This window comes from Punica granatum, chromosome 1 (genome assembly GCF_007655135.1).
Source record: "Punica granatum isolate Tunisia-2019 chromosome 1, ASM765513v2, whole genome shotgun sequence".
Lineage (NCBI taxonomy): Eukaryota > Viridiplantae > Streptophyta > Magnoliopsida > Myrtales > Lythraceae > Punica > Punica granatum.
In genome coordinates, this window is record NC_045127.1 from 45413138 (window position 1) to 45485226 (window position 72089).

Sequence of the window (72089 nt, forward strand, 5' to 3'; positions counted from 1 at the left end):
ACATTTTATCTTAACTAAAATGTTTGGTAATAAAATATGATTTTATTTATCTTAACTTTACTTTACTTTATTTTTCCCTCAATTCAACAATATAATCATTACTCTTTTATCTTTTTCTATAAATTCTCTCTTACTTTTTCTTATCTATTCTTTAAATTAATTTTTAATACTAAATTTTCTCGAATATTCAACATTTTTTCCTCAATTCAACAACACAATTATTACTTTATTATATTCTTTTTCAAATTTTTTCACATACTTTTCTCAACAACTTTTGTGTTTATCTCCTTACATCAAACTAAAACAAATTAAATCAAGCTTAACCTCGGTACCAAACACTACATAAAAATTTCTGATAAAATTGACACAAAAGTAAATGGTTATGCTATGACATATATTTTCCTCATATATTATATGTAATTCTTACTTAATAATTCATGCAATTATTGATGTCTTTCTAATGTTTTAGAAGCAAGGCATAACTCGTTAGTCTATACTAGCTTTTTTTACACAATAAAAAAAATGCATGCAATAGTTAAGAATGCCTTGAATCGTCTGTTCAAGAGTAGTTTTCCTTCGTACTTGTAAGCTAGTACCATTTTCTTTTTGATGACTTCATATAAGGGAAAGGGCATTAGAGAAAATAAATATCACTATATATTATGTGGTAGTTGTCAGCATCCCATTTTGGTCTATCGGTTTTCAGAAAACATATTATGTGGTAGTTAACACCAATTTATCATTTTTTAGAAAAATACTATACGGAACGGGACGTCTTTGGATTTCACGTGCAACGTCAATTTTCAAAACCCGAGACGAAAACTTGATGCAGGAAAATATTTCATCGCACAACATTGATTCATAAATTTTTCTGAACACAATGCCGGTCCTGGATTATATTTCCGACATCCAATTGAAAAGACAAGAATTTTATAATTTACGCACGTCAATTTCAAAAAAAATCATAATCAAAATCAAAATCAAATAAACGGATCAGCAAATCCAAATTTTTCAAAAAAAAAAAGTCAAAAGGATCAAGTGTCGTTCTTTCCCTCCATCCCCCGTCCTTCTCCTTTCCTTTTTCTTTTTCTTTTTTTCTTCTTTTCTTATTTCTTCTTCTTCCCTGGTCTGCTGCGTGCAGACTTGTGGCCCTCTTCTTTTTTTTCCTTTCTCCTGCAAGTGGCCAGCCGAGCTCTCTGCCACCCCTTGTCACACCATCTGACCCGTTCCTTACCTTCCCTACCTGCAACTTCTAAGCATCGAGCAACCCTATCCCGACTTTCTCCTCTTCTCCTTCCTCTATTGCGTTTGTGGCCTTTTGCTCCCCTATCTTTTCCCTCTTTTCTTTTTCTTCCTTCAGCTAGCCCTGCAACTCGCCCCCTCTCTTCCCGATAGGCAATTCGAATTGAGCCTTGACATGCTGACAGGGGCCAGCTTTTCCTCGCCTGCAACCTCCCCTGCAGTTGACCGGAAATCAGGACCACTCTCTTTCAGGAGCTCCTCTTTTCTCCTTCCCCGCACACTAAACCCCTGCAACCTGAGCCTACAAGCCTCCCAATAATGGCCTACAGCTCCCATGCATTCTGACCCCCTCTCTCTCTCTCTCTCTACACCCATGCACCCTCACACAACCCCTTACCCACCTGCCTCCCCTACATCTCCCATGCATTCTCCCAAGCTCACTCTACCCTCCCTCTCAGCTCAACTTTGTTGTGATCCACTGTAGCCCTCAGCTCATCCCCTATAACCCTAAAAACTCGCCAGCTGAATCACCGACTTGACTCCTCTACACACTCTCACACACCTTCAGCTCATCCTCACCACATAGAGCCCTCGAACTCCTATTCTCCCTTCTTGAAACACCCCTCAGCTCGCCCAAACATTCTCTCCCTCAGCTCTGAACCTTTCGGACCACACAATTCCCATCCCCCTTAGCTCGCAACTCTCTCTTGAACACCCCTAGTTCCTCCTGGACTCCCGCTCGAACCCTCTTGACACCTCAGTCAACTCACGAACCACCTCCAGCAGACTGCCGGGAGTCTTCAGGAGCGGGGAGTCACCGTGCGCAACCACCGGAGTCACTCAGACTGCCTCTCTTCCTCTCTGTTTCATTTTTCTTTCTAACCGGGTCTGTTCGTGTTCTTCCGGGTCAACACAGGTAGCCGCCCATTGGGAGCCATCCTCGAGCATCTCCAGGAGCCTTTGGAGAGTCTAGAGCCCCCCACCCTACTTGGAGAAACAACTCGAGCCGTCCGAGCTAGCCAGCTCTCCTCCCAGACGCGTTCTTCTCCATTCGGGTCTACCAAACCCGACCGGGTGCCCGACTTGCTCCACAGACCCGACTTCCGGATTTTCTCCTCGGAGCTAGGTAAATCCCGACTTAGTAGCATGCTTAGAGCCTAATTTTCGTATGTTGATGTTTGCTTGGATGATAATAATGTGGAATGAACGTTTGCGAATCGTGCCGATGAACAGGATTACTCCGAACCCGGTTTTACAAACTTTTCATTCTGTTCCAGTTCAGTCCCTGCGACTCTTCCCAATTTTCCGGATCAGTCCCGAACTTTCAAATCTGTTTCAATCGAGTCCTGGGCCATTTTCAACACTTTCAGTTCAGCCACTGAACTTTTCAGGCGATTCAAGTCAGCCTAGAGAACTTTCCTAACTGTTTCAGTTCAGTCCCTGCCGCTATTTTTATTTTTTTTCAATCAGTCCCGAACTTTCAAATCTGTTTCAATCAAGTCCCGGGCCATTTTCAAGACTTCCAGTTCAGCCACTGAACTTTCCAGACTATTCAGATCAGTCCAGGGAACTTTTTAATCTGTTTCAGTCCAGTCCCAGCAACATTTTGCACTTTTTCAGATCAGTCCTAAACTTTCAGGTCTGTTTTGATTAAGTCCCGGGTCATTTTCAGTATTTTCTGTTCAGCCATTGACTTAATTGATAAATACAGATTGGTCCTTAGTCAAATTTGATATTTTCAAAGCAATCCCTGACTTTTTGAGCTGTTCCAAATCAGTCCCTTTTGGCCTAATTTTCAAATCAGCCCCAACTCTTTGAAATTATTTCAATTCGGTCCTTGGGCAATTTTTAAGGGAAAAAAAAGAGAGAAAAGTAAAATAATAAGAGTTCTGACCCGTCATATGTGAGTCCCCGACCGATAATATGCATGTTCTTTTAATATGTATTTGTCTTGCTTATTGTGCGTACGTGGCATGGTTATGTGTGTTTATTTTTCTCCGCTTCCATGAGTCGGCGCCGTTTTATCGATCCCGTTAATATTATGTTTGTGTATGTTTACATGCTTGCGTGTGTTTCTTGTGATTATGGCGGCGCCGGCTTTGTAAGATATGTGTTATAATTGTGATTAATATGTGATTACAACTGTATTTTTTTATTTGACATTGATAGGATGATAAATCATAAGTTAAACGTATTAGTTTTAATTAATGTGCATGGATTTGGGTATCAGTGACTATCTCGGGTCCACGAGGGCCCAAGAGTATATCGGCCATCATTGACCGGGCATTCTTGGCCTTCGGGGACTCGTCTTGGTCTTCGTATCACAACATTTTATCTTAACTAAAATGTTTGGTAATAAAATATGATTTTATTTATCTTAACTTTACTTTACTTTATTTTTCCCTCAATTCAACAATATAATCATTACTCTTTTATCTTTTTCTATAAATTCTCTCTTACTTTTTCTTATCTATTCTTTAAATTAATTTTTAATACTAAATTTTCTCGAATATTCAACATTTTTTCCTCAATTCAACAACACAATTATTACTTTATTATATTCTTTTTCAAATTTTTTCACATACTTTTCTCAACAACTTTTGTGTTTATCTCCTTACATCAAACTAAAACAAATTAAATCAAGCTTAACCTCGGTACCAAACACTACATAAAAATTTCTGATAAAATTGACACAAAAGTAAATGGTTATGCTATGACATATATTTTCCTCATATATTATATGTAATTCTTACTTAATAATTCATGCAATTATTGATGTCTTTCTAATGTTTTAGAAGCAAGGCATAACTCGTTAGTCTATACTAGCTTTTTTTACACAATAAAAAAAATGTATGCAATAGTTAAGAATGCCTTGAATCGTCTGTTCAAGAGTAGTTTTCCTTCGTACTTGTAAGCTAGTACCATTTTCTTTTTGATGACTTCATATAAGGGAAAGGGCATTAGAGAAAATAAATATCACTATATATTATGTGGTAGTTGTCAGCATCCCATTTTGGTCTATCGGTTTTCAGAAAACATATTATGTGGTAGTTAACACCAATTTATCATTTTTTAGAAAAATACTATACGGAACGGGACGTCTTTGGATTTCACGTGCAACGTCAATTTTCAAAACCCGAGACGAAAACTTGATGCAGGAAAATATTTCATCGCACAACATTGATTCATAAATTTTTCTGAACACAATGCCGGTCCTGGATTATATTTCCGACATCCAATTGAAAAGACAAGAATTTTATAATTTACGCACGTCAATTTCAAAAAAAATCATAATCAAAATCAAAATCAAATAAACGGATCAGCAAATCCAAATTTTTCAAAAAAAAAAAGTCAAAAGGATCAAGTGTCGTTCTTTCCCTCCATCCCCCGTCCTTCTCCTTTCCTTTTTCTTTTTCTTTTTTTCTTCTTTTCTTATTTCTTCTTCTTCCCTGGTCTGCTGCGTGCAGACTTGTGGCCCTCTTCTTTTTTTTCCTTTCTCCTGCAAGTGGCCAGCCGAGCTCTCTGCCACCCCTTGTCACACCATCTGACCCGTTCCTTACCTTCCCTACCTGCAACTTCTAAGCATCGAGCAACCCTATCCCGACTTTCTCCTCTTCTCCTTCCTCTATTGCGTTTGTGGCCTTTTGCTCCCCTATCTTTTCCCTCTTTTCTTTTTCTTCCTTCAGCTAGCCCTGCAACTCGCCCCCTCTCTTCCCGATAGGCAATTCGAATTGAGCCTTGACATGCTGACAGGGGCCAGCTTTTCCTCGCCTGCAACCTCCCCTGCAGTTGACCGGAAATCAGGACCACTCTCTTTCAGGAGCTCCTCTTTTCTCCTTCCCCGCACACTAAACCCCTGCAACCTGAGCCTACAAGCCTCCCAATAATGGCCTACAGCTCCCATGCATTCTGACCCCCTCTCTCTCTCTCTCTCTACACCCATGCACCCTCACACAACCCCTTACCCACCTGCCTCCCCTACATCTCCCATGCATTCTCCCAAGCTCACTCTACCCTCCCTCTCAGCTCAACTTTGTTGTGATCCACTGTAGCCCTCAGCTCATCCCCTATAACCCTAAAAACTCGCCAGCTGAATCACCGACTTGACTCCTCTACACACTCTCACACACCTTCAGCTCATCCTCACCACATAGAGCCCTCGAACTCCTATTCTCCCTTCTTGAAACACCCCTCAGCTCGCCCAAACATTCTCTCCCTCAGCTCTGAACCTTTCGGACCACACAATTCCCATCCCCCTTAGCTCGCAACTCTCTCTTGAACACCCCTAGTTCCTCCTGGACTCCCGCTCGAACCCTCTTGACACCTCAGTCAACTCACGAACCACCTCCAGCAGACTGCCGGGAGTCTTCAGGAGCGGGGAGTCACCGTGCGCAACCACCGGAGTCACTCAGACTGCCTCTCTTCCTCTCTGTTTCATTTTTCTTTCTAACCGGGTCTGTTCGTGTTCTTCCGGGTCAACACAGGTAGCCGCCCATTGGGAGCCATCCTCGAGCATCTCCAGGAGCCTTTGGAGAGTCTAGAGCCCCCCACCCTACTTGGAGAAACAACTCGAGCCGTCCGAGCTAGCCAGCTCTCCTCCCAGACGCGTTCTTCTCCATTCGGGTCTACCAAACCCGACCGGGTGCCCGACTTGCTCCACAGACCCGACTTCCGGATTTTCTCCTCGGAGCTAGGTAAATCCCGACTTAGTAGCATGCTTAGAGCCTAATTTTCGTATGTTGATGTTTGCTTGGATGATAATAATGTGGAATGAACGTTTGCGAATCGTGCCGATGAACAGGATTACTCCGAACCCGGTTTTACAAACTTTTCATTCTGTTCCAGTTCAGTCCCTGCGACTCTTCCCAATTTTCCGGATCAGTCCCGAACTTTCAAATCTGTTTCAATCGAGTCCTGGGCCATTTTCAACACTTTCAGTTCAGCCACTGAACTTTTCAGGCGATTCAAGTCAGCCTAGAGAACTTTCCTAACTGTTTGAGTTCAGTCCCTGCCGCTATTTTTATTTTTTTTCAATCAGTCCCGAACTTTCAAATCTGTTTCAATCAAGTCCCGGGCCATTTTCAAGACTTCCAGTTCAGCCACTGAACTTTCCAGACTATTCAGATCAGTCCAGGGAACTTTTTAATCTGTTTCAGTCCAGTCCCAGCAACATTTTGCACTTTTTCAGATCAGTCCTAAACTTTCAGGTCTGTTTTGATTAAGTCCCGGGTCATTTTCAGTATTTTCTGTTCAGCCATTGACTTAATTGATAAATACAGATTGGTCCTTAGTCAAATTTGATATTTTCAAAGCAATCCCTGACTTTTTGAGCTGTTCCAAATCAGTCCCTTTTGGCCTAATTTTCAAATCAGCCCCAACTCTTTGAAATTATTTCAATTCGGTCCTTGGGCAATTTTTAAGGGAAAAAAAAGAGAGAAAAGTAAAATAATAAGAGTTCTGACCCGTCATATGTGAGTCCCCGACCGATAATATGCATGTTCTTTTAATATGTATTTGTCTTGCTTATTGTGCGTACGTGGCATGGTTATGTGTGTTTATTTTTCTCCGCTTCCATGAGTCGGCGCCGTTTTATCGATCCCGTTAATATTATGTTTGTGTATGTTTACATGCTTGCGTGTGTTTCTTGTGATTATGGCGGCGCCGGCTTTGTAAGATATGTGTTATAATTGTGATTAATATGTGATTACAACTGTATTTTTTTATTTGACATTGATAGGATGATAAATCATAAGTTAAACGTATTAGTTTTAATTAATGTGCATGGATTTGGGTATCAGTGACTATCTCGGGTCCACGAGGGCCCAAGAGTATATCGGCCATCATTGACCGGGCATTCTTGGCCTTCGGGGACTCGTCTTGGTCTTCGTATCACAACATTTTATCTTAACTAAAATGTTTGGTAATAAAATATGATTTTATTTATCTTAACTTTACTTTACTTTATTTTTCCCTCAATTCAACAATATAATCATTACTCTTTTATCTTTTTCTATAAATTCTCTCTTACTTTTTCTTATCTATTCTTTAAATTAATTTTTAATACTAAATTTTCTCGAATATTCAACATTTTTTCCTCAATTCAACAACACAATTATTACTTTATTATATTCTTTTTCAAATTTTTTCACATACTTTTCTCAACAACTTTTGTGTTTATCTCCTTACATCAAACTAAAACAAATTAAATCAAGCTTAACCTCGGTACCAAACACTACATAAAAATTTCTGATAAAATTGACACAAAAGTAAATGGTTATGCTATGACATATATTTTCCTCATATATTATATGTAATTCTTACTTAATAATTCATGCAATTATTGATGTCTTTCTAATGTTTTAGAAGCAAGGCATAACTCGTTAGTCTATACTAGCTTTTTTTACACAATAAAAAAAATGTATGCAATAGTTAAGAATGCCTTGAATCGTCTGTTCAAGAGTAGTTTTCCTTCGTACTTGTAAGCTAGTACCATTTTCTTTTTGATGACTTCATATAAGGGAAAGGGCATTAGAGAAAATAAATATCACTATATATTATGTGGTAGTTGTCAGCATCCCATTTTGGTCTATCGGTTTTCAGAAAACATATTATGTGGTAGTTAACACCAATTTATCATTTTTTAGAAAAATACTATACGGAACGGGACGTCTTTGGATTTCACGTGCAACGTCAATTTTCAAAACCCGAGACGAAAACTTGATGCAGGAAAATATTTCATCGCACAACATTGATTCATAAATTTTTCTGAACACAATGCCGGTCCTGGATTATATTTCCGACATCCAATTGAAAAGACAAGAATTTTATAATTTACGCACGTCAATTTCAAAAAAAATCATAATCAAAATCAAAATCAAATAAACGGATCAGCAAATCCAAATTTTTCAAAAAAAAAAAGTCAAAAGGATCAAGTGTCGTTCTTTCCCTCCATCCCCCGTCCTTCTCCTTTCCTTTTTCTTTTTCTTTTTTTCTTCTTTTCTTATTTCTTCTTCTTCCCTGGTCTGCTGCGTGCAGACTTGTGGCCCTCTTCTTTTTTTTCCTTTCTCCTGCAAGTGGCCAGCCGAGCTCTCTGCCACCCCTTGTCACACCATCTGACCCGTTCCTTACCTTCCCTACCTGCAACTTCTAAGCATCGAGCAACCCTATCCCGACTTTCTCCTCTTCTCCTTCCTCTATTGCGTTTGTGGCCTTTTGCTCCCCTATCTTTTCCCTCTTTTCTTTTTCTTCCTTCAGCTAGCCCTGCAACTCGCCCCCTCTCTTCCCGATAGGCAATTCGAATTGAGCCTTGACATGCTGACAGGGGCCAGCTTTTCCTCGCCTGCAACCTCCCCTGCAGTTGACCGGAAATCAGGACCACTCTCTTTCAGGAGCTCCTCTTTTCTCCTTCCCCGCACACTAAACCCCTGCAACCTGAGCCTACAAGCCTCCCAATAATGGCCTACAGCTCCCATGCATTCTGACCCCCTCTCTCTCTCTCTCTCTACACCCATGCACCCTCACACAACCCCTTACCCACCTGCCTCCCCTACATCTCCCATGCATTCTCCCAAGCTCACTCTACCCTCCCTCTCAGCTCAACTTTGTTGTGATCCACTGTAGCCCTCAGCTCATCCCCTATAACCCTAAAAACTCGCCAGCTGAATCACCGACTTGACTCCTCTACACACTCTCACACACCTTCAGCTCATCCTCACCACATAGAGCCCTCGAACTCCTATTCTCCCTTCTTGAAACACCCCTCAGCTCGCCCAAACATTCTCTCCCTCAGCTCTGAACCTTTCGGACCACACAATTCCCATCCCCCTTAGCTCGCAACTCTCTCTTGAACACCCCTAGTTCCTCCTGGACTCCCGCTCGAACCCTCTTGACACCTCAGTCAACTCACGAACCACCTCCAGCAGACTGCCGGGAGTCTTCAGGAGCGGGGAGTCACCGTGCGCAACCACCGGAGTCACTCAGACTGCCTCTCTTCCTCTCTGTTTCATTTTTCTTTCTAACCGGGTCTGTTCGTGTTCTTCCGGGTCAACACAGGTAGCCGCCCATTGGGAGCCATCCTCGAGCATCTCCAGGAGCCTTTGGAGAGTCTAGAGCCCCCCACCCTACTTGGAGAAACAACTCGAGCCGTCCGAGCTAGCCAGCTCTCCTCCCAGACGCGTTCTTCTCCATTCGGGTCTACCAAACCCGACCGGGTGCCCGACTTGCTCCACAGACCCGACTTCCGGATTTTCTCCTCGGAGCTAGGTAAATCCCGACTTAGTAGCATGCTTAGAGCCTAATTTTCGTATGTTGATGTTTGCTTGGATGATAATAATGTGGAATGAACGTTTGCGAATCGTGCCGATGAACAGGATTACTCCGAACCCGGTTTTACAAACTTTTCATTCTGTTCCAGTTCAGTCCCTGCGACTCTTCCCAATTTTCCGGATCAGTCCCGAACTTTCAAATCTGTTTCAATCGAGTCCTGGGCCATTTTCAACACTTTCAGTTCAGCCACTGAACTTTTCAGGCGATTCAAGTCAGCCTAGAGAACTTTCCTAACTGTTTCAGTTCAGTCCCTGCCGCTATTTTTATTTTTTTTCAATCAGTCCCGAACTTTCAAATCTGTTTCAATCAAGTCCCGGGCCATTTTCAAGACTTCCAGTTCAGCCACTGAACTTTCCAGACTATTCAGATCAGTCCAGGGAACTTTTTAATCTGTTTCAGTCCAGTCCCAGCAACATTTTGCACTTTTTCAGATCAGTCCTAAACTTTCAGGTCTGTTTTGATTAAGTCCCGGGTCATTTTCAGTATTTTCTGTTCAGCCATTGACTTAATTGTTAAATACAGATTGGTCCTTAGTCAAATTTGATATTTTCAAAGCAATCCCTGACTTTTTGAGCTGTTCCAAATCAGTCCCTTTTGGCCTAATTTTCAAATCAGCCCCAACTCTTTGAAATTATTTCAATTCGGTCCTTGGGCAATTTTTAAGGGAAAAAAAAGAGAGAAAAGTAAAATAATAAGAGTTCTGACCCGTCATATGTGAGTCCCCGACCGATAATATGCATGTTCTTTTAATATGTATTTGTCTTGCTTATTGTGCGTACGTGGCATGGTTATGTGTGTTTATTTTTCTCCGCTTCCATGAGTCGGCGCCGTTTTATCGATCCCGTTAATATTATGTTTGTGTATGTTTACATGCTTGCGTGTGTTTCTTGTGATTATGGCGGCGCCGGCTTTGTAAGATATGTGTTATAATTGTGATTAATATGTGATTACAACTGTATTTTTTTATTTGACATTGATAGGATGATAAATCATAAGTTAAACGTATTAGTTTTAATTAATGTGCATGGATTTGGGTATCAGTGACTATCTCGGGTCCACGAGGGCCCAAGAGTATATCGGCCATCATTGACCGGGCATTCTTGGCCTTCGGGGACTCGTCTTGGTCTTCGTATCACAAATCGCTTCATAAACCCGTTGTATCCAAGGTATAGGATGGTAATCACTAAAATAATTTTACATACAGGAAAAAGGATGTGTAACTTGGTTAAATAAATCACTCGACTTTAAGCAAAGTGCATGAAGTAATAAATTACCGGTAATAGCGTCGATAGAGCAGGTCCTTTTGTCAGAAAATGCAAAATTCGATTAATTGTGCACTCAGTCTAATCAAACACAGGCAAATAGGCAAAAATGGATAGGTTTTGGATTTTTCAGGCAAAAAACATGCTCTTGACATAATCTGTTAAAGCCGCACTGTCACTATACATAATAATTTAAAACAAACCCACACATACTTAGTTGGCCTAGCTTTGCATCTGTTCATGTTCCGTTTAGACTAGGAAATTATTTGCCAAACAATCTTGGATCATAATTGGTTAATCACGTAAACTTGGCGCTCAATACACAATTTGTCTGTAGTCATCTGTTTTTGTTTGTTTTTACCTGTTTTTATCTGTTTTTGTTTGTTTTATCGCGATTTGAGCCCTAGCTTATAGGATACGATGTACACGAGGTCCAACGCCCCTCATCGTCTATCACGGGTCCAACGCCCATTCACACCGAGTGCGCGCAACCCGAGTGCGGAATCGGGTCTTGCCTCGACTTACTGCTTCGCTCCTAGTAGTGTCTATGTGGACGACTCGGATCGGGAAGGTAAATACTGGCCGAACATGACCCGGGAGCTCGATCGATCTCACGTCTATCAAAAGAACCGAACGACTCTTCTGTTATCCGACGGTTCGGTTGGACCCGACTCCCGACTCTCTGAGCCCGCGTTGCCTTAATTTCGGTTTCGGTCATTTAAAACCACAAGGTGAGCACGAGTGGAATATTTGGGCTAATGCAAATTGACCGGGTCCATGTACGCATATGTATTTATATTTATTTGAGAGCACATTGTAAGGATGTCTTTCTGTATTTATATTCAGTCATTGTAAGGACTCCAATCGGTGAGCTAACGGTCTGAGTGTTTCTTTTAATTTACGGTGTCAAAATGGGCAAGGCGAGTGCAACCTAAATCACGCTGTAAATGAAATAAAACGGCAAACTTTAAACGAACAGAGTACCGAAAGGATGTGCAGAATATAGGCCCGCGCGTAATAGAACCCCCGAATCCGAAATTTTCGGTTCCGCAAGACCAATGCCTTAGCTATTAGGTGTATCCCGTAACTCTAGGCTTGGATAACTTGCCAGCCCTCCTTCTCACGCGTATCTGTCACGCGTCTCCACGGAAAAGTAGACACTCTCAAACCGTGCGATAACACATGCATGCGAACCCCAACGAGACGAAATTTAGATTCGCACAGGAGTCTAGGCAATTTTTGTTAACTCATGTTAGTGTTGTGAAGGTGTAACATCATTGTGACACTGACAGATTCCCAATCAAATTCATTATTTTCAAGTGTATTGTATAACTGGCAATGATGAAAGCTCATGGGACAATTTGCTATTGGACAGATAAGTCAGAGGCCCATGAATCTATATCTCTATTAAAAATATGGAGCTCAACAAAGTGTTTTCACACTCACCCGGCACCATTTGGAGCTTTTTCGCACCTAAAGCTATCAATTATACCTTTTCGCTGTGTTTTTTCATTGGATCGTGCCTCCTCGATCACTATTTACTGCATATATATTATATATCTCTATGTATCTTCCTTGACACGTTGAGTCCCGCTTCCCCTCCTCCTCTCAAACGGTACTCCCGCTTTTTCTGTGTCTTCCAAAAGTTGGTTGAGCTCTGTATCACTGTGCGCAGACTTCTATCGCCAGCATGCCCGCCTCCCCTCGCCCCTCCTTCCTTGACTTCCCGTTTTGCCTAGAGATCTCATCGCTGCCCTCGCGGGCGTCCTAGCTCACCAGCCTCACCCTGCCTGCCCCCTTCTCCTCCGCTCGCATCTAACTCGTCGGGGTCGCCTGCCTCTTCGTTGCAACTGGTCACAATTCTCATTCAACTGTTCATGCCTTTGGCGGAATCCTCCGTGACGTCCTTGGCATTGCTACCCCCAAATGGTCCCATTTATACAAAATTCTGCACGGTTAACGACCTTATCTCTTCCTCTGTTCCTTCCCTTGTACAACTGCTGCTGACTATTCTACATTCCTGTTCCCCACTGTCGCCTCCAAACTACTCGATCAAATGCGAGGGTATCGAATTTCTCACCAAACAGGTCGCACCCAACCGATTTTGCTCTGTTGTTTTATCCCTCTCTTAGCACCGCCACATCTCAGTTTTCATGTGGTTGTTGTTGGTGGCTGTCATGTTCGATGTTTTTTACATTAATTATTGCTTTACCTATGTTTGGTTTGGATATACTTTTTGTGCGTAGCTTTACTTATTGAAGCAAGACTGGGCTACAAGAAATACGTTGTGCTTCTTTCCTTGTAGGCGGGTCATATCTTTATATTACTGAGGCAAATGTCATAAATTAGATATCATTACATGTTGGTTCAAGATGTCAGGAAGCCCATAGTCTCGGTCATATAAGAATTCCTGATATTTCATCATTTAGTGTAATCGGGCTATGATTTCAGTGACTAACCAAAGTTTGTGTTAATGGAAGATCCTATTAGGAAAAATCCAAAAGCCTACTTCGGACTCGAATCTATCCGCGATTCAAAAACTTAAGCTAATAGGTTGTTAGACCATTATCTCTTATAAACCGATGTATTTCCTCTCAACTTTTCCATGTGAGATTACCTCCAACACCCGCCCTCACCATTCTTCATATAGGAGAGAAACTGTCCCAACAATTCTCCCCCTTCTCGACTATGTGGAGGACTTCGTCGTAATCCCCGTGATACGACGACAAGCAACACACTAGACACAACTAACTTCGAGCCGAGCTTCCACTTCCGGACTCGGATACCAATTGTTAGGACATTCACTAGCTACGAGTTCCACACTCGAGCCTGGTGGGGTATGAGTTTCCACGCATAGCATGTACACTTATCCAGAATTGTTACCTTGGGTTTTGATATCACTTATTAGGAAAAATCTACATACTTATTTCGGACTCAGATCTATCCGCAACTCAAAAGTTTAAGCTAATAGGTTTTTAGACCATTGTCTCTTATAAACTTATGAATTTCTTTTCAACTTTTCGATGAGAGATTACCTCCAACACCCACCCTCATCAAACAGATCCATCCATAGCATCGGCCACAATATTGTATAGAAATGCTTATGAACCAAAGTTTTTAAGTGACACGTCAGTCATTAATTTAGTTGCTTCTTGATCTTACGTTTTCTCAATCTACTTAAACAGGTTAAGCTTCACGAGGATGGCAAGAGGCAAAGAGGATTATAATATATATTCTTTTTATGCTCTTATGACTACAGGAACGCAGGTCCAAATCTAAATCTCTTCCCTACTTCTCATATCTCAATTGGTCAATGCGACTGTTCTTCTCTTAGCACTTATTCTTATGAGCATTGCTTGGGAACGATCAGCATCCCTTGCACTTAATTCTTTGAGCTTAAGCCTCATTTTGGCTTGCATAGCCTTGAAATCAACAAAGGAACATCGATGTTGCTTTTCACATTTGTGTTCTTTCCAAGAAATGAGAGAATTATTTACTTTAAATTTACCAAAATTATGAAGCAATAATAAAGGTAATATTGGACTAAAGAATCACAATTATAGAATCTAAATCATGTCATTCATTTGCAGCTGCTAATCTGGGAATATTTTAAGAATACTGTCATTGGCCAGCAGGTTTTGCTTTCTAATACTTTTCTTTCTTAGCCTTCCTCAAATTAATTGAATTGATGAAGTTTAAATTTTGGTCTGTTGGTCACTCCAAGTAAGGCTAGGATGTAGATTGTTAGACTTTTTGCCTGGCATTTTCTAAGATAAATTGATAGAAAATAAAAAATAAGTTTTAGAGGATAATGTCTTGAAATTTTTCTTTCTTCGTTGCGTTCTAGCATTTTTTTTCCCTCAATGTATTTGATGAATATGGAATTCCACATTCTGACATAATCAATCTTAAATCATGTTCGCATTTAGTATTACTATCTCTTGGTTTAAGTTTCTTTTTAAATTTGATTACCGTTCTTAGGTAATTTGTATTTGAACATAAGATTATCGATTATGGACTGTGGATACAAATTTTGATGGAATAATTAAACACAGTGTTGATCTGAATTGGAAACAATAGCTTTAAACTGTTACAGAGTTCAATTATTAGTCCCCCAGGAAGAATTTGCCGCTCTTAGATAATTCGCCCAATCTATGTGTCTACCAAAATTCAATTTCTTGTTGACAGGATGCAAGCTCTTATTGTTGAATTTATTCACTGGTTTTGTATCGAGTTTGCTGCTTATTCATGCGTCATAGTTACCAATTCTTTATTATTCTTTCAGTCTTATAGAATATTTTAAGCTTGGATGCATGTCGAAGAATAGAATTAACTAGAGAGGACTTGTTTAGAGGGCTTAGGTAAAGATAAAAACGTTTTATTCAAGATTTTCATGTGATTAAATTTATTGATATTCATAGGACATAACTACATCTGCATTAATTTGATATCCAGAGTCAAGCATGGGCATATCATGTTTCACATTAGAGATGTCTTTCGAGCATGCGTATCCTTACTCTATATTATTGAACTTTGATTTGGTTGGAATGTATGCCTTTAGTTTTCGATCCACTTTGGCCCTCAGTTATATCATGCTTACCTCTTTATTAATTATGCTTCTTACTAGGAGAAAGAAAGAACTTGCTTGTTACGAATGTCGATGGAAGTTATCCTGATGGTTTTCGCTTTTGTATAGGGATAATAATTATGATAGTAGGAACCACTAGGCCTAAACTTGTTTCCACGCACGTTGAATCTCTATTATATGTATAAAACTCGACTTACTTTGCAAAATTTGTTGACGAAAATTTTGATATTTAATCTGACATTTTCCTGAGTTCACCCTTCGGAAGAGTTTGAAGATATAATAAGAAGGTACCTGCTTAAATGATATATGGACTTGTCGAAAAGGTAAACACATGCAAAAGTTACTTTTTTCTTTACTCTTTCTTTTCAATTCCCAACTCACATATCAGATGTTGAAAGTGCAGATGGGTTCTTCTTTTTTCTTAGGAATAGCAGCAGCAGCATCATCTTGAAGGTAACGCCCGGGGGCCCTAAGGGCTCTTAAAGAAGCCCTTTGAGGTTCTTATAGAGAACTGGATAAACGTAAGGAGCGTGATTGATCAATCTAAGATCACAAAGATCAATCTAAGATCACAAACTTCCTTTGAAGAAACAGGTAAGTAAGGCTGCCCTTGGAAAAATGGAATATCTCGACCTACTGAGTGATTAGGATTTGTGGAGGAAAATGTGGAAAGTTAGGTTCTTAAGGCAATCTTTGTTTTCCTTGATGTTTAAAGTCCCTTTTTTTCCTTCTATATTTTAGAAAATCTCTTTTAGCATTCATGCTTTTGTCGAAAACACATCTTCTGAATTACGAGGCCCTACTTATATCCTTAACTCCCAGTTTATGTAGGTATGGAACATAAAGGAGTTGGATAGATATCCATTACCAAACAAGTCAGTCTAGCGGCTTCTCACTTCCGACCTGTTTCAAGAAACATTATACGCTGAACAAACATATACTTATTTCGCAGGGAATACTTTTAAGTATGTATTTAAGTTGGAAAGTAGAAATTTGTGTGCAGTTACGAGTTCATCATGAATAATCTCCTAGGATCTCTTAGACCGTGTCCCCTTCATGTAACTCCTCACAAGACAAAAAGAATCGAGAGGGCATTTGAACTCTTCCCCTTTGTTACTACTGAATATGGTAATTCTAGCAAATGCATTACAGTTAACCAGGTTCGATTCCATCACAATGATAATTGAATACTTGATAAATACTTACATGATATAGTCGAGAGGTAGATATCCTAAAGTAATACCCAATACTGATCAAGTTTTCTACATTATTTTAGTCTCTTTTTTGGCAAATAAATTACTTCAAATGGTGCGTTTTACTTCTCAAAAGAGATGATACATGTATGATTTTTAGGTTTTATGGTTAGAACTAATTGATTTGTAATAAGCCTCAAATTGTTCATTCTAATTTTACATTCCAAACGCGATACAAAAAATTTACACCTATCATCTGGTGGTAATGGCAGGTACAACATAGACATCATAAGAAAAAATATTGCAAAATATCGAGCCATCAAATTACTCCCACAGAAGGAATATAAGTGCATAATGTCTTCGAAAAACTCTAAGAAAATATTATGCCAGACCAATAAAGTTGCAAGTAAATGAATAATATCAATATTTTTTAATGTGACGTAATATGCACTTACCTCAATAATAAAATATATGTTGTCAATGCACGTGTATTATTACACTAGTATTTAAATAAAAAGCTCAACTCAACTTTATCTTTTTCACTTGTATGATACCCGGTACTATGCACCGGTACCATCATCTTACTTTTCATTATTTTAAATAGTATTTACTTTTGTAAGTTGATTAAGAACAATTTTTGAAATTTAATAAACTCATAGTAGTTTCGATTTAAGGAATTTAACAATAGGAATTAATATAATAAAGGGAGAAAATAATTTAGTGCACTCATAAGAATTCTTCAAAAGATCAAAGAAGAAAAAATCCAAGAAGTAATCAATTAAATTTTAAAAATTATTCTTTCAAAAAAATGATAAGAAATTTTAAAATCAAATAAAATAATTTAAAATCCATGCATTACCTAACTATAAAATAAGGAAATGTAACAAAGTTAACTAACGTTTATTATTTTGTACCGAAAGATTTAGAGAAAAAGTGAACCTATATATTAATATTATTTACTTCATAGATAAGTAAACGTATACATTATTATATTATTTTATAATATTATTATTTACTTCATCATTAAATAATGTATATATTATTGCATTATTTTATATAAAAAATTTAGAAGACAATTTATAATTTTATATACTAAAAATAAAATATTTAATTTGCATAATAAAAAGAAATAACAATGTGAACACACTTATTGCTTTCGTATTTTTATTCATCGAAAGTCGAATAGAATATATTATAAGTAAAATAAATTTATTAAAATATAATAAAATTTTACTTATTTATATTATTTTATAATATTATTATTTACTTCATCATTAAGTAATGTATATATTATTGTATTATTTTATATAAAATTTAGAAGAAATTTTATAATTTTACATACTAAAAATAAAATATTTAATTTGTCGAAATAACAATGTGAATGCACTTAATGCTTTCATTTTTTTATTTATCGAAAGGGAATATAATATATTATAAGGGAAATAATTTTATTAAAATATAATAAAAATAAATAAAAACTAATTACAATTGCGAAAATACGGAATTCGAATCGTACTCTCCCCGACATCGCACAAAATAGCAAAATTTTCATGTATAGCTATATAGATAGATAGATTCCCCCTCCAACAACTTTATCTCTTTGAAAGACTCTTCATTTTTATATTCTAATAAGTGCATTATTCTTTTAAAGAATCTTTCTAGGTATCCCTCAAAAATATAATGACGTGGGCTAATATAAGCCACGCAGATTTCAGAGGTTTGGCTTGGTGGTTATGAGTATAGCATCCATACTCTCTATCCAAATTTAAATCCTTTAGGTCTAGTTTTGGAATGCGAGAATGAAAATCAATGGAATAAAATGAGCTTTATATAGTAAAAGAATAGTATTGACAATGATTCTTTTATTGACCATTATAAGATAAAGGAATATTATTATAAAACTTATCTACCAATGTATTTATTATTTAATACATATTTTTAGATATATAAATTAAAGGGAAAATTCTTGGACATATCACAGTTTGAAAATAAATATCACAGTGTATCATATTTCGAAAAATTAATATGGTGCATCATGAAAATTTTAAAAATTTTCACCGTGCATCATTTTCGTCAACTGGTGGACAGAAAGTTGACGTGGCTCGTTATTTGGACAAACAGTGCCAATGTGGTCGTGCTTACTCAGCATCTGGGTCCCATCTGGCCATGAAAATATGATGCACTGTGAAAATTATTTTCAGACTGTGATGCACGGTATCATTTTTCCATTTTAATATTTATTTGTTAACTTATTTTCTAACAATCATATATAAACTGTCATGTCCTAAACAATCTTGTTCCTATCTCTTTTCCATTTTTTGTAATATTTGGCACAAGTTTGCTAATCGATCAGGAGACATGGCCTCCATCGTCGGCTAAGCCACAAAACCTCATGTGGCGTGTTTCCCTTGCCCGGGTCAGGGCCACATTAATGCAACTCTCAAACTCGCTGTTGAGGAAACCGGGCCCTTCTCTAGAGTTGACCATTCGTCTGTGGTTGAACTCTGTGTTGACGAAAGCGATGTGGAAGCCCTTGCAAGAGCTCAGCGAGTTTGAGGATTGCGTTAATGTGGTCCTGACCCGGGCAAGGGAAACACATCGCATGAGGTTTTGTGGCTCAGCCGATGATGGAGGCCATGTCTCCTGATCGATCTGCAAACTTGTGCCAAATATTACAAAAAAATGGAAGAGAGATAAAAACAAGATTGTTCAGGACATGATACTTTGTAATAGGTTGTTAGTGCCTTTCTGTTTTAGGAAATAAGTTAACAAACAAATATTAAAATGAGAAAATGATACCGCGTATCACAGTCTGAAAATAATTTTCATAGTGCATCATATTTTCATGGCTAGGTGGGACTCATATGCTGAGTAAGCATGGCCACATTGGCACCGTTTATCCAAATAACGTGTCACGTCAACTTTCTGTCCATCAGTTGATGGAAATGATGCATGGTGAAAATTTTCAAAATTTTCGTGATGCACCATGTTAATTTTTCGAAATATGATGCACTGTGATATTTGTTTTAAAACTGTGATGCACGGTGTCACTTTCCCTAAATTAAAAGAACATATATGAAACTTACATAAAAAAATAGTATGAAATGAGGAAATGACCAATCCTCATATTTTTTGAGGGAATACTTATTCCATCAAAGTGAAAAAAAAATATTATAATGAGAGAATATCATTTCCTACTCACATAATTGATGCTACATAAGAAGATGAGTACGAAGAAATGTTCATTTCATTCCATCTAGCGTACCAAATAGTGCCTTAGGACCAAGTAGCAAGAATTATTTGTGAATCCCCTAAGTTGACCATGGATGATCTACTTTTAACTCACTCGAAGAGGTGGATTAGTCAAAGTATGTTGGGAAATGTCTTGCATTTTTCGGAATCTAATATATTATCTTGAGTATTATATGTAGGGTCATGTACGAATTATAAAAGGTGCCTTGATGTTGTGGAGTTTTGGTCCCCTTGAGGGCGATGAAAGAGTCTAGAATCACGGTCCGGTAATGGTTCAGTATTCTCGATGAATTCTCTAAGTTATCTTTTTAGAATCTCAGTTTAAAATGAGAGAATGGAGATAATTGAGAGATTAGGTCGCACTCTTCTCAAGATTGGATTTGTAACATGAGCAGAAATTGAGAGACATCTATCGGAGTTGTAATCTCATATTTATTGTCTAGTGAAATAATGTTTTGTCCGTGAATGTTTCTTTTGGTTTGCGGGTTTTATCACCTATATCCAGTTTTCGATTTACTTTTTATGTCATCTCATCCTATGTTTTAGACATCTTGTCTCTGCAAAATGTGTGGAAGCGGGCTCAGACATCACTTGAGCATAAATCCTTTAGGAAAATTGGCCTCAGTTTGACTTATTTGCTTAAAAGCAATCCAAGTTTTGATATTTCAAGATACAACCCATGATCTTTTGGAGGGATGTTTTCTCTTTAAATTTAGGGGTATTTATCTAAAATGGCTCATGGTTTGCCCGTTTTGTCAAATCTATTATATGTTTTTTTTGTCAAATCTATTCCATGATTTACTTTTTGCATTAGATCTATCCCGACGTTATCTTTTCTGTCGACATCTAACGGCTGTACTGATATGACGCCTACGTGGCAAGTGTGGCCCACTATCTTTTCACGTGCCACGTCAGCACGGCCGTTAGACATTGACGGAAAAGATAACGTCGGGATAGATTTGATGTAAAAAGTAAACCATGGGATAGATTTGACAAAAAAAAAGCATATGATAGATTTGACAAAACGGACAAAACATGGGTCATTTTAAGTAAAAACCTCTTAAATTTATTACAGTTAGAAAATCACAGAAAAAAGGGGAAAACTTCAAAAAAGAAAAATGACTAACTTAATTTACCCAAAAAAAAAAGGAATAACTTAGATCGGAAAGGGGAAAAAACTTCTTAGCAATAGGGCCCTCGTCACCGACCCCATCATCAGCGACGAGCTATTCTGCAAAATTTTAAATGAATATGAGGGTAATGTGGTGCTCTCTTCTCACTCATTTCAGTATACTAAAGCAGTATTTGGTGAATTCTTTCAAAATTATGATTTGATTAATTTCTACCGTTGGAAACGTTATTTTCTTCAGCAGCTTGATAGGTACTTATAAAAACTACTTATGTTTATTCTCTATTTTAAATATTAATTTTAATTTCAGTAGTTTCACATTGTTACATCCCAAACGCTTTTGCTTATTATAAAATCACCATTTATTTTTTGGTAATTATATTTTAGCACTTTTATTTTAGTAACACTTCCAAACCAAGCCTAAAATAAGTTGAGTTATCGACAAAACTCCTTTTTTATATTAAATAAAATAAAATATGAAGGTGTAGAGTGTGTGAGTGTTTTTCTTTAATAAGTAATTAGGTGGTCAGTAGGAGTCTTGTTGTCGTCCGCTATTCAATGTCCAAACTCTCGTGTTTAACTACGAATATATAGACGAATTGAATAACCATTACGCGTACTAGTCCCGCCAACGTAGCATCACCAAGGGTCTGGAATAAATCACATAAACCGGTGTTCCTTAAGTCCAATAAATCGACTTGAGATGGAAGCAATAGCCCCCTACTCGAGTTTATCCGATATTCATATCAGTCTCCAAACAAATTGGCTCAAGCCACAAGCACGCATCACAGGTCGTAGGATCCTAATTCCTAATAAGCATTCTCATTATTGACACCCAAGAACTCTTTCCACTGGCATCAAGATCCGTATGGTTAAGAATTAGTAGATTGCTACAAATATGTCATAACCATTCGGTTTCCCTTGAGCTCTAGGAGATACCACAATGACAGGGTTTCGTTAGACACCGTAACATAGGGTCTCGTTTGACACCGTAACATATCAATTGGCACGAGGGTCACCTATAAACAGCTGAGGAAATGATACCGGCCAGGGAGATAGGACTCGAGTAGCTCGAACCGCAGGCAACACTCTCTGACGATCCCTTTGTAGACTTGGCACTAACTTGGCGTATAATGAGTACCAGACTCATCAGCCTCTTACCGCGAACTTCAGTGATCTGCTGCTTTTCGGTTACTCAATTTGCATTACAAGCATGCGATCACTCCAGCGAACTCCCATACGTCGAGGCAAAACCGGCCTCTCACCGCATATGCATGCGGTTTCTCCAAGCCCGAGACATGTCTGCCAGCACTTGTCAATATTTGAATAAACAAGAAACAGAGATTCATCAGGGCAATACTGATGAAAGGATCCAACTCTGCCAATCTGAGCACTCTGGGAGAACAAAACGAGATCAGCAGGAACAACCATCTTGAAGCTTCAAACAAATCATGTATCTGACAAGAAAATTTCATTGTCCTCTTGTCAGCATCATCGCCGACCAAAACGGAAATATTCCCTTTGCAATAAGTTCGCATTTCAAAGCACGAACAAAAGTCAAGTGACGATGTTTATTTTCTTTTCCTCTCCCTTTATCTACATACACTTTTGATTATGGTGATCTCATTCCAGTATATATTGGAGTATAGTCATGCGGTCCAATGATCGCAAGGAAAAAGATGGGGCGAAATTTGTTGTAACCGAAAAAATGCAATAGAGGCATGCATACTTCTGTTGAGGCTACGAGCTCGCACCAAAGACCCGGATCTTTTTTTCGATCAGAACACGACAACAAGGGCAAGTAGCTTTGCCCTTCTTCCCATAGTTTTCACTGCACTTGCTGCAAATAACTTGGTGGGCGCAGGGCAGGAAGACGACAGAGACTTCATGCTTCTTACACAGCAGGCACCGTCTATCTACATTGATTTCAGTAGAGTCCTCCATGCTATCTAACTGATTGAGCAACCGGGCAATCGATCCTCCCTTCGGCTTTGCTGCCTCAAACTTTGCTGTCTGTGAGGCACTTGAAAGATTGCTATTATTATTACTATGATCAGTTGATTGCACTGAGGATCTTAAGCGAGAGAGCTCCTGCTCCAGTCTTTTGAGATCGTCCTTGTGGCGCTGAAAATCTATCTCTATCTTTAAGCGAAGGGCCTCGAGTTTTCGTTTATTGCTGGCTTCCGTAGCTTCCTTGGAGCGACGTTCCTCCTCCACTTGTGCCAAGGTGAGTTCCTTCTCCTTCACCACCTGCTTCCACTTCACCTAGTCGAGCAGTACGACAAAGCAAGCAAGCAAATAAAGATGAGGAAAGATAGGTGGTTACCGGGCAATTGGGTTGTTCTTTATTTACCTGACATGGGAGGTTCTCTATTGAGATAGTATTCTAGGGAATACGTTTGCAGAGTTTCAGACCTTCAACTATGTTGAAAACCAATTTGATTCATTCATAAATACATTCTTTCATTTTATGGCCAGAAGACATAAGATTACAGATATGGATGAACTGAAATGGCATTGCAGAAACTAGACATAGAAACCAGCCAATTTATTACACTCCACACTCAAAGCAGACGCAGATAACTTTCAATACGAGGTCGAAAATGCAAAATGAGGTTCTTTCTCAGGCATGTAAAAGGTTCAATACTTACTCTTCACACCTCATCCATCAAAATACAATTTAAAAGCTCCCACATTTAGGAAGACAATGCTTTCATGGGATAAATGCATTAAACATCCTAAAAACATGTTTTCGCCAATGAAGCAATAAAAAGAAACTTGGGATTCTGAGTGGCAACTATGTTTTGTCTTTCATGCCGCATTTCTACTCTTAAAGTCAGTCTCCCACTATTCAGATTCATCCTTTTATTGTTCATCACAAGCTCCCATTACCCCTCAAAAGCAATGCCACTTTTCTGAGATTATTTTTCTGCAGTCTTGCCATTTTCACTAGATATATTATCCGTAAATCCACACGTCACTCGTAGCTAATCAGGCCCACATTGCTTATACCATATTCCTTTTGTATTAAGTAGGACTCGGTAATTTTTGTGTTGATCAATCTTTACTTAATATGTACACGCAGAGGAAGGACACAAAGGTCATGCAAAATTCTTGATATGTATCCGCATATTCCACTTACCTCCGCTTCTTTTGAATCCCGGTCCAGTTGAACTAACTCTAGCCGTAACTCAGAAATTTTCCCTTTTTCCTCATCAATCTCCTCCTGCAACTTTGTCTTCTGTCTCTCCCAAGCCAGGAGTCTTTTCAGGCATTTCTTTTCCCTCTTTGCCACCTCCAGACAAGAGGTTACCGACTCTGATGCACTCAATTTAGAAGCCTCCATCTCTGCTCTAATCTCTGCATTTTCTGTCTCAAGTCGTCTAACCGCAGCATTAGCACGGTCCACTTGCCCACTTGCCTTCCTCAAAGCATCCTCCATTTCAGAGAGTCTCTTCATTGTAGTTTCCTCCAGTGTTTGCTTACCTTTCTTCAGCCTCTGAGTCTCCTCCATCTCCATTCTCAAGACCTTTAGTTCAGTCAGATCACTGCTCAGCTTCTTAGCTGCCTGCATTGCCTTCTCATGTGCCCACTCCTTCCTCTCCTTCACTTGCCTCTCGAGATCCTTTATCTTATGAAGAAGAGACAATATCATCTCATCCTTCTGATCCCCCGTCACAGGCCCCAATTTCTCATCAAGTTTTAATTCCTGGAATTTACTCAAGACAGAGTTCATCGAATCTAGGGTCTTAGAACTCTTCGACTCCCCACTCAGTCCGACGACCGAAACAACTCCTCCCTCTCCAGTGGACAAAGAGCTCGGCCCAGCCTGAGGTTGTGGCTGCAGGGCATACTTTGAGTTTGATCGAAATCCTGCAGCAAACTCAGCGACATTCCTCTTCAAAAGTGCCTTCATTGCAGGTGAGAGATTAAACCTCTTGGGACACTCAATGTCGGGAAAAGACTCATTGCTTGGAAACTCTGATACCCCATTGTTCCCAAAGCCCCATCCGCTGTGAAATCGGCGGGATTGGGGAGCTGGGACACCGACAGCAGCAGCACTGCTAGAAGAACTACCCTCAAGACTAGTATTGGAGGCTAGGCCGTCACTGCCCGACGACTGAGGAGCAACAATGGGGATCTCTATCGCGCTCGCCCGGCCCACATGGAGATCACTCATGAGGAGACACCACATTGCATCTCCCCGGCTCAAATGAGGCCTGAGCTGCTGCATTAAACACACCATCCCCGCCAGAGAGTATTCTTGCAAGTGCCGCAAATCCGAAAAGACATACTCATTTTCACCATTGCTGGCATCATCGCCAGTGCCACTACCGCTACTGTCAGAGATTCGTTTCAGATAAGCCAATGCGTTGTGCAGTATATTCGTCAAGACGTCCATACCTCCGTAGCAATAGCCGTTCCTAAGGACGGCCCTCAGGGCGGTGTCCTCGTCGTAGCCGAGGCTGACGAGCCTGGACAGGGCCTCGTTGTAGAAGAACTCGAGGTTCTTCATGAGGATGTCCTCCAATTGTTCCTCGGTGCAGTAGCCCCAGCCGCCGCCGGCGTCGTCGAAATTGAGGGTAGGGTTAGGGCTGGGGACGGGGCTAGGGTTGAGGCAGAGCTGGCAATTGTCGGGGTTGTGATTGGGATCGATCATGGTTTTGGGGATAGGGGAGGGATAGTCGATGGAGAGGGCGGGAGAGCTGTCCATCGCCGGCTGCGGCGGCAGCTTCACCGATCGCAGGCGTCGACCGGCTCTGACGTGCTTCCCTCTCACACTGCAACTCATGTATGTGACCTTATATATATATATATAAATCAAATCAAACAGCCTAATAGGAATGAAAGAAAGAAGGAAGGACGGAAGGAAGGAAGCAGAACCAGCAGAGGAGAAAGAAGGAAGCTCAGAAATTTTTTTTTTTATTTTTTTTTCTATTTCTTTCTAGATTTCTCTATTTTGTTTTTCCTTGTCTTAATTTTAGCTCTTTCTCTCCACTGCTAGGGAAAAAGATAAAAACTCTACCAATCAAGAAATTATATATTTGACTCTCATTGTGGAATTACGCATACACTTCATTAATTTTGTATTTTTTTTGGTGGAATAGGAAAGTCCATTAAAGCTAAATAATCGAGTTATTTTCAAGCCTGGCATAGAAAATTATGTTCAGTCTCTGAGTAGAGCAAGATATAAAGACTAATAAGGAGTCCTATGAACTATTAAATAAATCCTCCTCTTGGCTGTACAACGGGCAAAATGATCCGCACAGAAACTGGCTTCCCGATATATCTTCGTTAGGCAAACCTCCTCAAAGCAGTCACAGAGCTTCCTGCAGTCACGGATGATGTGATCAAGAAGGATATTAGCATTGCTAGAGCCCCACGTCCAATCGTAAATTACTAATGCATCTATTTCGACAATTAGGTGTTGAATACATTGGAATTTGGCATGTGCTTTATTAATTATTATTTTATTACATTCATAGGTCTCATTTATAATATATAAAAAAAATGGTAAATTCGAGGCTAGATTGCTTTTTTTAAAAAAAAAATTGTGTAGTTTTTATAATTTGTAGACCCCAACATATAATCTCAATTAAGTGGAAGCTGGCTGATTGTGCTGCCCCCCCCCCCCCCCCCCCCCCCATATCATATACTCGCATTTAAGTATGAAATTATCCCAATGATTCATATAGGGACATTCAAACTACTAATAATAACAAATATTCGTTTCGTAATATAATATATATATAATAGTAAAGAATCATAACATTAACTTTTTTTATTGTTACGAGATTAAGATTAAACGTCGTGCATAAGTTATACAAATTCACCGGTTACGGAAAATTAGGGTTAAATACACTTTGCCCCTGACCTATCGAGCGAAAATTGGGTCTGGCCCCGACCTTAAAAATTTGGCAAAGTGTAACCTCACCTAATTCGAAATAAGCAACGTGACTCCTAGGTTGGATAAAAAATGGTCACGTGATGTTCACATGTCAATTTGAAGAGGACAAAATTATCACAAGAGAAGAATTTGTCAAAAATTAGATTTTTCTAAAAATTAGGGTATAGATCTAATCCCCGAGGCTCCACAAACCCCCGGCGGTTTACGAAATGGGTAATCACGCCAAAAGTGTTCTGGTAGCCTCAAGTGATTACGAATACGGAATCGAGTGAATATATTAGGTCCTCTTTAATTACTAAGCCAAATCACTTTGGGATTTTCGTTTTTTTATTTTCTAACCATCATTTAACCCGTCAAAGAGTAATTGCACTCTATTGATGTTTTTTTCCCTCCTTTTCAAGTTTAGAGACTCTATTGATGATTTAACCCCAATATTTAGGTTAGTTCCATTAACATACTTAGGCTTGGTTTGGGAGTGTTGTTACTGAAACAAAAGTGCTGAAGTATAATTGCTGAAAAATAAGTGTTGATTTTAGTATAAGTAAAAACGTTTGGGAGATAATAATATAAAATTGTAAAAATTAAAATTAATGCTTGAAATAAAGGATAAGCAGAAAAGTTTTTATAAGCACCTATCAACCTGCCGAAGAAAATTACGTTTCAAACCGCAGAAATTAGTCAAATAATGATTTTGAAAGAATTTATCAAATACTGTTTCTGCTTAAAACTCAATAAAATAAGCAGTTACCCAACCGCCACCTCACTCCCTAATAAAGCCTTAATCGAGGACTTGTTTCTGCATATTATATATCTTCTACGTGTAGTAACTTATAAAGCCTATATTATCATGGTTTATGTAAATGAAAATTACAGATACCGTTCATCAACGCTTTAATGTCAATCTAGATTCATAAATTTCAACACCAAACGTATTAATCACGCAATGCTTATTATAAGATATGATAATTAGAAAAAAAAAAGTTCCTACAATATAAAGTGAACCATGGTCATTATGAGTGGCCAAAGTAATAAAACAAATATCATTATGAGTGCGTCTCACACCATTGAAGCATTAATTAACAACTTACGATTTTAAGATGTAAATAATTGCCATTTTGTCCACATAGCCAATAAAAAGTGGCAATATGTTTTCTCCTTTATTTAATCTATATATATATATATATATATATATATATATAAAATAACAAAATCTCGAACTGAATTCCCATACTGCCGCGTTATAAAAAATATAAAAAATGAGTTATCTTGTATTGCCACTCATCATCGTCCATATAAAGAAATTTTTATATTCTTTTATAAAAAAATAATCTCATATATATTGTCATTTATATTCATAATATTTTTTTATTTACTATTAAAGAAAATGAACGTATAATAAAATATACTATATTATTCAAATTAAGTAGATGTCATTTTATTGTGCCTATTTATATAGACATTATAGTGGAGTATATAATGAAAACAGGTCCCATTCTTCCCTTATAGGGTGGGGCGACTGGGCCTGTTTTCAATACTTGAGTTCTTTTTTTCCTCATGCACATTTTTATTTGTTTCTTTACAATTTTCTAAAATTGTATACATATGATTAGTCAAAAATTTTCTCTTTCACACTCTAACAAAGGGAGATAATTGACTATGAGGCTAGCTTACTCTTCCGCGCTCGAAATTACAAATCACGAGTTCCACACTCGGGCTACATAGCCCTACTTCGACTGCCACCGATAATAGACATTGGAGTTGGCATGTGAGTCCATACAAACACGTGATCCACTATGATATAATGTCAAATTTCCAATGGACCTGAAAGTGATAGAACCCATGTACCCTCCAAAAGGTCGAGTTGATAGCATGGTGAGCAAAATCATCTTATATACTCAAAAAATTATTTCCTATTTTTCAATGGAGAATTATAACAACTCCCGACATAATTTGACCCCTTTCAAAAAAGTCCGTGAAAGTACCTCAAAATATTTTTTTTAGAAAATTGGTATTGAATCTTCATTTTGCCATTTTTTTTAATATTAGAAGAAAGTGCATCTTTCATTATAAAAATCAATTTGAGAAATCAATAAAAGATAACAAAATGCTAAATAAAAATATTTCACATGATTTTTTAGAGTCACTGTTGATCGTTCAAAAACCAGTTGAAGTGTCAGCGGATAAATTTGAAAATAAGTTAGTTCAAAAATTAGGGGATCATAATCTTAGAGTATTCAGTTGGTTGTCGAGAAAATTTTTCAGCATCGTGCGGGTCCTCAACACTAGTTTTAATAAAAAGGAAAGGAATATTCTTTTATTAATTATTAAAGAAATAATTTGCATATATATCTTATCTAAAAAATGTTAGATTATAAGAAAATTTTGAAATATGCACGATATAATATTATTTACTAATTTGGGGTTAAGAATAAAAGAATTCATACATGGGGTTTCCTATTACGTTTTTATAACTTAGGGTATAAAATCCTATTAAAAGTGATATATATTTACAATTTTGTGTTATGTTTCCTCTGCCTCCAAGCTCTCTCTTTAGGTTTCTCTCTCTTTATACTCTATTATTGTCAAGCTTATATTGTCACGCAATTTATCGTTTTATTTTAATAAGTAATCACATGTTTACATGAAAAACAATTGAATAGTTTAAATTTTTATCTAAATTCGTGTAATTAGATTTATATTGTTTGAGGAACAATTTAGTATTTTGAAGAGTCAATATCGGAGATAAGCTATATGACTGTTTATTAGAATAATTTTTTTTCATTGTAACTCTTTTGTTGATCTTACTTTTGTTAGGTGATCAATATATAATATGTTTTTTAATTTTAAATAAAAGGAAATAATTTACTTAATATTTATTATTATTATTATTATTATTATTATTATTATTATCATCATCTCTGTTTAAGAATGATTTTTCAACCAAATTCAAAAATATAATCATAATATTATTAACTTTTTTTCTAATCATGCGCATTGCTTGGGTCATCATCTAGTTTATCTTACAATGAAGTAAAGTGATTTTTCTTTTTCTTTTGGTTTTTATAGGTGAAGTAAAGCAACTTATTAATATTATTAAAATTGCATTAAGTACCAAAACCATTTAAGAATTTACATATTTAAATTCAATATCCAGTTGGACTATTTGTATCTTTTCATTAGCTATTAGGATTTCTATTCTGTTGTAGTGGGCCCATGGGCTATCCTTATAATTGAAAAAAATAAAAGTAGGGATAAAATTAACATCTCAAAAGTTTCTACGCTATATTCTTACGCGGACTAGAATTAAAGGTAAATAACGTGAGGTAACTCAATGTTTTAAATTTGTCTTAATTTTAGCCCAAGCTTTAACAATTTTTTGAGACAACCCAATCTCTAACTTCTATTTCAAATATATCCCGCTATTAATTTTACGTCTGAGCTTGTCACACATAAACATCCCATGTCACATTCTTCATCAAGTTTGGATGAAAAATTGACGGTAAGCTAGATTTGAAACAGAAGTAAAATGTCAGACTGCTTCAGAAAAATTTTAAATGGATAGGATAAAATTGACAATACCCCAAACATTGGGCTACATGAAATTATTTTCTCTTTTACGCATACCTATACACTTGGAAAGGTTGTAAAGTGTTTCGATTGGGTATGCCGAAGGAGACCTTATGGAAGAGCATGTAGACTCATATCTAATCCAAAATTTAAGAATTAAGTTGATAGGTATTAATACCAAACTCTCTTATATATCCACGATTTATTTACCGACTCTTCAATGTAGGACGTTCTAACACCTTTCCTCGTGCGTAGTATTAATATTAGAACCCCAGACTCATCCCTGTCTTTCTCATGTATGGACAATGAAAATTGTTTTGTCAATTAATCTCCTATAGAAGATGTTAGCTTCTCTTGAGGAAGCCAAAGACTATGAAAGACTAATTCGTCTTCATAATTTTCAGATTTTTTTCTCCTTTTTGTTCCATGTCAGGCAGTTAACCATTCTTTATGACTCAATATTTCAAAACTAGGCATTGTGCAGGTAATTGAGATATTGTTATTTGAGTTTTTTATTTTCCATGAAAACTTATACTGGTAATTGAGAGCAAAATACGAGGGAAAGCCAAAATAAAGAATAACGAATCATCGATCTGAGCTAAACTTCTTAGGAACGAGCAAACAAGTCGAAGAACCGACGATGACATCCTAGAATGTTCTTATTTAGAAAACGATTTTCCATACTGGATGACTAACTCTGGTATCCACAGTATGGGTGAGGGTAGGTGTTAGAATGTCCCACATTGGAGAGTTGATGAAAAAAAGCATGGATGTAGATTCTTCCATTACTATGTAGATTCTTCCAAAACACTTCACGAATTTTGCAAGTGTATAAATATGACCTTCAGCATACCCGATCGAAACACTTTACGACGTTTGCAAGTGTATAAATATGCATAAAAGGGAAAATAATTTCATGTAGCCTAACGTTTGGGAGATTCTCAATATTAGCCTATTCTTTAAATTTTTTTGAGACAATCTAATATTTTACTTCTGTTTCAAATTTAGCCTATCGTTAGTTTTTCATCCGAACTTGACGGAAAATGTGACTGGGACGTTTCCATCCTTCAAGTTCAGATGAAAAATTGATGGTGTGATACATTTGAAACAGAAGCTAAAGGATAGACTACCTCAGAATATTTTTAAAGTATGAGCAATAATTGAGACAAATCGAAAATGCCAGGGTACCTCATGTTATTTACCCTAAAATTAATGATTGAGGAGGAGCCTAAACCCGTTGAATCAAATGGGCCAGGTCATTTCCAGCCCAAATAAGATTGTATTGAGGTCGCCAAGTTTTCTAACCCAACGAATAACGACGGTCTAGGTGCGGGTTCTGCCATGATATACACGAATGCATTTTTTTTTTTTTTGAAACGGTCAAGTGGTCCCTTTATTAATCCACAACAAAAATGGATATAAGGAGAAAATGCCCGATCGAAAATTACAAGAGCTCCACAAACGGTTTATTGACCAAGCAAACTACAAAACATAATAGGAAAAACATCAAAGAACAGTACAATTGTACTTTGCTATCTTGAAATCATTAGCACTGATCACTACCTGTTAATTGTATTTTATCATGGAAGCCGATAGTAATCAGGAAGGAGGACATCATAAATCCACAATAAATTTCTACTCCATAATGAAGTAGGATAGTCATGGTGCCTCAGGCCAGTATCCGAGCGCAAGATCACATCAACAATCACAACCAATAGAAAGAATTGGTCTACCTAATTCTTAATAACTTAGTCTCTAAGCAATCAAAGCAAGGAAGCCCAAGGCCTCCTTAATTGGTTTAGACCAGTGACCACAATAAGGGGGCCGAGACTTGCAAAAACCAACAAAAAAGGAGCAAAAGCCACAATAGGTCCATTTTTGTAGGTAGGAGGTAGGACTATCAGACTGATGGCGCGATCATGTGTCGTGTTAGGCGAGGATACTATTGCAGGGAGGAGATGGGAAGCCTGAAAGAAGAATTCGTCACCGGAGGGAAGAAGGAAAAGCCCGATTGGTCAAAGAGGTCGGGTTGGATGAGGGAGCGGCCACTAGGCTGTTGCTGCCGCCATCAGAACGGGATAAGACAGAGCAAATCGAGGTTGCCGGTCTGGACTAGTCAGGGTGTAAGGCCGCTGCTACCATTGCTATCTCGTTGTTACCGTCATGTGCCCTGCCATTCACCGTCCTAGATCTGACCGGATAGGGAAAGGGCGTGATCACTGGAGGGGAGGGGGAGACCACCGCCACATGAACCTTACTGAAGACAAAAAGGAAAAGGAAGAGGAAGATGGTCGTTGCAACCTCCGGGACACCGTCAAACACTACCTCAAGCACATATCAAGGGCGGAGGGGTCAAAGATGTCACGCAAGGAACGACCTCAGCCACGGGGACAACTTGGTCATGGAGGAGCTTCGGGCCTAACTGGAACAAGGGTTACTATAGCGACCTCAACTGCGAAATCAACCTCAGAGAGGACGATTTGGTCGCCGCATGTCGATCAGCGTAGTGTTGCCTTCTCTTCCTACCACGCCTCCATTAAGAGGCAGGAGAATAGAGGAGAAGGGTTGGGGTCGAAGGAAGTCACCACCACCAGGGGAGAGAGAGGAGCCTTAGTTATCCATTGGTGGTAGCAGCGACACCCGACGTGCCCTACCGGAGCTGAACTCAACAATGAGAGGGCCGGGACTTAGGGTTTTACTATTAGGGGCGGAGCTTTTTGCATAGAGAAAGAAGGAGATAGAGAGATGGAACTACATGAATGCAGATTTATTGAATTAACTATGTACCAAATAGATATTGTATAGTCCCGAAGACATGAACTTAGACCATTTCCATTTAATTTTCAATTTTTTTGGGTGTGTATCCTAATATTTGAAAACCCAATGGGTTCCGACTAATCTAGTTCGGACTGGATGACCAATTAAGGAGTGAAATTTTTCCACCGTGAATTTTCTTTATTCACAAGACTCAACCCATAAACTTTGGGTTAGAAAAATAAGTACCGAACTGCTTGAACCGACCTATATTGATTTTTTATCTCCAATTTTTATAATTAAGAAAGTCCGTCAAAAATTGAAAAAGGTAAGAAGAGGAAAAAGAATTTCCTTCATCCCGCATCTCTTCCGCCACATTCTTTTTATTTTTTATTTTTTGCCTCAAAAACTTCATTTTTGGTGATACTAGTGTGGATGCCCCACGCTTCCCCATGGAAAAGAATTTTCTACTATAAATTATCAGTTTTGGACCAATAATAATTATAACTTTCTGTCTAGGATCACATTAATTCTTTTAGTAAATTCACTAAATTCATGATATCTTAGATTAATGCGAATAAATTCGGCGATGCAAAATTGCCAGATCAAACTAAGACAATTAAAAAGTAATCATATCAACAATTGTTCTTGTTTATGAAATTATATTCTATAATTTTAATATGGGACAAAAATATGATTTGAAGAAAAAACAATTATTTTATTATTATTATTATTATGCTAAACATTAAACTTGATTTGTCTAGACCGGTCGACTCTTTTTTTGTTCTTTTGTTTCCCCCATTTTTTTACTTTTCATTTTTTTAGTTTCTCTTTTTTTCAAGTATTTTCAAATACGATCTGAATAAAGTGTCACGTAATCTTGTCGACTCATTATGACAAATAATCTGGTTGTTCATTTTAAGCAATTACCCATTTCTTTCAATTTCCATTTTTTAATTTCCCCCTTTTTCCAATATTTACAAATACGACCTAAATAAGATGCTCCATAATCTGGTATATCCGTTACACCAAATAATCTGGTCGTTATAGTCGGACCACTTATTTCCAAAAAACATGTTTCCCTAAATTTTATGTAGAAAATTCGAAAAAAATTCCGTATTAGAAGTACTAACTATACAAATTACGTTATATGCATTTTTTTTTAAAATTTTAGTTTGCGAGTGCGGAATATTTTTCTTCTCCCAATTTCTAATTTCTTCTTTTGTCTAGTGTTTTTAAACCCAGTCCGACAAGGTAACCATGTAACCCGATTAACCTGTCAAGTTAAATGACTAAACCATTATAGTTGGACCAATTATTCTTTTAAAAGAAAAAATTTTCCCCCATTTGATCTAGATTTATCCCTATTACTTGTAGGTTTTCCCCTTCTTTTCTACGATTATCATATAAGAAAATAACATGACCTATAAAAGCAAAACTGTAGTGTTCACAAATAAATATAATGTCATGCTTTTGGCCCATATATAGTGTACAAGTCTCTTTTTTTTTGGGATCACTATAGGATTTGACACCATATATTTTACCCAATTGTCTCTATCTATTTTACCTTTTTTCTAAAGAGTTATACTTATATCCTACATTTTATTTTTCTTTACAAATTTTCATTTACAAACATACATCCTCTGTATGTTATATTTCTTAAGGAATTATATAACTAAACATAGACATTTTAAATTATAAGTAATACCTTTTCTTCTTTTGTCCATAAGAGAAGATCCAATGATGAAAATCAATTTCCTTATTAATTTATTTTTCATAAATTTATAAAATGCGAACATTTTCATTTTCTTTTACTAAATATTATTTGCAAAATTTCAAATCTCATTCATACTTCTCTTTTTAAGAACAAAACTAAGCTTTGCATTCAAGAGAGTTAACCAACTTAACGCATTCAAAACAAGCTCCATAAAATGAAAATAATGATATCATATATGATAACATGAATAACTATATATATATTTGAGTTAATTTAAAACTGCCACTTAAAAATTAAGAAGAAAACATGGAAATATAAGAAGAACAAGTCCCAACATCTATCGACTTAAAATTTTAAATTGAACATGTGCCCACGACAATACTTATCCATCATTATAAACTCTTATATAAAAAAACATAGAATAAACTTAACTGAATTGGCTGATAAAGTATACTAACTTTTAATAAGTAGAAAAAAAATTAAATTCAAGCTTAATGTTAATGACTTCAAATAATAATAATAATAATAATAATAATAATGATCATGATCATGATCATGATGTTAATATATCTGAGAAGTTTCATAAATTTAAATGAAACTACATAAACAGAACGCATTTAAATATTGTATAGAGTAATAGATATAATTTTATGTCATGGTACTAGAATACTCACAAGAAATATAGATTATCTAGATATATATATATATATATATAGAAGTTCGGAAAAAGAATTACAGCATGATCCAATTTGTAAAATATTTGTAACTATAAAAAATATTAGACTAGCAAAGGAAGTGAGGATCGTTTGCCATATGTTTTACTAGCCATTTTCTATATTTGATTGTTTCAAATATTTGAATTTATATAATAAAATCAATTAAAGATAATAATGATAGTTATTTTATAACAAGGAGTTTATTCTTCATGAATTCATGAACACTTCAAACCATTGTCTTAAAATATTATAATCATTTAAAAATAAGAGGTTTAAGAAATAATAATTTCTTGATATTTCATGTATCTAATAAATTATTTGAGGTAATTTATGGACTCGTAAAAAAGTGCGGGAATGTTGCCTAGTATACAATTATAAATGTGACTTTGAGAAACCAGAAAGGCATTGAAATTGAATTTTTCTTTTTCTCTTTGGAAACTAGAAAGAAAGATTAGCTTGTGATCCATGTATATTGCGCATTTTTTTGGGTGAACTGGGATACTGAAGCCCTATGTATATTGTGCATACTAATTTTTTTTTTAATAAATCGTCAGAATTGCAAAATATAAGAGGCTTTTGAAAAGAGGAAATAAATTAAAAATATATTTACTAACTATAGAATAGCTTTAAATACTCCAATAATAAAGCTTTCCAAAAACTGTTATCATTCTCCACACTTTTATTTTAAGAACCTTTTTAATATAAATAATATTGATTCATGTACATATTTAATATATTTCGTGCATAGTATGAGTGAATATCTCTAATAGTACTCCATGAAGTAAGGTTATCGACTGTAGGAAAAAAAGAGATTTCTCAACAATTTTATTATTCAATTATAATTTTTTTCTTCAATGAGATTATAACTTTCTGCTATTGTTATTTTATTAAAAAACTAATAAATATTTTAGAAGTATGTGTGTTTCAAAGCATGGCACGTGTGCCACCTCTAGTTAAAAGAAATATAAAAATGTGTTTTTTTTGTAACAATGAAAGCCTACGTGCTTAATATAAGAAAATGAAAATAAAAATTTAAATAATATAACACATATCGTCCAACTGATAAGAAGTGAAGCTGAAACCTTTTAAATATCAAGCGAAAACGTATACCCACTCAATACGGCCTCGTACTAAAGTATGAACTTTTTTGTTTAGAGGGGAAATGAAACATGCATTGAAATTGAGGAAGTATTAAGGAAGAAAAAATCAATGAAAATATTAAAATACTAGAAAAATAGTTGCAATGAATAAGAAAGAAATATTTAAATAAATAAATAAATGACAATGTGAGGTTTGACAACATGAAGATTCTTTTCACTCTCACTCGGGAGACGTTTGAACCTTTCCAGCTTCTAAACTGCAATAATTGATAGATGATAAACTCTAATGAACCTTATCTTTCATTTAGACATCTTATCTTATTATATATGTATATGGAGACTTAGACTGATAAAAACAATCCAATAGCATCGGATTATGAAATTGGAACTCGAAATGTCACCATCGGGTTGGCTTTTCCTCCTACAAACATAAGATAAGATGCTGGGCAAAGCAAAACAATACAATTATACATATATTTTAATTTTCCGATTTCCACGATAGGAACATGCATGCTTGAATATTTCCCTGTCTCATATAGTTTCCTTCTCCATTTTTTGTTTTTTACTTATAAGTTTGTGCTCGGCCGCCTGCTATAGTTAATGTTGATTAATCAACGACAATATATAATCTTAAAATGGTCGAAACGGCATAATGTGCTTTTTTCTTTCCTTTTTCCAGTCCAAAAAAGAGAAAAGAAAAGGATCTTTTTTTTTTTTTTGGGAGACAAGTTGTTGTCGTTTTTTTAAGTGTTTGACCTTATCAGACGTAAGCGATGAGACAGGTGAAGGCAGTTTCATCACTAATGACAATGGCAACAATAAAGAGATGACCATAATCGTTGTATCGGTAGTTGGAGGAGGGGAGTTGATAATTTCATCGAAATATCAGAAATTGCTCGGAAATCTCTTCAGAAGATTAGAACCATGGGATCAACCGTCTGTGTTGCTCCCTCAACCATCTCGGATCGCATATTCTGATTCCTTTCTCTTCTCGGTTTTTTTTTTTAAATCAGCAAATTAATTCTTTTTTTTTTTCTGGAGTGAGGGGGTCCATCATTCATACGATTATTACTTGTTCAAAGCTTAAATATTTTTTCAAACAAAAGAAAAAGGAAAAAGAGCCGATAGACCGAAGGGGACATACCTAACTAACGAAGATTCTATGGATTACTTACCACGGCAAATGGTTTCTGTTTTCATCTTTTATTCTATTAAATGTTAATAATTAATCAATCAATTATAATAAGAAATTTTAAAAATGAGTTTCTCAAAATTTATAATAATAACTATCAGTTATCTAAATTTATAAATTTTTTAATTATTTTAACATGGCAACTGTAATTTAATTGTTATATTACAAAATCGCGAATAAATTTTATTTTAAAAGAATTGTCACTACTTTAACAATTTCTCAATAAATGTTCTAAATATAATTTTTTTTATTACATAAGTATCACATAAATTCCAATTCATTAATATTTTTGCGACCAACACCGACCATATAGGTTAGTGAACGAGAAGAAAAGATTTTTATTTTTAACATGCAATCAGGAGGGTGTATAGCCACTTGTTAACACTCCACTGGGGCATCTTATCGCTCTAAGTTGATTATTAAATGGTTTCATCTCAACGACATAGTATCAATAAAATTACCGGGTCTCGACTAGTTTAGTTCGAGTCGGGCTGACTCATTAAGAATAAATCTCTCACAATCAATTATTTTCTTCATTTACAATACTTGAACCGGATATCTTACTTGATAGTGGCCGAATTGCTCGAATCAATCCTTATTGATTGTATTTGTTATAATTTACTTGCTATTTTCTCACTCCAAATGCAGGACTTGGAGAGCAAGACAACGACTTAAAACAGTTTACCAGCTGGTGGTTTCCATTTTAATTCTCTGCTCTGCTATGCTCTATATGTGTAATTAACAACGTTGAAGTTGTGTCCTGTTATCACTCTGTACTTTCTCAGACATCCCAATTCCTCCTCCTCTTCTTCTTCATGGCCCTACCAGAGAAGCAGAACTTCGGTAATCCACCAGCAGCCGTAGTGGAAGCCATAGGAGAGATCATGGCCGTCCAGAGGTCACTCCCACCCAGACCCTCCATCGAAGAGGTTGAAGCCGCGGAGTCGATCCTCATGATGGTCGAATCGGAGGAGAAGGCGAAGCTTGAGGATGTCTCGAAACTGGAGTTTTCGAAGGATATCCCCCAGGAGCTGTGCAGTGTCCTGAGGGAGGTGAAGAGGACTCTGGTCCTGTTCCAGAGTCTCCAGCAGAGGAAGGAGGCTGCTTTCTTGGTGGAGGCCGAGCGGCTCTTCCAGGCCTTCGACGGGTTGATTCGAAGGGCTAACGGGGTGGTGACTGGGAAGGCGGATGAGGATGTTTCCGTGGAGGAATTGAAAGATGAGGCAGGTGGTGAAATTCCAGGGGAAGCTCTGACTTTGGTGAAGCAGAAGAAGAAGTTGCTTAGTGATGCCGGAGTGTTGAAAGCTCCGGTGAGGAGCTCTTCCACCATAGAAACAATCTCTGACTTGAAAGGTCTCCTCGAATTCCTTAAGATCACTTCGCGTTCAGTATATCGTAGAGATCATTGACTTATGTTCTTAGCCATGGAATCTCATTTCTTCTAGCAATTAGGGCAATTTCTGCTGATATTTCATGACTATGTTATTATATGTTGATTGCGAAGGTCTTTTGTTGTTTCTTAAAAGCAGAAGGAGAGTTTGAGAAGCTGAGCCTAATGAAAGTTGCAGCCCTGATCGAGCACACTGCGAAGACTAATTCGGCAACTCTCGACCTCAGAGGGAGGCTGATTGATCCAATTGAGTGGCTCCCCTTCTCGATCGGGAAGCTCACTGAAGTCACGGAGCTCGACTTATCGGATAACCGGATCATGGCCCTCCCAAACTCCATGGGGAACATGAGAGCCCTCACTAAGCTTGACGTCCACTCGAACCAGATCATAAACCTCCCCGAAACAATCGGGGAACTCGCCAATCTCAAGGATCTCGATTGCCATGCCAATAGGTTTCGTTCTCTGCCAGCTTCGTTCCGGAACCTGACGAGCCTCCTGAATCTTGACTTGAGCTCGAACGGGTATGTCCAGTTGCCTAACGTCATCGGGAGCTTGACCTCCCTGGAGAGACTCAACGTGGAGACGAACGAGCTCGAGGAGCTTCCATACACGATCGGCTCTTGCTCGTCCCTCATCGAGCTGAGACTCGACTTCAACCGCCTAAAGGCCCTCCCAGAGGCGATTGGGAGGCTCGAGCGCCTACAGATACTCTCGCTGCACTATAACCGAATCAAGGGGTTGCCCACCACGATGTCCAATCTGTCCAACCTGAGGGAGCTCGATGTGAGCTTCAACGAGCTTGAGTTAATCCCCGAGAGCCTCTGCTTCGCCGTGGGCCTCGTGAAACTGAACGTGGGGAGGAACTTCGCCGACCTAAGGGCCTTGCCAAGATCGATCGGGAACCTGGAAATGCTGGAGGAGCTGGACATAAGCTATAACCAGATAAGGGCACTGCCCGACTCCTTTGGGCTCCTGTCGAGGCTGAGAGTTTTCCGGGCAGACGAGACGCCGCTGGAGTTGCCCCCGCGCGAGATAGCCAAACTGGGCCCTCAAGTAACTCTCTCAATCTTCATTGATTTGGACTGTTAGCTAATCAAAAGATTCAAATTGCTAATGGATTTTTCCTTCTGGGCTTCTTTGTATGTATGTATATATACAGGCAGTTTTGGACTACATGATTGACCATGTGTCTAGCACAGATGCAAAGTTCCAAGCTTCAAAGAAGAATAAGAAGAAGAAGAAGAAGGGGCTTTGGTTATGGCTTTGCTGCTTTACAAGGGCCTAATGACACTGCCAATAAAGAAGTGATTATGTGTTCTTTTTTCGGTGAGACATATGTAATTGGATGATCGGCCTGATCTATCTATGAAATGCTTCCGGTGAGTTTATAACTCTGCATTGTAGATAAAACAGTCTACTTTGTCAGGTGCGCTTGGTTGCAATTTTCTATCATTAATCCTTACTATTGTTTTCTCAATCTTTTTTCTTATGTGAGATTTGTTATGATGTATACAGCCATTGGTTTTGCTGTAAAATGTAAAGACATTACATTGAAGATGACCAATGATTTAATTTTGTGCACCTTTTGGAAAATAAAAGAAGCAAGGATTAACGTCACCTTAGCTTTCTTGATCCACAAGTGACAAATGTAATCTTTCTTTTTTGTTGCTTTGAAAGAGATTTGGTTTTTTTTTTTTAATTCCGGTATCTGAAAGCTCCAGCTAATCCAATCGAGCTGGGTAGGCCAACTAAGGGATAAAGTTCTCTCAGCGTGAATTTTCTCCCGTCTATAAGACTCGAATGTGAGACTTTATTTAAGGTGATCAAACACCGAAATAATCGGGTTAAAATTTTAATTAATGTATAATGATATAGATCGAGTGTACATAGAAATAACAATATGCCCGGTTTAGCTCATAGTTCTCAATTATTTTATATATTTGGAGGAGAATGGAAATATTTTCTATCAAATATATTCCGATGAACTTCCACATTCTCACACAATGACATACTCGGAAAACAATTTTTTTCTTCCAAATTCAACTATGAACGTTGTTTCTGGTTGACTTTCAAATGGAATCAGAAAGCAACCTAGGAAACTTTTGCTTATAAACGTTTTTATATATTTTTTGCCATTCGTTGCTTTCCAAAATTAATAAATTAATCTAACGAATTAATAAAGATGATGACGGCAACAATAATTAAATTACTAAATAGACTACATGGATTAAGATATCTTTATTTTTTGAAAGATCTGTATCGCCGTCATCTTTGGAGAAAATGAAAATCATTATGTGGATAACGTGATAGTAAAGAATTTTGATTGTATTCGGCAAACAAAGCCACATATAGTAAAATCCAATCCGAAAGACTTAAAGCCCGGCCCAACAAATAAGGCCCAACCTGATCCATGTATTGGGCTCTCCATGCTTACTTCGCGATCCAAGGTTATTTTTGGTCGTTCGGATGGGATGAGATATTTCAACGGGATAATGATCGAATTGAAATCCTAAACTTGTGTTTAGAACATAGCAAAGATACAGAAGTGGGATATAAAGTTAAAATGACAAATTTCTCCCCATTTTGCTATTATTCTTTTAATTTTTAATTTTTTTGTTGGAAAAAAAAGAACTTGAAAAACTGAATATACATATATATATATATATATATATATTTATATTTATATTTATATATCTAGGATGCATCGAAAGAGGGTGTTGGGGCTTGCCACTGGCCGCTAGCCTCCCGATCGAGCTCATGGGCGACACCAAATGCCGCCAACGAGCTCGATCGAAGGATTGGTGGATGGCATCGAGCCCCCACCTCCTTAGAATCTCTCGGCTCTAGAGAAAGAGAGGCGAGAGATGAGGTTGATGAACACGATCAGAGGGCTGGTGGCTAGCGATGAGTCGCTATCTCCTGGGGATCTCTCAAGACTTTCTAAAGTTGGGAGATCCCAAGGATATACGGACTCGTCGTCGGTCACCAGCCCTTCAGTCCAGCTCGTTGGTGGCATCTGGTATTGTGTAACGCGTGTGATCGGAAAGTTGGTGGCTGGGGTGAGCCCCATAATCTCAGATAACTCGCATGGCAATTTGGTGCATTTGGAAAATTTAACCCTTGAATGGGGTATTTTTATCTTTCGGTCTAAATAATATCCTAATCCGGCCTAACCACATCCAGATCCGGATTTGGGCCTTAAAGAGTAATTTGGTCTAATCCTTCCAAATATCTTATCTTAATAGTCATCAAATACCGGATAAGATTGGAAAATCCTAATCAGACTTATATCCGGTCGACCAAACATAACCCAAAAGATTGAAGGATTTCTCTGTTTTTTTTTTTCCTTTTTTTAATGAGAAATTGATTATCGGATTATCAAAGGGGGAATGAATTTCACTATCTATCGGTTTAAATTTAAATTCTTGTATTAGATATAATTCTAACTATTTGTCAAAGTGAATTTAAGATTGTATCAAGAGTGGGTTCTGTGCATCTGTGTACCACAACAGAGTCGGGAGCTACTAAGAATTCGACTTATATTAGTTTCTCCCTAGCCCTAGCATACGAGAGTAACCTCACCTTATTAAATCCGAGCGTGGTAGAAGTTTATCTCATTGTCAATTGATGATGACAAATGCTCAAAGGCACTTGACACGTGTTAATTTTGTAGAATGTCACATGTTGACACCTAAGAATGGGATCAGAAATTGTTACCCTTCATTAATATAAAATAGCAAAAAAAAAAAAACTGACAATATAAAAGGGAACTGATTTCACCACCTATCAGTTTATATTTGCAGATTAATATGAGGCACTTCTAATCTAATCCCGATGAAAAGGGAAACTCTAGGAATTTTCTCCTGGCGAGGTTAATTAATTAATTTTTTTTTCGATGGAGGTGAATTAGAATTTGAATATGTTACGATAGTGTGTATATATATATATAACCGAAAAAAGCTAGCGTATGTTATTAATAGCTAGCCCAATAGCAAAATTACAAGTGTCACTAGGATAAGGTGGAGCCACATTAGCTGATTTTCTTGTGGGTGCCTTTGAACCAAATCCTACTAAGTTAGCATCATCAGTCCTAGAAACAATGGCTTCTTGTGTCTCAAGCCCCGGAATGAGTTTATTCGGCTGGAACATCGGAAGGAAGAAGGACACCCCGGAGCCTAAGTACCACGACGTTGAGCTTCCTTTTTCACCTTCCCTCGTGGAGAAGACATTCCTACGAGGTAGCACTTTCAATCACGGGATGAGTACTTACGTTTTGACAGTCGGGAATGGTCTTGACTCCTAGATATTTTGCAGGGAGGGAGCTAAAGTGCTGCTATCGAGCCAGTCTTGACGGGTTCAGCGCCACTGACTTCCATGCCTGTTCCGACTTCAAAGGCCCTTGCGTGATAATCGGCTATACTAACAGGAAATTCAAGTTTGGTGCATTCAATCCCGAGGGCTATAGAAGCACTGATGATTATTACGACACGTTTGATGCCTTCCTCTTCTACTGGGCAGAGGAGGGCGACGAGCGAGCAGGCCCAATCGTTTTGCCAAAAGTAGGAGGAAGCGGGGCAGCCCTTTTCGATTATGCCCGGGGAGGGCCCCAGTTTGGAGCTGATGGGCTGCTGATCGGGCCTCCATTGGCCCCAGTGATGGGTGGGTTTGCAGGGCCAGACACCAACTCCGGGGTTGGCGACTTGAGGCAGGCCAAGTCGAGGTTAGGCCTGTCATATGCTAAGAGGAAGGACGGGAAGGAATCGATTTTCGGGGACGAATCGAGAGCCAACATTGAGGAAGTTCAGGTGTTCTGTAGCCCTCAGATTGCGAGCCTGTATTAGGGTAGATAATTCGCTTGACAGGTACATAGTATGATTAGAACAAGAACTTTACGAGATAATTGCTTATATCACAGCTTATATAATGCCCCATATATCACTGTCCATCTCTCTTTTCTCTGTTTCATCGATGATCGGGAAAAGTGGAGTATCTCCTCGAGTTTGTTCACCGAAAACACTATTATTTTAGATAAATGGAGGGGATTGGTGCTGCAGATGTGTTTAAATTTGAAGAAAAGAGCTAATGGATGATAAGCCTTTAAACCTTTAGGAAAAAGCAAACTCTCAAAGTGCCATTAGTGTTTGCTCTCTTTATTCTAATATTCTCACAGGTGGGGAACTATTCGAAAACTTTCGGACATACGAAAGATTGTATATTGTATTGCATTCTCACTAGAGCTGTTACTGTCAAATGACCTCATCTGGTCTCTCCATCGCACTTGCTGCTAAATCTGAATGATGCTATTGCTAGGTGAAGTTCAGAAAATAATTTACTCCTTTGATCTGTTTCTTTATCAGTTCGGTACAGCGATGGACAATTTCGAAGTGAAAAGCTGTTTCATCAGTGAATCTTTGTTTTCTTTTGCTTTTACCATAATCTGCGTTAAAAAGGTTATTTGTGCACTGTTTCTATTGCTAATTCCTGAGTAATTTGTCGGTCGAGATGACAAACTTGCTATTTATATCATCCGAATGAAAAGCGATCTGTGCTTTAATGATAAAAGCTTTCAAAGTTACAGGTAATTCATATCATTGCAACTTAAATGTAAAGAAAGTTCATAATAAGTGAAAATCCCGGTAAAAATCGATAAAAGTGATCTTCACCGGGAAGACTTACATTCAGTATACTGACCCCAACTCCAAGAAGTAAGCAGAAACTGTGACTCTCATCACCAAGACCCAGCTCATAGACCCAGACGCGACCATTCCTTATCTCTCCAAGAAGCAACATTAAAAACCCGTTGTCTTGGAGACGAGTTGTACGATAATACTCGGAGTAGAATTACGTTGTGATCTCAATTCGGTGGCAGTTTGGCCTTTCTCAATCAAAATGGGTTTTGATACATTGTCGAGCTCGCATTGTCATAACCTTCATAAGGGAAGTACTCATCGCCGTAATAGCCCGTATAGCTCCCTGGTGCCGCATAAGGTGGTGACATGCACCCCATAGTCCCGAAATCATCAGCAAATTCAACTTCCCCTGTAAAATTCGAGAATGATGAACTTGACGAGATTGGGAGCTCGTGCTGTGGAGGAAAATACTGAGGCACTGAGTCTTGTCCTTGAGATGTATATCCCTGCAAAGGAAGACATATATCATATCAATATCAAACTTTCCGGGAAAAATATCCGAAAAAAATTGATTAAAACTTCCCTAGTTTGATACCTTTGAGGAATCAAGAATCAGATCAGGGGAGACCCAGAGGCTTGAGAAGTTGTTCTCAACCGAGGCAGGCTCACACTCGTCCATTGGTGTAGTGTTTCCAAATGGAAGAGTCGGGCTTGGATATCGACTCTCATCATAAATGGAGCCCATTTGAGAGGAAAGACAGCCCGAGAAGCTCGAATGCTCATTCAAGATCTCCATCGAGGTGATGTGGTCAACGTTGCTCGAACTGGTTCCTCCTTGTTTTCCTTTGGGTTCAGTTTCAGTTCTCTTCTGCGCGTTACTCTCGTTCTTCTTAATAACACGGCACAAAGCGTATGCTCCCTGATTGATTTCAACCAAATAACCGATCAAATTAAAGTCCCAAGGGAAGTTGGATTAAGGAAACCAAACGTTACAGCAGATTGATTTGGTAATAACCTGAGGATTCGATGGTCCTGAGAGATCATCAGAGAGGCGATACTCATGCATGACCCAGTCCATCCGATCTCCTAAAGGAGCACGCCCACGATAGAATACTAGAGTCTTACGATAACCCGTGATGGAGGACTGGCAGGAAATCTTCCGGTCTTTTCCAGTGGCTTTCCAGTAACCCGATTTTGTGGCTCTGTTCGTCCTAGAGCCATTTGGGTACTTCTTGTCCCGTGGACAGAAGAAGAACCATTCCATGTCCCGTTTTGGGAGGAAGGACTTCTCTGCAGAGCATGACAGAAAAAAGAGAGAAGCTTGGTGACTCCGTCCGAACAGGAAAACCAAAGGAAAAGGAATCATTCATCGGTCATTTTAAAGATACACAAAAAGACTGCTTTTCCAGAATGAAATGTTCTAATAGAAACTCGAACAAATCGGCCACTTAAAATAGTTTCTGGAAAACTTTTATCTCCTGTAGCTCAACTTTTCGATCTTTTATTTCAGTCCATCAAAACTAGATTGATCATGTCACTTGCCATTTAGATTATTATTATATTCTGTCAAGTTTAAATATTCCCATGGACATAAAACCTACGAATGAGCTTATCATTGCGCACAGAATTCTGGTACCTGGAAGCTCCCACGGGTCGAACTTGTACAAGTCAATTATAGGAATCACTTGGAGCTCAAATTCAAGCCCTTCAACTTTCCTTTTCAAGTAGTAACCGATCAACTCCTCATCCGTAGGGTGGAAACGGAAACCCGGTGGCAGCGAAGCCCCTCCCATTGTCTTAATTAATCCTGAACACTAGAGGCTCGAGAGATACAAAATGAAGGTTGGGAAGAAAACAGGGGAGAAGACCAGGAGAAGGGCCAGGGAGACAAATACGGGGGACGTCTTTAGTTAGGTGCCGAGGCTGTAATTATTAAAAATCTGAAAGATCCAAAAGTAGTAGCTCTTGTCGACAATCGATTTGTTGTTGACGGTCGAGTACAACTTCCACAAGGTGCACCCGTTGTACAACAAAATCATCGTCTTTAAGAGAATTCGAGGTTTCTCTTATGGGTTGCAGTGTCCCAAAACCCCCACAACTAATCCCCTTTCAGTACTATATTAGCCTAGGAAACAAGATTGCAAAAGGCAACCGAAAATACTCTCTCGCGCGCTATACCTAGAAGCCGAAACTTTGACGAAAAATGGAACTGGAAGCAATACCGAGAAAGGAGAACGGCTCAAGAGATTTCAAGAGGAGGGAATTGGGAGGGAGGAGGAGAGTAGAAGCTGAAGGGGGAGGGAATGAGTTATATAAGGGGTTGAAAGGAGAGAGGCAACGGTCCAAAATTGGCAACACCGAAAGGTCTCAAAAGATTGCTTGTTTGAGGCGTCCTCAAAATTCCAAAGGTTGTGGGGCCCTCCAACCGGTTAACCCCTTTCACACCTATCAACAGCTTTTCCCGCCCATTTTGATCTCTCTCCCCAAGTTAATGAGTTGGGTTTGTCCATGAAACTAATGAGAAAACACAGAGAACACATTGATCGCTACGAACCACCGTGTATACTGCACATCCTGTTGAGGTGTCGTGTTCTTCTTATACTAGCCGCACGAGATTAATCTGTTAAGTCGGGATTGTAATTGTATTATGTTCATACCGATGGTATCGATTTTTATGATTCCGTTTGTAAGTGTAGGAGACAAGAAATGTGAACAACGCTTTAAGACGGACCCAAGATGGATCCATACATTTCCCAGTTGGGTTAAGTATTATACATAGATCTTCATGATCGTGATTGTTTCCTTGGTTTTACCAACGTAAACTCGATGATTTTCGCTGTTTTTTTACTTCTCATATATATTCGGTGTACTGTGGTAAAATATGAATTTGTGAGATAGGTGTGATATCTAAAAGGCAAAATGTAGATAGTCTATATATCTATATATTATTATTATTATTATTTTTCCCCCTAGCACGGATGTATGTTGAAGGAGTTTCAAATTCATTTATGTGGTGGCAACTGGCAATGCACTTATTCAGCCAAAAAAAAAAAAAAACTGGCAATGGACTTCACGATAGAGGTAACTAGAGCAAGCACTGATTGGGGGGGGGGGTGGAATTTGGGTTTTCTTGGTCATGGCCTATAGGTCTAAGCACAATCCACATCACCATGAGTAGGACAAAAACACTTTTTTTTTCCCCTTTTCTTCAGCTAAAGAAGAAAAAAGAAATTATAAAATAAAAGTGATGGTGTCATCTGAGGCCCCAAGGGCTCAAAGTGAAGTTCCAAAAGTGTCAATTAAACTTCCTATTTCTTTTTTAACCCTTTTGGGATGGCCCAAAGACACCTTATTGGGGGCTTTAATACCTACGAGTTCACATGAATATATGTAATCAGTCTTTTGTTTTGTCTTTCTCATCAATTTCTAGGAATTGGGGCCAAATCAAAGAAACTATTAATCCCAATTGGTTGGGACTCTCTGCCTTCTTCATATGGATGGGTGGAAAGAAAGTGATGAATTCTCTCCTTCCTACCTATTTAGGGCTTGATATGATCTCGAATCCTCTTCGGGTAAAGCTTACTCGGTTTTGATACTTACCAAAGTAAGCAAAGATCGCGTGTTAATAATTAGTTGGTATCTTAACCAATAGGATGCCGACAGTTTGTAAATGCTCGGATCAATGATAAGATTACAATAACTTGGCCATAACATTTTGATTAACAAAACAAAATGGTTGGACTCTTCATTCAGTACTCACTAATAGAGATAAAGGACATAAACAACCAAATCAAATCCTATTATAGATAGGCTTTTTAGTTACGTAGGTAGAGGAACTCCTATTTCTTTTCTATTTTGAAGGTTAATTGTGAAATGAGAACAATAGGTTCTTGGATTACTAGTGGGGCACCCACTCTTCTATCGTGGCATTACAAGGGAAGTTTCCTCTAAATATGCCTTTTAAACTTGAAGTGGAACGAATAGTAACATATAGAGTTTCTTGGGTCTTCCTATCTCAAGAATATGAAAAGCATATCAAACAATATGCGTCTAACAAATATAAGTTATTCAGCACTCAAGGTGGAATTAATGGCACTACTTCAAGAAAACCACTCTCTTAGTAAAGAAAAATAAAGGAAATATACAAAAGGGCATATAGATAAGAATGTTTAGCCATCAAGAACTGATATTTGACTTAATTGGGGGAAAGTCCGCAAAGGTGAGCACACACTGATCTTACATCTGGTCGATCGGGTAAAGAAGAGGATGAGAATTTCTCTAATCCTATTCTGGGTATAATTATTAATTTATTAATTCCACTGAAGGAATGATGGATAGTGGTAGGGCCGGCAGTATTTGACACGACACGATAGCACGACATCGATATGACACGGAAAATAAACGTGTTTAAACGGGTCCAACCTTTGTAATTCGTTTATACACGGTTAGACCTGTTTATATTATTTGTTATCGTGTTAATAAATTTGTTTCACATATTGTATCAATTTATAGAAGAAATTACACTAAAATCATCTAAATTTGTTTATATAAATTACCCATTTATGATGCTTTCATCATGTTAATCGTGTAGTAGCGTTTAATTAAAGTTAATAGTATCATATCATGTAGATATAATATATACCTAGAGGTAATAGTGTAGTATACATACACATTTAGACACGTTTAGTTAAACGGATTAGACGTGTCGTATCCGTGTCAACCCGTAATTAAACGCGTCATGTTCGGATTTGAAAATCTTGACATGTTTATTAAACGTGTTGTGTTCGGGTTTAGAGCTTTTTGACACGAACCCGTTTAGACACGACATATTTAAACACGACACGACACATATTGCCACTCCTAAATAGTGGCGACTAGACGTCGGACACCACTGGCTCAACTGAGGTCGCCAACGGCCGTAAAGGTCACCGCCGACCTCAATTGAGGACGGGATGGCCAGCACCGAGCCAGCGCCATCCCTATTTGCAATTCTCCCACATCTAGTGGGTTATAATTTTAAATTATTTAGTCTTTGAAAATTCTTTTCTTTCTTAGAAATTTGGAAAATAGTGATTTTTTATGACGTTGATCTTTCACTTACATATCCCAATGCTAGTCCTATAAGGCTCCAAACAAGTATTCAGAATAGTAAATATCCATAAGATTGTAAATCATATCTAATTCTAATATTCTTGAATTCTATCCTAACCCAAAACGATCAAATGCAATCTTAAGGTTCATTTGGAGAGTGAAAATGGGATCTCGTAATAGGGTAGCGAGTCAATGATACACATCCTAAACTTTAAAACAAAAAGTCTTGAATTCAATTTCATCATTGAAACTCTCACACTCCTTTATTATGATCTTTGAAAAGCATATTCACCCCTGGTGCAATTTTATTTTTTTCTTCCTGTTCCATATAAGGAAGGGAGGACTATTCCTCAACCTCATGGGGTCATGGCACATCATAAAGTACATCTAGTATTCACTTAACATAGCATGTCAGAAGGCCTCTTTCTCTTGAAATTGGTATGTAATGGGAAACTGATATGAATTATAATCGAATGAAGTCGTCTATTTATACAAGATGGTCACATTCTACATAGAGATTCTTCCCATCAATTCGAACATGGAAGGTGTTATGGCTTAAATATTAGAGGCATGAATGAACGAACTTTCGAGCAATGTCAACCCCCACCTGTTATTAAGTTGTCTGCAACAACCAACTTTGGACTGAATGTAAATGAGACAAGAATCAATCTCCAGACACATATTTCCATAGCCAGAGATTCAAACTGTGGATGGAACTGCAGATTTTGTTGACTGATCACTTTTTTCCCTTTTAATGACAAAGTGCTCAGGTTTAAATGTTGGTTTGTCTGGCCAGGTAAACTCTTCTACAGTAAAAAGGGTCCCCTTTTGGACAATTATAAACTGAGAAAGATGAACCCAGAAGACGGTTTCGGTCAAACCTTGACCGATTCGAATCTCGATCGCATTTTAGGGCCGTCTGACGGCCCAGACAATACAAGTAGATGAATTCATCATCGTTGAGTGCATATGTGCCGAAGGTAAAGAGATGCGAGGACCGATGTACAAGAAAACCGCGGTCGAGAATTGGATTGACGAGCGGAGAAATCAGAGACGCGCGCGGTCCCGGTCTACGGCTCTAATGATGGGATGATGATGATGGAAACTTTTCCTGTGTTTGTCTTGTGATTAATGATGATAGGATTGAGAAACAGGGTAAATGAGAAGGGGCTTTAGATCGATTTCCATGGGGAAGTGGAAAATCTATGGGGAGGACAACCTTATCGCTTGTCCTCGTTCTTGTCCGCTGCTTTCGGCCTCTACGTCCCTTTCTCTTTGCTGCCTCCAACTAGCAATGATTTCTTTTGGCGGCCAATATTTTGTAATACATACACATCAAAGCCAGCACTCATATAACTCCTCAACTAATGCGCGCGCACGAGAGAGATGAGAAATTGTTGCATGCAATAAGTTACGGCCTGATCGATCACGTCGACAGTGAAGTACGTTGGACGCACTGCACGACTTAGACCGTGAATTTTAAAGTTCATATTTATAATTCTGACTTACTGTTCGCTACATCATCCACGTGCTAAGAGATATCAAAAATATTTGGTGGGAGCACAAATTAGTGTGGTGACAAAAAGTTTCTGTTCGGCGTGGCCGAATTATTGTTTTTGGGTTGACTTCAAAATACATATGTGGACATGTTAGAACAAAAATATTTCATGATTAATTGTACTTTGAATTTGAAGGCTCTGGGTGTAACCTTTTCTTTTCAACTAAAGATCTAATGTAGTGATGAATTATCTTCAGGGAAAAAAAAAATCTAATGTACTGTATATGGGCTCGTATTCAATGAACTAAAGGAAAATATACGATATTCATTAAAAAAAAAAAAGAAGGAAAATATACGATATGTCTTTGAAAGATATCCAACGGTCTGGTTCCATCCAGAGATCGACGTAGGACTTTGATTGAAAGGGGAGGGGTAGGGGAGAGATGGGATCCTAAGGAAAATAATGGTGCGTTTGGTTTCAGAATTAAAATAACTTTGATTTTGATTATGAAAAATGACAATTGATGACAAATGATTGTGTAGTGTGTTGAATTAAAGTTAAAGTTAAAATTTTTTACTTGGAAAATGTGTATTTTTATTATGTAGTGTGTTAAGTTAAAGTTAAAGTTAAATTTTATTTTATTTTAACTGCGAAACCAAACGCAGCGTAAATAACTAAAAATGTACGCTTCCGTATTTTGAAAGGAGGGAAATAATGAGTATAAGTAATTTCATCAAAATTAATGAAAAATACGTAAATTTTTCAAAGTGTTTTAAATTTTAGGGAGGGCAACTGCCTTCTTCAATCAGTCAGTCCATCCTAAATTTTATCTTAGGACCATAGAATTGAGAACATGCATTGTCTATATTTCTATATATATAATAGTTTATTCAAAATTGAGAACACGCATTTTGCTCGAGCGAGGCAATCAATATAGGATCGAGATATAATTGAAGTAGCATCCGTCTAGCTAGAGTATCAAAAGTAGCCCATTGTACGAAAATCACTAATGTAGCAACGTCATCACATATTTGAATTTTGAGCCAACTTCTACATTTTATCGATTCACTAGGTACTCCGACAAAATCCAAAAATGACATACAGGACTAGTATAGCATATGCTAAAATTTACAAACTCATATGCTTAACTACGATGTATGGTTCAACTGGTAAATTGTATAAGAGATAATTTAAAATTCACTCAAAATATTTCATGATCATATTAAGTCGATTTTTGAGTTAGATTAGTCTCAAATAATAAATATAGAGTGTATATTAATTTGAGAGAGATGAAATGACGTGAGATATAGTGATACACATTTTGCTTTCCCACATCAGTGGGGGAGACTGTGACAGTGCGACTGTGAGTGATCATCAAATCAATGAGTGCTTGAGCAAAAGATGAAAAGACTTCGATAAATATTTCCCTTTAATTAACGAGCTGCATAATAATACATACCATCTCTGGTCAATTACAGTGAAGAGAACAGCAATCCTCTCTCATTCATGGCTCAATAGTAATTCAATAATTTTCTCATCAAGGGAAAAGAAAAAATAATCATCATAACGCATGCCAGCTAGTATAAACATACAAATATATATATATATATGCATAAATATGTATGAAAAAGCAAGATTTGATTTGAACAGCAGCTGCTCCATTAATTATTTTCGATAAGGTTAATTAAATAACCAGACAAATGGGTTCCTTCCAAATTAGTCACCTGCAATCTTGAGCACTCCCTGGCGATTATTTATCAACTTAGCTCATAAAATAATAATAGGACTTCCTACAGTTTGAGTCTCGTTCCGTGATTTTGAGAAGTCATTTTTAATTATAAGAGATACTTATGAATCGGAATAATGAAATAAAAAACCCAATAAGTAATAAAAGAATACAATTAGTTTTATAACAAGAATCGAATTTGTAATTTCTCAATTGACAACTAAAACTGTACGTCATTACGTTACGCTCTCTTTCCCAATAAATCATTTCCATGAATAAATTAGGCAGCTGTGCACATCATATTTGACTTGTCCACGAAAATGTATGATATATATGTATATATATATTAACCTGAAATTAAAAATTAATAATTAGAGAAAGGGGTTTTGGAGATTCACAGGACAATCCCCGTTTGGATCGTAAAAAATTTGATTTTAACCTTAACTTTAACTTAACACACTATACAATAAAAATACACATTTCCCAAGTCAAATTTATAATTACATCTCATTTGTCCTTTTTCACAATCAAAATCAAAATCAAAATCAAAGTAACTTTAATTCTGAATCCAAACGACCCCTTAAGATCTCCGATTCCGTGCCAGTCAGCTAGGCATTTTCTAACTTCACTAGTTGAGGTGCGTAGCCTTGCTTCTTGGATTCTTGTCTAGAGAAAGGTTCTGTGACATGAAAACCCTCCCTAGTCCCTGCCCCACGCCATAGGAAATTGACATTGCATTTTCTGAACAGAACTAGAACTAGAACAGTACATAATCTTTTTTGAGTTATTTAATATGGCATTGAAACATCTTGTACCAGACATGTCTCGACATCCTTCGGATGTGCTTATATGGACAAGGTGATGAGGTGGATCTAATCAGGGCTTAGACTAAGGGGACCATTAGGTAAATTAAGTGAAAACATTATCTTAAGTTAGACTTCACAGCGAGATTTTGGTTAGTACGTCCCAAGATGTCGTATTCAAACACGATTATCATGCTAGAGGAGAGAGAAAGTGGGGACTCGTACTAGTAATTCGCCGCCATCAACTCTAAGCAGTGTAAAGGATAGGGAATATCTTTCCTTATCATCTATTAAAACGTTCCATATGTGATTTCAATGACGATGCATATTGTGAAAATCGCTCGATCGATGATTACATGCCTTTAGCATTTCTGTGCTCTCCCTATTTAGCTTTAGACTGGGCTCGTGCTAGGGATTTCCTTGATTGATGTTAGTTATCAATATATCAATCGGTTGGCATGTGACACCACTAAGTCCATTTGTTCTTAGTTCAAAAAATGTCACATTATTTCTTCGGAGGTCACATGACTTATTTCTTTTTCCGGAAATCACATGACATTTCTTTTCCTTAGTGCTTCTAAAAAGTTCCCATTATTCTTATTTTTCCCACTTTACATTTTTGTTTTTCACTTTTTCCCCTTCAATTTCAATCTTCTTTTTTTTTTCCCCAACTTCCCTTTTATACTACTTTTAATATGTGCACAAATACTTGAACAAAAATATGTACCCAAATGTTTCAATTTCCGGAGAACTATGAAGATTTTATATTCATTACCTATTAACATATTCAGCTTATAATACGAGTAATTATTCATAAAGCAATTCGCAGGAAAAGAAAATGTTCATACAGCAATATATATCAAGACGAGTTTTTCTTTATTTATTTATTTTTTTTTTTTGAAATTATAAACCTCGAACCGTTTGTGAACTTCTTTCATTAATCATAATGTATATATATATATATATATATATAACGTCCAATCAATTACAAATTATAAAAGTCGGGTATCGATGCAAGAAAGCGTCACGAGACCATTCTTTCAAAAATCTCAATAAATGGTTGATTGTATTTTCTGCTACTTGGCAAATTTAATATCATTAGTGAAACTTTTATCATTCTTAATTATTATACTGAAATTAAATTTATCGATTTGTGAATAAATATTAAATATTTGCTTGAAAAAATTTAAAAAATACCAATTCACTTATACAAAACTATCTTCAGAAAAAAAAAAGTTTTCTCGATAAATAAAATATTTTATCCATAAAGATGTCAAACAAATTAAGTTCTGTAAATTCTTCACGTTCCCTCGCCAAGCGTAAGCTTGCACCTAGTTGATTCTTATATATATGTACCAAGTGAAATTTATGCTACACACATGGACAAATTCAAATAATACAAAATGCTTAATATGGGATTAAATACGATATTTTAAACATTCTAATTTTTTTCAATGCAACTATAAGGTGTAATTAGCACAAGTAGATGTGCTTGAAGAATAAACGTAAGAGAGTCGATTCTATTTCAGATCCAATTATTCGATCAAGGGCAGTTGTTCCTGCCATTCACTCTTCTTCATTGTCCATTTTTTTCTGGAAACCCTTCCTTTTTTGATTCGGAGACTCCTTTTCCAATTCGGAGCCCATCCATTTATGATTTGGAGACACCATCCCGATCCCGAGCAAATTGCAAGTAATCGTAAAAAGGAAATTACATATCAATAATTAAGATTGATGACTTTCTTTTCAAAATATTGAAAAATAATAATGATGGTTATTATGATCTTTTTCTTTTAGTAACAAAGTACAGCTCTTTTTACAATTTATTACGACGATCTGTGCTCGAAATTAAGGAAGCAGAGATGGTTCTCGCAGTGTTTAGTTTGAGTTAGAGTTTTTCATGAATGAATAAGTTTTATGCATTTTTATATTTATTTTACTAATTACTATTAAAAAGTGCTCTCTTCAAGAGCTCAATACTAAGCAATTTAAATATTTTGTATATTTTCCAAATAAAACGAACCGTCATTTTCATATATACGTAATCTATATGCTCAACTGATACATTTTTCTACAATAATAGTCAGGAAAATGGCGAGGTATTGCTATCTGCTGGTGCCATGAACTCCATTCGTGCATGTTTGCCATTTAAAAATAACTAGGGTAGGAGCGCGGTGCAGCATGTTTCCACAAAAGTTCTCAATCAACAATATTTTCATATGATAGAAGTGCGAGAAATGATATTAATAACATTGCGATTATAAAATACTAACAAATTAATATCGTGTAACTTATTTTAAAATTGACATAACACACTAAATTTGAAATTGTCTTAGTTTAATAAACATATAGATGTGGAGGAAAAAACTGAGAAACTTAATTAGATGATATGATAAAAAAGTATAAAAATACAAAAGTTTAGTGAAATATTAAAGATAGTGATTCAATAATATATAATAAAAATTAAGAGAGAATTTTATGTATGTTAGAGATATAATTAATTTTATAAAAATTTAAATATTAATTAGTATCTATTTGTAATATGTATGAGCATGTAATTCTAGTTAATTCCTCTTCATTAAGTATCTCCTAATTCTTTTTATATGTTACCATTATAGCTCATCCTTACTGCAATATATATTTATATATTTGATAGATATAATATATTTCATTCGATCTTGATACCTTTAATATCAGGTTAGGATGTAACCAAATATTATGAGAACTCTTTTATTTAGTATAAAAAGCAAAAAATATATGGGATAGTGTTGAAAAGATGCACCATATTATAATAATACAACAAATCCATAAATACTGAACATTATAACTATTGTAAGTTTTAGTAAGTACAAATTTATTTAAAAATTCCAATATTAATCTTATCTCGAAAAGCATATGTGAATGCGGGAGAAAATATCAAAATCCATCTTAATAGTATATGGAATAAGTATAAGAAGGCATAAATGTAGAAGTAAAAAAAAGTTTAGTTAGGAAAATCATTGTTTGAATCAATTTAAAAATGATCATTGAAAATCTCGTTAATTGTGGTGGTATTCGAAATTCATTTAAAGTATCTCGTGGTCACAACTAACCCAAGCGATGATTGTCAATAAGCTGGAGTAACCTTGCATTAAACCAAAAAAAAAGAATTATGATATTTTCAACATCACGATAAAAACTATTTAAACCGCAGTCGCGACTTGAATAAAACTTTTATATTTAGGTAAATAAATTATTAAAAATATAAAATATATACATATACATATATAAGGCTTACACTAATATCCAAAATAAAAAATATAAAAAAAGAGCCAAAATTGTGTTAGTTTGACACACGGCATGATGAACAACAGATTTAGTACATTAAGATGATATTAACAATTTTAATCAACCACCACCAAATACAAAGAAGCATGATACTAGGAAAAGAAGTTTAATATAATCTCTAGATGATCTCGTCTAAAATCAAGAAGTCTCGGTATAAAATTTTTACCGGTCGTATAAGATGTTAAGTTCATATCCAATTCAGAAGTTTCGGTTCATAAGTAATAGTAACCATTATTTATTCTTCAATTCTCGTACATGAGAAATTTTTGCCTGTACCCGTGCCCCTTATCTAGTAACAGGTCCAACTCATGTTACTATTTAATACGAAGATCAGTGCTCGAAATTAAGTAAGCAGAGATGGTTCGCGCAGTATTTAATTTGAATTAGAGTTTTTCATATGACTGATTAAGTTTTATGCATTTTTATATTTATTTTACTATTAAAAATTGTTCTCTTCAAGAGCTCAAAACTAAGCAATTTAAATATTTTGTTGATTTTCCTCATAAAATGAACAGTCATTTTCATATATACGTATAGTAATAGTCGGGAAAATGGCGAGGTGTCGCTATATCTGCTGGTGCCATTAAGTTCATTCGTGCATGCTTGCCATTAAAAAAAAATTAAGATTAACGATTTTAACCAACCACCACCAAAAAAAAAGCATGATACTAGGAAAAGAAGTTTAACACAATCGTACACAATCTCATCTAGAACCAAAAAGTAAAATTTTCACTTAAGAAGTCTCGGGTAGTAAAATTTTCACTGGTCGTGTGAGATGTTAAGTCCATATTTAATTCAGAAGTTTCCACTCATAAGTGATAATACCCAACTCACTTATATACCCATTATTTATTCACAAATTCTCCTATATGAGAAATTTTTGCTAGTATAACTTTTTGTGTCCTCTTTATTTAGGTTTCATTTTCATTTACTAGACCCATAGGTTTCCGTTGTCGTAGAGATACATAAAAACATATCATAATAATAATGATTTGCTTTATTGATTAATTAATTAGTTAAAATAAGATACAAATACCTTGCATGTACACTCTTTGGTCCATCATAAAGGAAAACAGACATCCCAGCTCTAACTTGAAGGTGGAGATTGGTATTAATTCCTAATTAAGTAGAAAAAAGCCCAAATCCCCGTGGAAATTCCCTCTTTTCTCAAGCATCCAAAAGTCCAGTCAGTAACAATTGGCCCACATAATTGCACCGTGCTACATAATCCTATAAATTAGCATTTGGCCCTCTTTGTTTGAGGGTTGTTCAATTATCCTTAGGTTTGTCTTGTGTGTTTACAGGCGGCACGGGAAGTTACACGTACGAGACCCGATCGTTGTTGCTGTCAACTAGCTGCAACTAAGCGGCGCATCGAAAGAAGACATGCTATCAACTGGGCCATTCTGAGTCGGGCCCTAGTCCAAATTTACTGGGATGGACAAATGCAATGAAATAAAAGACAATGGAGAGTGAATGCTCAAGTAGGACTTCAAAGCCCGAAGCAACAAATCCCACATCGACCCGACAGGAAGTCGTAAACAATTATATCAGTAAAACACGGGAGCCTCCTCCCTCTTGTTCGTAGAAAAGGAGAGATGGTTGGCATCTCTCCTGACAGGGACGGGAACGGCCTTCGGGCTTTACCTGTTACCTGCACATCCGGTTAAGGCTACCCACCTCCCAGTGGATCTCTAACCCAATTTTTAGTTTTTCTCTTTTCTCTTTTCCCCCCCTATATATGTTTCGGTTTTTTACTGCAAATGAGTAAGAAGAGCAAGCCGAACTGGATTGTCATGCTGCTCCTCCCTATGATTTTTGGGAGGATCTCCGAGTTCATTCGTGCTCAGTCTTCGGGTTGTGAAACCGCTTAACCCAGATCAGCTGAACAAACACTTCGGTTGCTGCTCCTCCAAAATGGGTGACCTTCGTTGTGTCAAGATGACAGATAGCATCCCCAAAAAAGCACAAGAGTTTGAACGCGACAGATGAGGAGAATACCCGAATCTCGCAGAGTGCATCGAGAAATTTACAAAGTTTCTCAGCCTTCATTGATCTCTTTTCTGTTTTTTCTCTTGACAAAGGGAACTCTAATTTCTGTAAAGCAAATCTCTATAAAACCCTCCCCCCAAACCTCACCCAACTTTTGAATACAATTTCTTTTCCCGGGCTCTAAAACCTCTCCTCTCTTTGAACAAAATAGACCAAAAAAGGCACAGATTAAGGAAGGAAAGAAAAAGGAGAAGAAGACAGACCAACTAAAGACCCTATACCCACCATTTGCCACCCTTCTACCCTCCTCTACGAAACTACCCCCTTTGATTACACTATCCCTAAACCAAGACGATACCAAGACCCACCTTCCATTTTCTTTCCTATGTCATCTATCGAGCCCCCTCCCCAGAATTACAACTAATGTCCCTATCGAATTCCTCTTTGCGAATTTACGGTTGAGCTTTCCTTCCGAAATGTTCCCCATAATGTCACTTGCAAACGAACAGGCTCCAAAATTGAGACTTCTTGCTAGTACAAGAACGGATTAGATTTACCAGCTTGAAGGACTCTTGCGGTCAGTGGTTTCAGAAGTACTTCCCCGACGACTTCCAGATCCTCCCCTCGAGCGATATGACCATAACTGTGACGTCATCATGGTACTTTCTACGGTCACCTTGTGGAATGTCCAGTAATTCATGGAACTCCATACCTTCATCAGCCGCAAATTGAGTTAGAATAGATACTGAAAGTGAAGTAAACTCAGAACAAACAAAGGTGGATGGGATTAACTTTAATTAGACAATTACCAGCTTTTTTGGCTGCACGAGAGAGGAGTTCCTCGATCAGGTGCTGTGCGGGATCTCCATCTGGGAATTTCTCCAGGAAACTCTCTATGTAAGCAACAACTTCCTGGTTGCTGAAGTACTGGTACAGACCATCGGAGGACAGGACCAGGAATTGATCCCTCGGACAAAGTTCATGGTGGCAAAGAGAAGGAGTACAAGATATGTACGGGGCAGTTCCAATGTAATCATTCCGAAACATTTCCAGTAGTGCATCATTCCACTTGGGCTGCAAGGCAGATTAGAATTCAACTCAAGCCATCACAAATATAAGGCAGAGCTAACACCGTCAGGAAAAAGCTCAATCTAACTCGACAATCTAGGAGAAGCATGGAACTTTCTGAACGAGAAAATGATCTCGTGATGGGTTACTTGAAACAAACCTGTTTCAGAAATCCTGCTCCGAAGGCTCTTGTGACCTTGAGACGACCTTTGACTCTATCATTGGCAATACAATTGCTGTCATCAGGATGTTCATTCTTTATTCTGATGACTTCCTGTGTAAATTAGAATAATTGTGATCAATTGAAAATAATGATGGGAAACTACAGAGCAATAGCTCACTGATTCATGAAACTACAGAACATTAATAGAAGGTATAAACAGTGAATGACTTAATAATTTTCAACACGTGGCTCATGTAAAAGATTTTATATCTTCCTCAATATGCTTGCTCCTTGAGATAATGTCACATGTATAATGTCACTTAACAGAATATCCGTACTTTGTAGGGTCATATTTACTATAACTCTAGGAAAGAGGCAATCCAGGAAAGCACCACAGCTATACCTAAATCCGAGTTCCCAAACCAAAACAATTTAAAAGCCATCTTTAAAGGTGTCCTGAGTCTCAGCATAACCATTAGAGACTGCTAAACTATCATAGGGACCATGTAACATATGGGAATTGGTTGGCCAAGTCCAAGCTTCAAACAACTGGTATTTCTGAGCAATTTGTCTCTTTATTCGATGGGTGAAATCAAATTTAATATCCTCATTTCTGCTGCACATATGAACTCTCAAGTCAAAAACACTGATCAACCAACCAGTTCATTATGTAGTCAGGCGCAAAAAGACAAAAGCTATGGCCTAAGCTAGTGGCAAGGATGCGACAGAGAAATATATCGAGAGAGTACTTGCACATTTTTAGTCAAGCACAGGAACCACTCATACTAAGCTAAACCTAATGAAAACATTAAGGTTTGCCTCGAAGGCAGATTACCTAGGATGAAGACCTAAAGACACTTATTGGTGGAATAAAACTAATGCAACGGAAGCAATGGATCATAACCCAAGAGAACATTAGAAGTTCTGAACAGCTAAACAGTGCGCAATACACCTTGCAGATATAGCATGAACAGTCAAGTCAAAAAGAGAAACTAGACTTCACAAAACTGTACATAGATTTAACAAAAGTACAAGCATCTCAACGTGTCCATACTTCAGTGCTGCCAAAGATGCTAAGTATGCATTACATACTAAGCATATTCTTGTATAGTATTCATGGGGGTGGACTTCATAATTAAATCAAAGAGGAACATAGGTAGGCCCTTTAGGTTATAAAGGTCCCAGAAAAGGAAGTATCTCCGCATCTTCCTCATTCTAGCTCAAGAAAAATCAAGGGAAACTTAGCGAGGAACTAGCAGTCCCACGGGAAATGAAATACATAGAAAGGAAGCTTCCAATAATCTTCTTAAAGTCCATGATGACACAAGCAGAATTACAAGGACAAAAATGACAAATTCACAACAGCTTAACTTCAACATCAAACACCAGTAAAATTGAGTCATCAAAGCAGTGATTATAAACTTTCAGCAGCCAAGGATGATTCAGTATAAATAAAATCGACAATGCTATAATGTACATGAAAGGCAATGCCAGTTAAATCTTGATCCGGGTATTTCTTGTCGATGCAACCAATTAATAACTATTGACTACATTAGTTAGCATGTTCATATGTGTGTGTGTGTGTGTGTGTTATGGATAATTCAATGTCTAGAGATGAGGCCAAATGACTAGATGTGCCGAAATTCAATAATTACCTCCTCAATGCTGGTACTATGATCAGTAGTCAGCTGCAATGCAGTCAATCTCATCAACAGAGCAGGAGCATCACTTGCTGCCTTCTTTGCCCTTTCCCCGTCTATGGATTCCTCAATTATACCCTCTCCGCTTGACTCCTGACCACTCTGCACCCCCGGCTCCATATTCGAACTTCCTGCTTCACCCTGGAGCTGAGCGACAATAGTCCGACTATCCCCCACATTCATTACGTACACATCCTCATCCCTCATAAGAACCACTAACAAGCACGAACCCATCAATGCTAACTCGGGATTCGTATCAAGAAACTTATCGGTCATATCCAAAAAGCCATTCTCTGTCACTTCAAGTGCTCTCGACATCGCTCTTAGCACCAGCTCATGATCCACGGGGCCTTCCTTCCGCCTCCTGCCACTCTTGTTGGCCCTCGCCCCCTCCACGTCCTCCACTCTGTTATCGATCTCAACATTCTCCTTTAGCCAAAACCTCCATGGGAAAAGCTTCCTGACTTGGCCCTCCTTATGCTTGGACAACCCATGCTTAAATTTCGACAGCAGAAGCCATCTTCTGCTCATGGATGAATCAGCATTGATTACGCTGATCGCATCATCCACTGAGAATGCGAATCTCTGAGACCCCGAAAGGTCCACCCCATCATCCGGATCTTCTTCAGCAAGGTACTCCCATAGCCGTCTTCGCCGGACTTCAACCCCCTCCGATTGAAATGTGACTCGTTTTCCCGATCCCTGATTGGGATTATCTTGATTTACACCAATTCGAGCTTCCTCGACAGACTTTTCTGTTGATGGATTTGTTTCCTCTACTATCGCTACATTTTCTCCTACAGTGATTAGGTCAGTCCCTTCTTCCCTTCCGTCAGTTACTTCCCAAAACAAGCCCTGGAGCTCATTGTAAACAGCCCGATAAAGATTATCCATCAAGAACTCGGGCGCATCGGGGCCATTAAACCCGTCATAAATCCCAACAAACAACCATCCCTGCTCCTCCGATACAACCACATGCACTCGATCCTCGCCCGCCTTGCCCAATGCCCACTGCACATTATCTACATCGTTCCGGCCAGCAACGTGGGCGACTTCTTCCTCCTCTGGAGTTTCCTTCTTTGCCCCGAAATTCAGCACGGGAACTACCCACGGCCGCTTCTTCTCCGAGAAGTTCCCGTAGATTGCCTTCTTAATCCCGGAAATGCTCTTCTTCCTCCTCTTCCTCTTCACATATGTGCTGCCGATCGGAGCCGAGAAGGGGACCTGGCCCGAAGCATCCAGGCCAGAGCTCGGGTCGAGCGGGCCCGAGAGAGCCCCGCGCTCAATCGGCCCAGAGAGGAAGAAACCGCCCGAGCCCGACCCGGAATCTCCGCCAGGGCCGGCGCCGCGGGGGGCGGGCTGCAGAGGCAGGGCGCAGAAGGAGGAAGTGCTCTCGAAGCCATTGAGCCCGCAGCCGCCGGGGGGCTTCAGGGCAGCGTCGGAGGAGGCAAGGTCGCAGGGGGCGTCGAGCTGGAGGACAGTGCGGGGGGTGGCGGTGTTGGCGCTGACGGAGGCGCCGGAGATGGCCTTGAAGCCGGTCTCGGGGGCAGGGCGGGGGTGGGGGCGGGGGATGGGGTCGTCGAAGCGGAGGGACTGGGAGGGGGAGATGAAGCGATCGCTGGGGGTCGGGGAGAGGAAGCGGGCGGAGGATCGGACGTAGCAGAAGGAGTGGCCTAGGGTTTCATCCAACGGCTCGGAGGCGGCGAAGATGAGGTCCGGTTGGTGGTTCGGGCTCTGGTCCGGTTGCTGGGCTTTCCGGTTCGCCGGTTTGAAGCAGGAGAGACCGCTTCCCATCACATTTGACTGCTCCGGCCGAGAGACCCCTCTTCTTCTTCTTCCTCTGCTCTGTCTGTCCCTCCGGCCGAGAGAATTCCAAACTCCGCCCGGAAATTCTCCGGCAAAGCTCGCCAAAATGTGAAACAGAAGAGAGAGAAAGAAGAGAGAGAAAGGAAGAAGTAGAAGAAGAAGAAAAATTAGTAAACTGAGAAAGTAAACAGAGAGAGAGAGAGAGAGAGAGAGAGAGAGAGAGAGAGAGAGCGTTTTGTTTTTTATATTTTTGTAAGAGAAAACTTCAAATACATGAAATTGTTTCGATTTCTTATATATACTGAGAGGACGAAGAGAGAGAGAGAGAGAGAGAGAAGTTTTTTATTATTTTATTTAATTTTTTAAATTTTCTGTTCTGTGCAGTTGTTGGTTCTTGGTTGACGGTTACACATGGAGTCTTGCAGAGGGGAGCCACGTAGGACGACACGTCCCACAGGTGGGCCCCGCTTTGGACGGGTTTCCGGAAATGGGTCAGGCCTTTGAGAGAAATTACACGCCGGTACCCCGGGCTTTTCTTTTTTTGCCTGTAGGGAAAAGCGGTGAGGTCAAGGGGGAGGAAAACCGAGGCCAGGGGGCCGGGGCCGGGGGGGGGGTAGCAGGGGGCTCTTTCGTCCTTTCGTCCTTTTGGGCGGTGACTGCACCTCGTGGAGGGCCGAGCCCAGGCCCAATTTACCCGCGGAGATTTTTCAAATTTATGCGTGGGTTGACGGTTTTGCCCTTCCGTTTTTATGTGAAGAAAAAACTCTGTTGTTCTTCTTTTATGCCAGTCACGATCTCTCCTTTCAAAGTTGACTTCAAGTGGCTTTGGCTTAAATCGGAAAAGGAGAGAAAGGATTCAGTTGCTTTCAATTTGGTGGATGGCTTTATCCATTCATTTCAAATGGCTAGCCAAAATTCGTACCAAATGCAATACAATTGTTTCATATAGTTTCATTTTAAATTCATCTACGTTATATTGTGAAAAAGTCACTCAATAATACGAATAAGAATTACTCTGTCAAATTGAACTTTATTTTCTTATTATTGCCATATATTTAATTCATGGATAATAAGGTAAATTGAGAGTTTCTGATTTACTAATCAGCATGTAATAAGCATGATTCTATGTCTACATTTCTTGATTTTCTATGTTACTTTTGTGCCTTTCCTTTTAAAATTTGAATTTCAAATCCCGTGTAAACCGACAAACTATCTTAAATATAATATGTTCATGCAGTTCTCATTTCTTCTTGTTGACTAAGAAAAAATTAACTGTCTTATTTAAGAAAATTTCACTGAGTTAGATTTTCTCACTTTCTAGTGTCGTTTTTCACTTAAAGTGAAACCAACTCAACAAGAATACCGAATAAGGTCAAACCTCCTTAAATATGATATTGACTCATGTTTATCTTTTACCACAAACTTTATCATTTGTCACGGTGAGCCCTTGAAATGCCAGCCAAAAATTGTACCAAATGTAATGTAATTGTCTTCTATGGTAAAATGCATCAATCTTTTATTGTGAAAGAGTCACTTAGCAATAAGAATGAGAATTACTTCGGCAAATTGTACTTCATTTTTTATTAATTACATATTTGTTCGAGGATAATAAGGTAAACTAAGAGCTTCTCAATGACTAACTAGCATATGATAAACATGATTCTAAGATGTTTTCTATGTTTCTTTTATGTATTTCCTATAAAATTTGAATTTCAAATATCGTGAAAGCTGACAAACCATCTTAAATATAATATCTATTGGCTTCACGCAGTTCTTATTCTTTCTTATTAACTGGAGAAGATGTAATTACCTCTCCTATTTAAGAAGATTTCACTAGCCAATATTTTATGACTTTCTGGTGTTGTTCTCTAATTAAAGTGAAACCCGATCAATAAAAACTCTACATAAGTTTAAAAACTTCTTAAATGTGAGATGAGCTTTTACATTAAACTTTGTCAGTTGTCACAGTGAGCCCTCGAAATGCTAGCCAAAAATTGTACCAAATGTAATGTAATTGTCCTCTATGGTTTCCTTTTAAATTCATCTATCTTTTATTATGAAAGAGTCACTTCCTAATAACAATAAGGATAAGAATTATTGTGTCAAATTGAACTTTATTTTCTATTATTGCCATATTTGTTCAAGGATAATAAGGTAAATTGAGAGCTTCTCATTGACTAATCAGCAGTTAATGAACATGATTATATGTATGCATTTCTTGGTTTTCTATGTTTCTTTTGTGTTTTTCCCAATGAAAAATGAATTTCAAATCACTTGGAAGCCGACAAACCATCTTAAATATAATATATGTTGGCTTCACGCAGTTCTCGTTTCTTCTTATTGACTGGGGAAGATGTAACCTCTCCGATTTAAGGAAACTTCACTGAGCCTAGACAATGTCATTTTCTAATTACGGTGAAACCAACGCAATAAAAACTCCGAATAAGGTTAAAACATTTTAAATATGAGATTTACATATCTTTATGTTTTACAATAAACTTTGTCAATTGTCACAGTGAGCCCTTTCTCGCCTCAGCACCCTATGGTTTCCTTTTAAATTTATCTGTCTTGTATTGTGAAAGAGTCACATGGTAATAAGAATAAGAATACTTTGTCGAATTGAACTTTATTTCCTTATTATTTCCATATTTGTTCAAGAATAATAAGGTAAATTGAGAGCTTTTGATCAACTGATCAACAGTGATGAACATGATTCTATGTTAGCATTTCTTGCTTTTCTATGTTTCTTTTGTGTTTTTCCCTTTAAAATTTGAATTTCAAATCCCGTGAAAGCCGACAAACCATCTTAAATATAATATATGTTGGCTATATGCAGTTCTCATTTTTTCTTATCGACTAGGATATATGTAATTACCTCTACCATTTAAGGAGATTTCACTAGCCCAGATTTTCTGACTTTCTAGGGTTTTCAAATTAAAGTGAAACCAATTAAATAAAAACTACGAATAAAGTTATAACTTCTGAAAAATAAGACTTACACATCTTTACCTTTTAAAATAAACTTTGTCAGTTAGCACAATAAGCCCTTCCTCACCTTAGAACCGCATGCTTTTCCCGCTTGTATATTTGTATTATCTTCTATAATAATAAAATCTTATTAGAGGGATGCAACATAAATTCCGAATAAAGTTAAAGCCTTCTTAAAAATGAGTTTCACTCATCAATTTTCTTTTATGGCAAACTTGCTAGTTGGCATAGCTATCATTTTTCCACCCGTATACATTTTGAGTTTTTCTATGGTCATATTGAGAAAAATCCTATTACAAGTCCGAATAAGCTCAAATTTTATTAAGTATGAGTTTTACTTATCTTATCTTTTACATCAAATTTTTCTAGCTTGCGTAATGACCATTAGCTCATCCCAGCATCTCATGCTTTTCTTGCTTGAACAATTTGAGTTCAACGGTATTATTAGAGAAAAATCCAATTGAAAACCCGAATAAGCTTAAAACTTTATTAAATATGAGTTTCACTCATCTCTTCTCTATTATGACTAACTTGCCAACTAGCATATATACAAATTTTCCATCCATGTTCTCTATGCTTTTTCTGCTTCTACTATTTGAGTTTTCTAGTCGTCTTAGAAGAAAATCTAACTTAAATTTGAATACAATTAAAATTTTATTAAATGTGAGTTTCACTCATCTTATCTTTTTACAACAGACTTTGCCAATTGGCATTATGAACCTTTTTCTCACTTCAACACCCCATGATCTTCCTACTTATACCATTTGACATCTATGACTATGTTAAAGAAAATCCAACATAAACTCCAAATATGGTTAAAAACTCAAGAAATATGAGTTTTCCCGATCTCATCTAGCTTGCATTTTTTTCTTACTCTATACTTTTCCTGCTCTGTACAATTTACGTTCTATGGATGTATCAGAAAAATCAATATTAAAGTCCGAATAAGATTAAAACTTTATTAAATATAAGCTTCGCTAATATTATCTTTCACGGCAGACTTTGCCGCCGTTCGCGAGAGTCCTTCAAGCCTGTAAAATTCTTGTAGATGGTATAATATATTGTGAAAGTCACTCACTGACAAGAATGCCTTTGAACTTTATTTTCTCATTGTTTCAATATTTATTCATAGATAATAGGTAAATTGAGTGCTTCTCATTTAATAATCAACTAATGGACATGGATGTATTAGTGTACATGTGCTTCTTGGTTATTTGCATTGTATTTTCTCCTTGAAATTTTGAATTTTACATCTCTTGAAAGCTGACAAACTATCTTACATATATTATATGTTAGCTTCACAGAGTTCTTGTTTCTTTTTATTGACAAGGGAAGATGTAATTGCCTCTCTCATTTAAGGAGATTTCATTAGCCTAGATTTTCTAACTTTCCAATGTTGTTCTTCAACTAAAGTGAAATCAACTCAATAAAAACTACGAATAAGGTTAAAACTTCTTAAATATGTGATTTACTCATCTTTATCTTTGACAACATAGTTGTCACAAGGAGCCCTTGAAATGACTGCCAAAAATTTGTACCAAATGTAATGTAATTTTTCCCTATAATTTTACTTTAAATTCGTCTATCTTTTATTGTGAAAGAGTCACTTAGTAATAAGAATAAAAATTACTTTGCCAAATTGAACTTTATCTTCTGATTATTTCCATATTTGTTCAAGGATAGTAAGGTAAATTAAGAGTTTTTCATTGACTTATCAGCATGTGATGAACATGATTATATGTCCACATTTCTTGATTTTCTATGTTTCTTTTATGTTTTTCCTATAAAATTTGAATTTCAAATCACGTGAAAGTCGATAAACCATCTTAAATATAACATATGTTGGCTTCAAGCAGGTTTCGTTTGTTGTTATTGACTGGGAAGATGGAATTCCCTTTCCTATTTAAGGAGATTTCATTAGCCCAGATTTTCTGAACTTCTAGTGTCGTTTTCTAATTTAAGTGAAACCAACTCAATAAAAATTTTGAATACATTTAAAACTTCTTAAATGTTAGATTTACTCATCTTTATATTTTACGACAAACTTTGTTAGTTATCACAGTGAGCCCTTGAAATGCCAGCATGGTAATAAGAATAATAATTACTTTGCCAAATTGAACTTTATTTTCTTATTATTTCCATAGTTGTTCAAGTATAATAAGGTAAATCTATCTTTTATTGTGAAAAAGCCGCATGGTAATAAGAATAATAATTACTTTGCCAAATTGAACTTTATTTTCTTATTATTTCCATATTTGTTCAAGTATAATAAGGTAAATTTAGAGCCACTAATATATTAATCAACTAGTGATAAACATGATTGTATGTTTACATTTCTTTATTTTCTACGTTTCTTTTCTGTTTTTCCCTTTAAAAATTGAATTTCAAATTCCATGGAAGTTGACAAACCATCTTAATTATAATAATTGTTGGCTTCATGCGGTTCTCTTTTCTTCTTGTTGACTGTGAAAGATATAATTACCTCTCCTATTTAAGGAGATTTCATGGCCTATATTTTCTGACTTTCTAGTGTCGTTTTCTAATTAAAGAATAAGGTTAAAATATCTTAAATATTATATTTACTTTACCTTTCACAACAAACTTTGTCAGTTGTCACAGTGAGTCCTTCCTCACTTCAGCACCCTATGGTTTCATTTTAAATTTATCTATCTTGTATTGTGAAAGAGTCAATTAGTAATAAGAACAAGAATACTTTGTTAAAGTGAACTTTATTTTCTTATTATTTTCATATTTGTTTAGGGATGATAATGTAAATTGAGAGCTTCTGATTGATAGATTAGTAGGTGATGAACATGATTCTATGCTCGCATTTCTTGGTTTTCCATGTTCCTTTTGTGTTTTTCCCTATAAAAATTGAATTTCAAATCCCATGGAAGCTGACAAACCATCTTACATATAATATATGTTGACTTCACGCAGTAATCGTTTCTTCTTGTTAACTAGGGAAGATGTAATTACCTCTGCTATTTATGGAGATTTCACTGGCTCAGATTTTCTGACTTTCCAGTGTCGTTTTCTAATTAAAGTGAAACCAACTCAATAAAAACTCCGAATAAGGTTAAAACTTCTTGAATATTAGATTTACTTATATTTATCTTTTACAACAAACTTTGTCAATTATCACAGTAAACCCTTGAAATGCTAGCCAAGAATTGTAACAAATGTAATGCTATTGTCCCCCATGATTTCATTTTAAATTTATCTTTCTTTTATTGTGAAAGAGTCACTCGATAATAAGAATAAGAGTGCTTTATCAAATTGAACTTTATTTTCTTATTATTTCTATATTCATTCAAGGATAATAAGGTTAATTGCGAGCTTATATTCGATTGATTAGCAACTGATGAACATGATTATATGCAATATTTCTTGATTTTCTACATTTCTTTTGTGTTTTTCCCTTTAAAATTTGAATTTCAAATCCTGTAAAAGTCGACAAACCATCTTAAATATAATATATATTGGCTTCACGTAGTTCTCATTTCTTCTTATCGACTGGGGAAGATAACTTACCTTCCCTATTTAAGGAGATTTCATTGGCTCTGATTTTCTAATTTTCTACTCTCTTTTCCTAATTAAAGTGAAACCAAATCAATAAAAACTCTGAATAAATATGAGATTTACTCATTTTTATCTTTAAAAAAAAAACTTTGCCAGTTGGCACCCTTTCTCATCCATGCTTTTTCTGCTTGTATATTTCTATTATCTTCTATAATAATAAAATTTTATTAGAGGGATGCAACAGAAATTCCGAATAAAGTTAAGACCTTATTAAATATGAGTTTCACTCATCTATTTTCTTTTATTGCAGACTTGCTAGTTGGCAGAGCTGCCATTTTTCCAACCCCGTATCCCATGCTTTTCATGCTTCCACAATTTGAGTTCTATGGTCCTATTGAGGAAAATTCCTATTAAAAGTCCAAATAAGGTTAAATTTTATTAAATATGAGTTTTACTCATCTTATCTTTTACATCAAATTTTGCTATCTGGCATAGTGACCATTAGCGTATCCCATGCTTTTCTTGCTTGACAATTTTAGTTCAATGGCATTATTAGTGAAAAATTCAATTAAAATCCCGAATAAGGTTAAAAAATTATTAAATATGAGTTTCACTCATCTCTTCTCTATTACGATTTACTTGCCAACTAACATAAATACCATTTTTCCATCCCTGTTCCCCATACTTTTCATGCTTCTACAATTTGAGTTTTTTGGCCGTATTAGAAGAAAATCCAACTTAAATTTGAATAAGGTTAAAATTTTATTAAATGTGAGTTTTGCTCATCTTATCTTTTTACAACAGACTTTGTCGATTAGCATTATGAACCTTTTCTCACCCTAGTACCCCATGCTTTTCCAGCTTATACCATTTGATTCTATAGCTATATTAAAGATAATCCAACAGATAGTCCGAATATGATTAAAAACTCATGAAATATGAGGTTTATTCAACTCGTCTTTTACAGCAAACTTGCCATTTGGCATAGCTTGCACTTTTTCTTACCCCATAGTTTTCCTACATTTTACAATTTACATTCTATGAATGTATCAGAAAAAATTCCATATTTAAGTATGGATAAGATTAAAACTTTGTTAAATACAAGCTTCACTTTTATTATCTTTTACAACAGACTTTGCCTCCGACAGCGATAGTCGTTCAAGCTGGTAGAATTCTTGTAGATTATACAATATATTGTGAAAGTCACTCACTAATAAGAATACTTTTGGACCTTATTTTCTCTTTATTTTGATATTTGTTCACAGATAATAGGTAAATCGAGTGCTTCTCATTAAATAATCAGCTAATGGACATGGATGTGTTAGTGTGCATGTGCTTCTTGGTTATTTGCAGCTGTATTTTTCCGTTAAAACTTTGAATTTTACATCTCTTAAAAGTTGACCAACTATTTTAAATATAATATATGTTAGTTTCATGCA

General features: G+C 37.2%; 5 protein-coding genes and 1 non-coding gene across 6 annotated transcripts; 3 read left to right on the plus strand and 3 right to left on the minus strand.

Annotated features, from left to right (window-relative positions):
- Positions 1-22407: 22407 nt before the first annotated feature.
- Positions 22408-25886, minus strand: LOC116211335 (MND1-interacting protein 1-like). Its single transcript, XM_031545670.1, has 2 exons — positions 24134-25886; positions 22408-23256 (listed from the first exon to the last, which is right to left on the minus strand). The coding sequence occupies exons 1-2, from the start codon at positions 25781-25783 to the stop codon at positions 22732-22734; spliced, it is 2175 nt and encodes a 724-aa protein (XP_031401530.1). The 5' UTR covers positions 25784-25886; the 3' UTR covers positions 22408-22731.
- A 12768-nt stretch (positions 25887-38654) lies between these two features.
- LOC116200072 (plant intracellular Ras-group-related LRR protein 5-like) lies at positions 38655-40957 on the plus strand. Its single transcript, XM_031530789.1, has 3 exons — positions 38655-39298; positions 39475-40388; positions 40495-40957. Exons 1-3 carry the CDS (start codon positions 38761-38763, stop codon positions 40618-40620), a joined length of 1578 nt encoding a protein of 525 aa, XP_031386649.1. The 5' UTR covers positions 38655-38760; the 3' UTR covers positions 40621-40957.
- A 2440-nt stretch (positions 40958-43397) lies between these two features.
- LOC116192019 lies at positions 43398-44629 on the plus strand. The gene is made up of 2 exons (XM_031520411.1): positions 43398-43573; positions 43650-44629. Exons 1-2 carry the CDS (start codon positions 43435-43437, stop codon positions 44174-44176), a joined length of 666 nt encoding a protein of 221 aa, XP_031376271.1. The 5' UTR covers positions 43398-43434; the 3' UTR covers positions 44177-44629.
- A 209-nt stretch (positions 44630-44838) lies between these two features.
- On the minus strand, positions 44839-47259 carry LOC116192018 (NAC domain-containing protein 71-like). The gene is made up of 4 exons (XM_031520410.1): positions 46602-47259; positions 45981-46255; positions 45561-45884; positions 44839-45471 (listed from the first exon to the last, which is right to left on the minus strand). The coding sequence occupies exons 1-4, from the start codon at positions 46756-46758 to the stop codon at positions 45220-45222; spliced, it is 1008 nt and encodes a 335-aa protein (XP_031376270.1). The 5' UTR covers positions 46759-47259; the 3' UTR covers positions 44839-45219.
- Positions 47260-58989: 11730 nt separating this feature from the next.
- LOC116193336 lies at positions 58990-59121 on the plus strand. The gene has a single exon (XR_004154248.1). It is a non-coding gene; the product is annotated as a U6atac minor spliceosomal RNA (small nuclear RNA).
- A 279-nt stretch (positions 59122-59400) lies between these two features.
- Positions 59401-64358, minus strand: LOC116188280 (protein phosphatase 2C 29). The gene is made up of 4 exons (XM_031517533.1): positions 62290-64358; positions 60632-60745; positions 60213-60477; positions 59401-60115 (listed from the first exon to the last, which is right to left on the minus strand). The coding sequence occupies exons 1-4, from the start codon at positions 64126-64128 to the stop codon at positions 59991-59993; spliced, it is 2343 nt and encodes a 780-aa protein (XP_031373393.1). The 5' UTR covers positions 64129-64358; the 3' UTR covers positions 59401-59990.
- Between the last annotated feature and the right edge of the window lie 7731 nt (positions 64359-72089).

Excerpts from the sequence above, each read along its gene's own strand:
- LOC116211335 (XM_031545670.1), bottom strand. The coding sequence starts at position 25,783 with ATGAGTTGCAGTGTGAGAGGGAAGCACGTCAGAGCCGGTCGACGCCTG. Across the intron at positions 23,257-24,133 it reads GGGATTCAAAAGAAGCGGAG|GTGAAGTGGAAGCAGGTGGT; the intron begins GTAAGTGGAATA and ends CTGCTCGACTAG.
- LOC116200072 (XM_031530789.1), top strand. The coding sequence starts at position 38,761 with ATGGCCCTACCAGAGAAGCAGAACTTCGGTAATCCACCAGCAGCCGTA. Across the intron at positions 39,299-39,474 it reads AACAATCTCTGACTTGAAAG|AAGGAGAGTTTGAGAAGCTG; the intron begins GTCTCCTCGAAT and ends TCTTAAAAGCAG. Across the intron at positions 40,389-40,494 it reads TAGCCAAACTGGGCCCTCAA|GCAGTTTTGGACTACATGAT; the intron begins GTAACTCTCTCA and ends GTATATATACAG.
- LOC116192019 (XM_031520411.1), top strand. The coding sequence starts at position 43,435 with ATGGCTTCTTGTGTCTCAAGCCCCGGAATGAGTTTATTCGGCTGGAAC. Across the intron at positions 43,574-43,649 it reads GGAGAAGACATTCCTACGAG|GGAGGGAGCTAAAGTGCTGC; the intron begins GTAGCACTTTCA and ends GATATTTTGCAG.
- LOC116192018 (XM_031520410.1), bottom strand. The coding sequence starts at position 46,758 with ATGGGAGGGGCTTCGCTGCCACCGGGTTTCCGTTTCCACCCTACGGAT. Across the intron at positions 46,256-46,601 it reads CGACCCGTGGGAGCTTCCAG|AGAAGTCCTTCCTCCCAAAA; the intron begins GTACCAGAATTC and ends CATGCTCTGCAG. Across the intron at positions 45,885-45,980 it reads CAGGACCATCGAATCCTCAG|GGAGCATACGCTTTGTGCCG; the intron begins GTTATTACCAAA and ends GAAATCAATCAG.
- LOC116188280 (XM_031517533.1), bottom strand. The coding sequence starts at position 64,128 with ATGGGAAGCGGTCTCTCCTGCTTCAAACCGGCGAACCGGAAAGCCCAG. Across the intron at positions 60,478-60,631 it reads GAGCAGGATTTCTGAAACAG|CCCAAGTGGAATGATGCACT; the intron begins GTTTGTTTCAAG and ends TCTGCCTTGCAG. Across the intron at positions 60,116-60,212 it reads TCGTGCAGCCAAAAAAGCTG|GTATGGAGTTCCATGAATTA; the intron begins GTAATTGTCTAA and ends CGGCTGATGAAG.